The sequence below is a fragment of the Rhipicephalus sanguineus genome, chromosome 7 (assembly GCF_013339695.2).
Source record: "Rhipicephalus sanguineus isolate Rsan-2018 chromosome 7, BIME_Rsan_1.4, whole genome shotgun sequence".
Lineage (NCBI taxonomy): Eukaryota > Metazoa > Arthropoda > Arachnida > Ixodida > Ixodidae > Rhipicephalus > Rhipicephalus sanguineus.
Genome location: NC_051182.1, coordinates 122,813,755 through 122,885,843, shown reverse-complemented (window position 1 = coordinate 122,885,843; position 72,089 = coordinate 122,813,755). Strand labels below are relative to the sequence as shown.

The following is a 72,089-nucleotide window of genomic DNA, read 5'->3' as shown; positions in this document are numbered from 1 at the left end:
CTTCCAGAAATTTACGATGGCTTCCAGGTATCTGTGAGTAAATATGTACAGCAACATATGAAGGCAACCTTGTAATTTTGTGGGCATTGCTGAAATGCGTTTATGCACCTTGGTAAGTGGACGTACAGTCAACACCACAGGTCTATTTTGGGCTTTTCTGTAGGAAACTCAACTCCATAATCATGTGCGACATGTTTTGATGCCATAGGGTAAACTAATGCAATAAAAAACTGTACAACTGCCTGTCTACACGGTTTCATATTTCCCAAAAGTGATGCTAGCCTTATTGTACTAATTAGTTGCCTTCGTGTGTAGGCTGACACCAAGTTCCTTGGGTAGCTTATTTTTTTGGATTATACTTACATACTGGCACGGTGAAGTGCACACGTTAGTGCGCATCATGATGAGATTTTACACCCTACTTTCGTATTGCTTTACCGCTGTGAATTATGTATAGTGCTTAGGCTGTACTGTATATGTTGTTCCACGTGTTCAGTTTTGGGAGTAGGTTCTGTGCACGGCGATGGAAATATATACCTATATCCTTACATTGACACGAGAACTGCTGCTGTTTTGATTCCAATAAAATGTTGCAACCACTGGTTCTTGTATCAATTGAAGTATGACTACTTGTCGTGCACGCAAATTGAAGAAATGAATTTGTGCTTGCAAAACAAATTGCTGAAACACTGCCTGCTCAATGTAACTGCTTGTGTTTTATTACCAAACACATTGAACAGATGATTCACAGATTATGACACATTGTAGAAGATAGGCAACAGAAAGAAAGTCATCTCTGTGTTCTAACGTAGATTGGGTGATCTTTTATCAATAGTAGCATAATTGAAGGTTGCTGTTGTATAAATAAAGTTTAACGTAGTGTGCAGGTGGACGAGAGAGTGCACATATGATAGTTTTTCCAGTTTTCTGCATATTTGCTACAGTCCTCGTGTTTCTGTGTTACGATTGTGAAATTCTGAATTGCAAACAAGCCAACCTCTCTGCTGCTGTGGTGAAGTAATTCAACAGAACCATATTTTCTCAAGAACAGCTGTTCCATTGAGGAAGAGGGTAATGCTTTTTTTTTAATGGGTACTGCATCATCTGTCTGAGGGGAGGGCCAAGTACACATGGACGTTCACAAGAGAGAAGTGCAAGTACATTAACTTTTTTGTTTTGTGGGAGACCTGTCACTGGTAAACTGGGGAGGTTGTCCTTGACCTTGGGGCACGCGTTAGGCATTCGCTTTAACGCGGTGGCGTGATGCTTAACAATAAAAGCTAATTAGTAAGAAATGTAGGTAGTATCCGAGTATGAAAGCAAATAAATACTGAATATGCGTTATAGAGAATCACTGAATGCCGTGCTCAAGCGTGCATTGCGAATAAGCGCTAATTGCGGAAATAGATAAGCGTTCAGCTGCTCAGAAGGCGCTGCTCGCAGCTGTACGCGCGCATTCAACGCACTTTATGTAGGCGCGTTACAATGTCCTTGTAACTCTGGAATTTTCTGCGTGTGTAATTTTCATATGCGAACGCAGGCGGTCCGCGCTAAAGGGTGCATTGCGAATAAGCGCTAATTGCGGAAACAGAGTTTTGTTCAGCTGCTGAGAGCGCGCTGCTGCCCCTGCGTGCAGCTCGCGGCAGTACGCGCGCATTAAATGCACTTAATGTAGGCGCGTTACAATGTTCTTCTAAGTCGGGCCTCTGCGTGTGTAACTTTCATATGAGAACGCAGGCGGTCTTCGAACCGCTCATAACACGCTGCCGCATCTGGACGCGCGCAGTTCGCGGCTGCAGAAATAACTAAAATTGCTCCACAGCATACGCTCATGGAATGCACATACGTTCGCTCATCTGAAGATACCTTTGTCACGCTGGTATTCACGAATTTAGCGCGAGCGAAGAGGGCACACGTTTATCATTTTTCTAGCGGCACGACACGGTGAACCGGAGAATTCGGAGCCGAGGGTGTTTACGTCGATCGGCTCGGCCTGCATGACGCCCCACAAATTATGTATTGACCTTCCGCAAGAGCAAACACACGCCGATGGTACAACAACAGAAGTTCGAAGTTGTGCCGACGGGTTACCAGCCGCTTTGTACATACATTGGTACATATATAAGCCCACGAAAAAAGCAAGCTTGCAAGTGGTGGCGCTGTGGTGTAATGGTTATAGTGCTTGCTTTGAGTGCCTGTGGTCGCGAGTTCGATTCCTGTGTCATGCGTACTTGTATGCAAATGTCATGATTGTGCATAAATACTTTGATGTCCATTTTCTATTATGTCCTACTGATGAATAGTAGCGGAAATTGGCCGGTAAACGTGATATAGTGCTTAAAATATACTTTTCTTTTTTCATTTCGCGACCGCTCTAGGACCTCGTATAAAAGGAGGCTTTAACAGCTCTCAAAAGAAGCAGAAAAACTCTCAATGCGCTCTGTTCAAGCCCCCAAAATGGCTTACATAAAAACACCAACTTTACCTCCAAAAGGAGGCTTTAAAAGCTCTCAAAAGAACCAGAAAAACTTCCAATGCGCTCCGTTCAAGCCCTCAAAATGAGTTCAATAAAAACACAAATTTACCTCCTTAGTTCCGTCTAATCGCTCCCTTAAAGGATGTAAATAAAACCTCCTTTTGAACCTCCTTTCGAAGGGGGTTTTGCGTAGTACCTTTTGGATGCACGTTATGCGTCGAGCCCGAAACTCCCTAAAAGGCTCAAACCCGTTTGCAGTGTAGATTTCGCCATGGATTATGACATCTTTGCTCAGCCGAACAAAACGTTTAGAGGTAGTAAAGATGAATCTTTGATTCCTAATCGGCGTAGCATTTCCATGAGCCGTGCAAAAAGTACTACCGTTCGAGGGGAAACCAACTAGCACGAATCTTTCACAGGTGAAGAGTAGGCGCGCTGCGGTTTTGGGGGTGGTGATTACATTTTAATTGCGAATCACTTCATGGGGCCGGACGGTCGTAGGCTCTGATCGTATGCTGTCGTCGCAGCTTGACGTAACGCATGCAAATCTACATTGTTGTTGTTCCTCGGACACTTGGCGCAACCCACTTCGGGGGATAAGCCATGAATCGTACGATGCTTTGCTAAAATAATTAATTTAGGTTCTCAAGTAAATGGTTTTAAAAATGAATATTTTATGCGTTACAGATTAACGGTGTAGCGTCGTAAAGCTTAAAGAAAAAAAACGAAAAAGAAGCGCACAAAAATACATGTATATACAACTGGCCACATCGAACAGCGGAGGAAGTGGCGGTGGCGCCCGCACTCACGGATCCGACGTGCTTGGCGGTCATCTGCGACTCGAGACAAGCGGTGAGAAACTTCGCCGAAGGATGGGTCTCGCGACGAGCAGTCCCAATCCTGCGCAATAGCCAAATAAAATGGGCCGTAGAATTTCAAAACAGACTCTTGTGGTTTCCGGCTCACATGGGAGAGGTATCAAAAACCCAACGCAACCTAAACGTCACGGCGCACGCCAAGGCGCGCGAGCTCGCGAACCGCGCCGGCGACCGTCGTCTATGGGGCAACACGAAAGACCCCTTGACGAGCTATAACAAAATTACCAATGCCTTCTCCCTGGCCCGCCGAACGTTTCCTTCGCCCAGCGACAAGCTGAACAGGATGCAGGCGGCGGCCCTCGGACAACTGCAGACGCGCACGTACCCCAACCCCGCGCAGCGTAAGACTACCAGAGTACGTACCCGACAAATATATGCAAGGTCTGCCACACCGAGGTCGCCCCATTAACTCACATGCTCTGGGACTTACAAAAACCCGAAAGGTGCTAACTCCGAAACCCTTCCGCCGCGGTGGGCCGCTGCCTTGCGCAGCCCCAGCCTCGGCGACCAACTTTGGGCTGTCCAGCAGGCCCGCGAGGCGGCGGTGAGGCAAGGCCTCGACGTACCTGCGTGGGAGACTTAAGGTCCGGTCGGCGAAAGCTCTGCAGGACTATCAATAAAGTTGTTACCAACCAACAGCTGTGATTAAGAAAAGAAACGTTTGAATGAGCAACTGAATTATTACACTTAACATTCGATTCTTTTAGTCTCTGTTAGGAAATTGCATACACATATAGCATAGCCACCTGAGCACGCGATCGCACCAAAGAGATGTCTTATTCCTCTTGTTATTCGAGTGTCTTGATGATGATATTACCCAGGCGAAACCACAAGTAAGGCTCATGCGACACATGCTTTGTACGAGATGAAACGAGCTTTATATGTAAATCAAGAGAAAAAAGGAAAGAAAGAAAAACAGAAAAAAAGAAAGAAAGAACGACATGACGCCAACAGGCGTAAACTCCGCCGCTCTATCTTCTTTCCTGGACTGGCCGGGCACGGTAATGGTCGTTCGGCCACTTCCTCACGCAGGAGAAGCTGCTGTGAAATTTTCATCAAACACCAAGGTTTCGTTGTCGACTGCACCCCTGTTGTCACTGCTTATATCCCTGTGAATATGCACGACCCACTGTACGAGCGATATATTATTTATTTGCCGCTTGTACAGGGGACACCAATCATCTCGACCAGTACACGTTTATGTCTTATGTTACCGCGCCTACTCGATGTAGACAACGAAGACAATGGCGCTCTGACGGTCTCGCGGAACAAGACATTCTGTGAAGAAGTAGACGTGTTTATGCTTATGTTTTTGCCTATGCTGGTGCAGAAAACGGGCCGTTTGCTCTTGTGCTGAACATCTTGGCTGTCCGGTTACGGTTTACCACGACACTGACGGAGGTGCTGGACCGCAACCCAGCCTGATGTTCTACACTCCTTCCGGGAAACGTTCATCGAGTCCCGACACGCCATCACCAGTTAGGATTCCCGTGCGCCACTTCAAGCGGCGTTTGCTAGGCCTCGCTCAAGTGTCGATCATCTTGGAAGAAGTGTCTACCAGGCATTTCGTTTTTCTGCCAGTGGCCAACACCCGCCCACATCCGGTTCTACATAGCGGCTCTACTCACGATCCACCACATGCAACGCTTCTTCAGCCACTTGTACATGATTGCTGCAGTGGTGCCCAGCACGAAGGCGCTGACGATTAGCTTGACCACTATCAACGCGTTTCCGAAATCAATGAGTGGAATGCTCAACAGAAGCTTGCCCACGCGGATTTACCTCTCGATGCCAGTGCTGACACACGGCTGCAGGATCGAGACGGCCACATATCGATGTGGAATGGTTTTCGACAGCAGCTTATTGACATATTTGCTAGCTTCAATCTTCGAGACCACGCTCAGCAGTTAATAAAGTTAAGAAATCAGAAACCTAACGAAATTGTGGCAATGTTTGCCGAGGACATGACATGCCTGTGTCGTGGGGCTGATCCCAACATGTCCGAGGACCAGAAGTTGACGCGCTAAGTGAAAGAACAATTGTTCGCCGAGCATGCCACATGTACCGTGGCTGATATTATAAGGGACGCCGCTGCCATTGAGCGAGCTCTCCATCATGATTCAGACAGTATGATCACTTCTGCACTAGCACCCCAATCAACGCCGCCTCCATGACTCTGGACAATCAGTGCTCTCTGCGCGAGCAGATCAGGGAGATTTTTAAAGAAGGAAGTTTTGGACTCCAACAAAATAAACCTGTGGCATCAGTTGCCAAAGTCATTCGTCACGAACTTAGGCAAGCTTGCTCCGCAGCTGATCCTGGTCATGAACAGCGTCACATGACTTACGTTGATGCTCTCCGGCGTTCACCACCCATCGCGCCTATCGCATTGTACTACCAGCCGCCTACAGCCGCACCTTCATCACAACAGCAAGAGGCCTTGAGACGTCCACCTGTGACTCAAATGCAATCATACCGCCAGCCATCACTTGCCACGCCTCGGTCACCATCACAAAAGGATACTGTAGGACGCCCGCAGATTCAAAAAACGGACGCTTGGCGCACTGCCAATCGGCACCCCCTCTGCTTCTACTGCGCTGGTGTCGGCCACATCGCTCGCTATTGTTGGCATCGTGACACATCGTTTCGCCCTCTTCGTCCTTGGTATGACGTTCGTCGCGCCAACGCAGACTACATGGTTCGCCCTGACGACGCTCGTTTTCAAGTACTCCAGTGACGCGGTCTCCCAATAACGAGTCACTGCCCCATCACCAGCTGGACTTCGCCCACCGCTGACGCTCCCCCCCCCCTGCAGAATCGTCGTCACCGAATCGACGTACTTTATCTTCGTAAGAAGCGCAAAAATACACACAGGGACAGCAAGAAAGAAAGACACTACACATGCGCTTGACTGCAACTAAGCGTTTCTTCGGAAGCGCGACATATAAAAATATATGTCGCGCTTCCGAATAAACGCTTAGTTGCCAGTCAAGCGTTTGTGTAGTGTCTTTCTTTCTTGCTGTCCCTGTGTGTAGTTTTGCGCTTCTTACGAAGATGGATCTATACCAACTAGCCCGTTACACTTGTTTATTAAGTTGACGTACTTTAGCTGACCTTCGTGGGAAGAGGTCACCCAGCCCACCCCGGGGAAACTAAAGGCGGCGAACTGTGGAGGTACGGTCGCAGGCCGACCACAAGACGGCAAAAACCCCATAGTGCAACGACCTGACGCCGACCTCAATATGTTTGTTGATGGACAGCAAGTCACGGCCTTAGTCGATACAGGTGCCGACTTTTTCATAAGTGCAGGCCTCCCCACTCGTCTTAGGAAAGTGAAAACGTCGTGGACAGGACCACATATTTAAGAACTGTGGGCAGTCAATTACTGCTGCCCACTGGAAGATGTACTGCAAGAATCAGCATAGAACATTCTTCTTTCGTCCCGACTTTCATCGTTCCCCCATCGTGCTGCAAACATTTAACTATAGGAATGCACTTGCTCAGGGAGAATGGGGAAGTAATCAACATCTCAGACCACGTGGTTTCGCTTCGCAAGAGTTCTGGTTTGACCGATTGCTTATCGCCGCAACGCATCTACTTTCGTCTCAATGACGAAGACAATGTTGTCTCGCCTCGATTGTGCGCCCTTGTTTTAGTGGATTGTGACGTAACGTCTGACGGTGAAGCAGTCGCAGACCGAATAACATCGTTGATTTTGGCTCAGGCGCTTCAGTCTCAGGAAGAATTGTCAATGTCACCGACGGGCGCAGCGACTTGCTATTGACCAATTTCAGCACAGAGCGCCGGCACCTTCCAAAGGGCACAGCTGTGGCCTATTTTGATGAGGTAGCAGGTGTTCGCGGCTGCTTTTCAGTACCTGATGCAACGCCTGCACAAGATCTACCAGACCTAGCATCTGTCCTTGACATCAGTCCTATTGTACCTCAGCACGAGCGAGATTGCCTTCTAGCGCTGCTAGCCAAATTCTACGACTGTTTTGCGTCGACCTCAAAAGTCGGCCGGACACCCCTGACTAAGCACCGAATCATCACTGACGACAGAGCGAGACCAATCAATGAACAACCGTATCGTGTGGCTTCAAAAGAACGCGAAGCGGTAGCACAAAAGGCAGCCAAAATGCTTGAAGACGACGTGCTCATTATCTCGCGTGTTGTTTGTGCCTGGCTTCTTCCTCAGATAATTGAAGCGGCGAAGATTGCAAGTCTGGGAGACACGTGAATTAGTGCACCTTCAATTGACCTATCAAAAAAAGAACTACCCTTTCTAGGCAAGGCCCACAGGGTGACTCGACGGTAGTGACAGTCAGGAATAACCTCTTGATCTTGTTAAGAAGACAAAATCCGGTATCGGGTTGTTTGATTGCTTATCACGCATACCTTTTTGTGTTTTTACATGAAGCCTTCCTGTACAATGCGCCTGAGTGTGTTGCTTTCTGTTGTATATATATGTCACACTGTAGAAAAAAAAGGATATGTTGGTAGTCCGCGTCGTTTTTCGTCCCTGTCCTTTTGTGCGCTCATAAAGTGAAACATGGATTACCAACATGCCCAAGCATACGCTCTTTGAAGCAGGAGAAGTGCCACATTTGTTTTGAGTAACTGCAGTTCTTGGCCATGTCGTCAGTTACACAGGAGTTCTTCCGGATCCTGACAAAGTTGCCGACACCACACAGGTTCCTATATGATCGCATAAAAACGCTGTCAGACGCTCTCTGGGCCTCTGCGCATATCATCGGTGGTCTATACCAGATTTTGCACGCATTGCGTCGCCATTAATTCGCCTCACGAGAGATGACGTTGCCCTTGTTGGGAGGACGTACAGGAAACTGATTTCAATGATTCGCGGCAACGTCTACGCATGCCCCCAGTGCTTGCCCACTTTTACGAGACAGCCCCTACAATACTCCATATTGATGACGATGCAACACATTTGCTGTCGCTGGTCACACCGACGCCTCTAGGTTTATAAACGTCACAGTCGAATCATTATAAAAAAAGCCGGCAGATCCCACGCATTCTGGGAATCGATGTAATGCGAAGCAGCCAGCAAAGAGCTGCATACGTCGTCTTGTATGTCATTGAGGAAAATGCGTGTCATGGTTTTCATGTTAACTCCTATTATTTATGTTCGTCACACAGTGACGTCGCGCAAGACCAATTCCGGGGTAGATCAAGCTAGCGAAACGGCCACCAGCGCGCCATGAGCGTGGCACGTAAGTCATGCTGTGCATGACATGCGTGTCATGATTTTCATGATAACTCGTGTTATTTATGTTCGTCACACGGTCACGTCGTAAGAGACCAATATTGCTGTATATCAAGCTAGCGAAACGGCCGCCAGCGCCCCGTGAGCGTGGCACGTAAGTCATGCTGTACATGACATGCGTGTCATGATTTTCATGATAACGCGTGTTATTTATGTTCGTCACACGGTCACGTCGCAAGATACCAATTTTGGTGTGTATCAATCTAGCGAAACGGCCGCCAGCGCCCCATGAGCGTGGCACGTAGGTCATGCTGTGCATGACATGCGTGTCATGATTTTCATGATAACTCGTGTTATTTATGTTCGTCACACGGTCACGTCGTAAGAGACCAATATTGGTGTATATCAAGCTAGCGAAATGGCCGCCAGCGCACCATGAGCGTAGCACGTAAGTCATGCTGTACATGACATGCGTGTCATGATTTTCATGATAACTCGTGTTATTTATGTTCGTCACACGGTCACGTCGGAAGAGACCAATATTGGTGTATATCAAGCTAGCGAAACGGCCGCCAGCGCCCCATGAGCGTGGCACGTAAGTCATGCTGTACAAGACATGCGTGTCATGATTTTCATGATAACTCGTGTTATTTATGTTCTTCACACGGTCACGTCGCAAGATACCAATTTCGGTGCATATCAATCTAGCGAAACGGCCGCCGGCGCCCCATGAGCGTGGCACGTAAGTCATGCTGTACATGACATGCGTGTCAAGATTTTCATGTTAACTCGTGTTATTTACGTTTGTCACACAGTCACGTCACAAGATACCAATTTTGGTGTATATCAAGCTAGCGAAACCGCCGCCAGCGCACCATGAGCGTAGCATGTAAATCATGCTGTACATGACATTCGTGTCATGATTTTCATGTTATGACTTGTCATTTATGTTCGTCGTACAGTCATGTTACGCCATACCAATTTTGGTGCACATTCGATTAACCAAGCGACCAGGAGAGCACAAAGTCGTAGGCGGCTAGATAGATAGATAGATAGATAGATAGATAGATAGATAGATAGATAGATAGATAGATAGATAGATAGATAGATAGATACGGTCAAAGTCGCAGAAGTTCGCTAAGAAATGCCTCGCATTTAAAAACGACCGGCCTGCGCGAAAAGCGCAGCACAGTCACAGCGAAAGCTGGAAGAGCGGCATTTCTAGAGCGCGTTATAAACTCTCTTGTGGCTACTAATACAAGTACATCAGCAACGTACCCACTACGCGACAACTCATAATCTTTGGGAAGATGGAAAGCACCCACCACGACATTATTCGTTATTCTGCGGAGAAGCAAGGTTCCATCTGTACATCATTATGTGCATTTTCTTGATGCAACGGTTCATGACGATGAAGAATTATGGCTGAGCCCTTTGTAATGTGCTGGAAGCTTTAAACGACCCACTACAGGTTTTCCCGCTCAATTTAATCCAAGCGCCAGCCAAATTAATCTGTCCGCCAGTCAATTTAATCCAGCCGCCACTCAAATTAATCCAGGTGCCATTCATTTTAATCCAAGTGCCACTGAAATTAATCCAACCGCCAGCCGATTTAATCCAGACGCCAGCGAATTTAATCCTGACGACATCGTGACTTCAAAGCGACCTAGAATTTTCGGGAACGCGTGGAGTGAATAGCTTCGGAGTGAATTTAAGGGGAAATATTATCAAGATGCGTAGAATAAACAATGAATGAGTCACTAGTGACACAATATGACTCGCGCGACTTCATCACGCCTATCACCCGCGTACGCACTATTCACACCTTCAACATGCATATCAAAGGAAAGGCCGTCCACACAGTAATAACTTGATACCTATTGCCCAGGCCAATGATCTGATCACTAGTGACTCGCGTGACGTCATCACGCCTAACACCCACGCACGCGCTATCCTAACCTGTCTTCATGCATATCAAACGAAACGTCGTTGAGAGGGTAATAACTTGAACGCCGTCACTCCGCCTAGTGACCTGATCACTAGTGACTCGCGTGACGTCATCACGCCTGACACCCACGCAATCACTCTCTAACCTGCATTCATGCATATCAAACGAAACGTCTTCGAGAGGGTAATAACTTGACGCTGTCACTCGGCCTAGTGATGTGATCACTAGTGGCTCACGTGACGTCATCACGCATTTGAGCCACGCACGCGCAGTACAAACGTGTCTTCATACATATCAAACAAAACGTCTTTGAGACGTTTCCAATTGAGGAGCTTTTCTCAAAGTTCAAGGCAGGTGTGAAGGGCTTTCTAAGCGAGCGGAGGGATGATCTCCTCACGACACCGAGAGGGATCTCCAAGAAAGAACATATCCGTGCTCTGCTGGTTGAGGCCGCAGGGCGCTCTATGCAGCACATCCAGCGTGTGGACTGTGCCGCTTATGATAGGCACAATTACACTTTCGTACGAGCTGCCCTCGACTGCCTTGATATGTAAAACACTGCTCAGCAGCACAAGTACGGCTGCGTGTTTATGAAAACTGCTTTGCCTGTATAATGATAAATATCGTTTTCCACGGACTGGCCCCGGTTCTCTTTAATCACCCATTTCATAACCGATTTAACAAGCTCGACTTTATAGGAACAACGATTATTTCTTAAGGTCGGGTGGGTGTTTTAACCGGGCATCATCTTTGCTTCGGCATTGCGATAACATGCCAGGTGAGTCATAACACTGTATATACATAATCAAGCATAAGACGCACGGTCTGCCTGTTTCAAAACATGCTACAAAAGGATTTGTCAACCACTCCTTCGGCTCAAATAATATTTCATCTGGTTATCCTGTGAAACAAATCCGTTGTAATAGAGGGCAGCCCCCGTACTTGAGATACATACTATTGCTAATTGCAGGTGACCATTTGCTGATGCGCCGTTGAACGCTGTGCCTCACTAGTGCGTTTCTTTCTACCTTCTACGCCACGCCGTTTCTTATAGGTTAGTGTGCTTGGATTAAGCGTGCCTGTTTGGTGGTGAACGCCTGTTCGTTCACTGTAGTGCGGCCTGGCTGCCCGCGTTTCCAAGGCATACTTCGAAATACGAGAAGCAACAAGAAAGCCGCCCACATCTTCCCACACGATGAGCTGGAGTAAATGCGTCGCATAGTGGTGACGGTATCGGGTGAATGTTGCGTAATTGAGTATGGTTTGGAAATGCTTAATTGTTATTTCGCCTTTATTATTCTTATTTATTGAATGAAGAAGAAGCGTTGCCTTCAACGAGTGGTGGGACGCTGATGTTGGGTTGTACCCCACTACTGGTTGAAGGTACTGTTGCTTCCATCGCATCTACTCGAGTCAAGAAAAGCGTCAAGTCAAGCGAAAGCCATGTAAAGACGCCCTTGACTGAATCCGAAACGCGCGATCCGGTGCCTACATATACGGGTTGGCCGGTGAACGGCTGTGCAGCGCGAGCAGTCAGTTTTCTACTAGCAGACGCTGCCTGCGACGGCCTTCTAGTTATTACTCTCTCAACGACGTTTCGTTTGATATGCATGAAGGCAGGTTAGAGAGTGCTTGCGTGAGTGTCAGGCGTGATGACATCACGTGAGTCACTAGTGATCACGTCACTAGGCCGAGTGACAGCGTTCAAATTATTACCCTCTCAAAGTCGTTTCGTTTGATATTGCTACGTACCAGTGGCATCGTGGTCCACAAGACGAAGAAAAGGACAACAATAAGATAGACTGGAGCGAGCTGTTCCTATCAGCAGCGCTGCTAGGTGAACCACTTGCAAATACATCTGTTGCTAGTCCTCGAGTCTCTGTTTATATTCCCCGTAACATATTTGGTGGAGCGGTGCGATCCCCGTCCTCGCCACGGAACTCCGCAGCGGACGTTCGCTCTCGGCTTTCAACATGGCCTCTCAAGACTCGAATGCACCCACTCCGGTCGTCACGCCTCCTGTCCTGCCTTCCAACCAAGCGGCCGCAACAACTTTCGTGACGCTTCCCGTCTTGAAAGACCCTGGCGTGTTCTCGGGCCTCGAGGGTTCCGACGTCGACCAATGGCTGCGCCTTTACGAACGTGTCAGCGCCAGTTACAGGTGGGACCCCACACTCATGCTCGCGAATGTCATCTTTTACTTGGACGGAACCCCTCGTGTCTGGTTTGACACACACGAGCATGACATTACAAGCTGGGACAGCTTCAAGGAAAAGATCCGTGAGCTTTTTGGAAACCCTTTTGGTCGTCGACAAGCCGCAAAGAATGAATTATCTACTCGCGCGCAAACTTCCACTGAGTCCTACATCAGTTATATTCAAAGTGTCCTAGCACTCTGCCGCAGAGCCGACGAAAACATGTCCGAGCCAGAAAAAGTTGCGCACATCCTGAAGGGTATAGCCGACGACGCGTTTAACTTGCTGGTATTTAGCAACGTTACGTCTGTTGATGCGATCATTCAAGAATGTCGCCGCCTGGAACAGGCTAAAAGCAGACGCATCTCACATCAGTTCCAGCGCCTTCCGAATACCGCAGCGACGTCATCTTGCCTGGACTCATATCGTCCTCCAGACACTTGCGATAACTTGACACGACTCGTCCGACGTGAACTTGAAGCAGCCGCTCCTGCTACAGTGCCACCACCGCACCCTGACCACTCTCCTTCAATCCCCTTGCCCCTAATTCAAGCAGTCGTGCGACAGGAAATTGCCAGTATGGGTATTTGCTCCATTTCGACGCCTCCCCGTACCGACTTCCAGCAATAATTCACGACTCCACGTCCATTCCCCTCTGGCTCTCCATCAACATTCCGCAATCCGTCCGCATGGCGAACACATGATGACAAGCCCATTTGCTTCTCTTGTCACCGTATTGGGCATGTTTCTCGCCATTGCAGAAGTCGCTGGGGTCCTACTACACAAACCTTCCAGCGTTCTTCCAATGGCCGTCCCGTTTATCGTCATGCGACCAGCCCAGACCACTTTGCCCCTCAGGAACCTGTGAGTGATCCCCGCTACTCCCGCTCACCATCGCCCCAACGTCGCCAGTCTCGTTCTCCCCAGCCCCGCCGACCACTTTCGCCCGCCTTCCCACGACGCTCCTCGACGGAAAACTAAATGTTGCAGCCCCTGGAGGTGGCGCTGCATCAATGGGACTGACCGAAAATCCTCTATTGACCATACAGACGAAACAGAACCTTATCGATGTACAAGTGGACGGTGTGCATGTGACTGCTCTTGTCGACACTGGGGCTCAACTTTCCGTCATGACCACTGATTTTCGCCGAAAGCTCAAGAAAGTCCTCACACCTGCGACGACTAAGTTCATCCGTGTTGCCGACGGGGGAACAGCATCTGTCGTTGGAATGTGCTCCGCTCATGTAAGCATCGCTGATCGCCACACAGTTGTTCTCTTCGCCGTCCTTGAAAATGCCCACATGACGTAATCCTAGGCCTCGACTTCCTGTCCGCACATTCTGCCCTCATTGACTGTTCGGCCAGTACACTCCGTCTTCACTTGCCCATAACAGACCCTGCTGCACCACGGCCGAGTCGCCTCTGCACTGCCCGATATGTTCGCCTTCCAGCCCAAACACTGACCTACGTCGAGTTCGTATCAAGACCACCAGTTCCCGACGGCGACTATGTGCTGACACCTATCACCGATGTCCTCATCAGCCGCGGCATTACATTACCGCACACCGTTCTGTCTGTCGCAGGGAACTCCACGTGCCTTCCAGTTGTCAATTTTAGCTTGACACCTCAAGTGCTGCCGCAAGGCATCTCTTTGGCATTGCTGTCCACCTTAGAAGACAACGCAGTGAATGCTTTCACGGTGGCCACTCCTTCCGACACCTCTGCCCAGCACCAATCCAATACTTGCCCCGACAGCGCAATTAAGTCGATGATTGCTTCTGATTTAACACCGCAACAGACTGACGAGCTCCACCGGGTTCTACTGTCGTACATCGTCGTTTTCGATCTCGGCGGCCGTCCATTGGGGCAAGCTACTGGTGTGACGCACCGCATAAACACCGGTGATGCGCCTCCTATCCATAGGCGTCCATATCGCGTGTCGGCGACTGAGCGTCAAATTATCCAAGATGAGGTCGACAAAATGCTCGCCAAGAACATCATTGAGCCATCCTGCAGTCCTTGGGCGTCCCCTGTCGTACTCGTCCGCAAGAAAGACGGCACATGGCGTTTCTGTGTCGATTATCGACACCTAAACAGAATTACAAAAAAAGACGTGTACCCTCTGCCACGAATAGATGACGCCCTCGATTGCCTCTATGGTGCCCGCTATTTTTCCTCCATAGACCTACGTTCCGGGTACTGGCAGATTCAGGTGGATGACATGGATCGTGAGAAAACGGCATTTATCACACCTGATGGCCTATATCAATTCAAGGTCATGCCCTTCGGCCTTTGTAACGCTCCAGCCACCTTTGAACGAATGATGGACTCTCTGCTCAGAGGCTTTAAATGGTCCACCTGTTTGTGCTACTTGGACGATGTCGTTGTTTTTTCACCTACATTTGAGACTCATATAGAGCGCCCGTCTTAGATATCTTCCGTCGCGCTGGCCTGCAGCTGAACTCGTCCAAGTGTCACTTTGGCCGTCACCAAATTACAGTACTTGGCCATTTAGTAGACGCTAACGGCGTACAACCAGACCCAGCCAAAATTAGCGCAGTCAAAAACTTTCCTGTACCACGATCTGCAAAGGATGTTCGCAGCTTTCTCGGACTATGCTCTTACTTCCGACGCTTTGTGAAAAATTTTGCAGACATAGCGAGACCCCTTACGCAGCTCCTCAAACAAGACGTCCCGTTTTCATGGAGCTCAGAAGAGGCCTCTGCGTTCTCCAATCTCATCGCGCTCCTCACTACTCCTCCGATTTTGGCCCACTTTGACCCTGCTGCCCCTACTGAGATCCGTACGGATGCAAGTGGCCATGGCATCGGCGCAGTGCTAGCTCAACGCCAACGTGGCCATGACTGCGTTATTGCATACGCCAGCCTCCTGCTATCAGCCCCTGAACGCAATTATTCCATAACAGAGCGCGAGTGCTTGGCTCTCGTTTGGGCGGTCGCGAAATTCAGGCCATACCTCTATGGACGCCCATTTTCGGTAGTTACCGACCACCACGCGCTCTGCTGGCTGAACTCCCTCAAAGATCCATCAGGGCGCCTTGGTCGCTGGGCTTTGCGTCTGCAGGAATTTTCTTACTCGGTCGTCTACAAATCTGGTCGCTTGCACCAGGACGCCGATTGCCTCTCCCGGTACCCTGTCGACGATCCTGATGACAGTGACGCCAACACGGTGCCCTCCATCTTCTCCGTGTCCGCCTTCATTCACATTGGGGAAGAACAGAAACGGGACCCACTGCTGCTTGACATCATCAGCCGCGCGGAATCTTCCCCAAACGACGCCTCCGTCCGTCGCTTTGTACTTCAAGAGGGCGTCCTATACCGCCGCAATTTCCGACCTGACGGGCCTGACCTTCTTCTTGTCGTGCCTAAGCATTTACGGCGCAGTGTCCTCGCTGAACTTCACGATGCGCCCACAGCTGGACACCTTGGCGTATCTCGTACGTATGAGCGCGTACGGCGACGTTTCTTCTGGCCAAGCCTTGCTCGCTCGGTACGCCGATACGTCGCTGCGTGTGAGTTATGTCAACGTCGCAAAACACCGTCGCTGCTACCTGCTGGCCATCTTCAACCAGTAGACATACCCACGGAACCGTTTCACCGCGTTGGGTTAGACCTGCTTGGTCCTTTTCCCGCATCAACATTGGGAAACAAGTGGATAGCAGTGGCTACTGATTATGCTACGCGCTACGCTATTACGCGAGCTCTACCAACGAGTTGTGCAACCGACGTTGCTGACTTCCTGTTACGGGACGTTATACTGGTTCACGGTGCCCCAAGACAACTGCTCACCGACCGTGGCCGTTCGTTTCTCTCTCAAGTAATCGCCGACATCCTGCGTTCATGTTCCACGCAGCACAAAGTGACCACTGCTTACCACCCTCAAACCAACGGCCTCGCGGAACGGATCAATCGCACGCTTACGGACATGCTCGCTATGTATGTGTCGCCGGACCACCGAGACTGGGATATTGCCCTACCCTACGCAACTTTCGCGTATAACTCCTCGCGCCACGACACAGCAGGCTTTTCACCTTTCTACCTATTGTACGGAAGAGAGCCGACATTACCACTGGACACCATCATTTCATCCAGTACCTCGTCCACCAGCGAGTATGCTCATGACGCTATCGCGCGAGCCGATCATGCCCGTAAGCTCGCTCGCGCTCGCCTGACGGCGTCGCAGAGCAACCAACGACGTCGGTACGATGCCTCACATCGAGACGCACATTTCGTTCCCGGTACCCTAGTGCTACTCTGGTCCCCTAATCGTCGAGTGGGCCTATCTGAAAAACTTTTGTCACGTTACACGGGACCTTACCGTATAGTGCGTCAAGTAACACCTGTCACCTATGAGATTGGCCCCATCTGTCCCTCGTCATCTGTCGTTCGGTCCAGTGATGTCGTTCACGTCTCACGGCTCAAGCCCTACAACACGGCTTCTGAAAACGACCTTTAAAGCTCCGGGACGGTGCTTCCGCCGCCGGGGGTCATGCTACGTACCAGTGGCATCGTGGTCCACAAGACGAAGAAAAGGACAACAATAAGATAGACTGGCGCGAGCTGTTCCTATCAGCAGCGCTGCTAGGTGAACCACTTGCAAATACATCTGTTGCTAGTCCTCGAGTCTCTGTTTATATTCCCCGTAACAATATGCATGAAGACAGGTTAGGACAGCGCGTGCGTGGGTGTTAGGCGTGATGACGTCACGTGACTCACTAGTGATCACGTCACTAGGCCGAGTGACAGCGTTCAAGTTATTACCCTCTCAAAGACGTTTCGTTCGATATGCATGAAGGCAGGTTAGAGAGTGCCTGCGTAGGTGTTAGGCGTGATGACGTCACGCGAGTCACTAGTGATCAGGTCACTAGGCCGAGTGACGGCGTTCAAGTTATTACCTTCTCAAAGACGTTTCGTTTGATATGCATGAAGGCAGGTTAGAGAGTGCTTGCGTGGGTGTTAGGCGTGATAACGTCACGCGAGTCACTAGTGATCAGGACACTAAGCCGAGTAACAGTGTTCAAGTTATTACCTTCTCAAAGACGTTTCGTTTGATATGCATGAAGACAGGTTAGGATAGCGCGTGCGTGGGTGTTAGGCGTGATGACGTCACGCGAGTCACTAGTGATCACGTCACTAGGCCAAGTCACGGCGTTCAAGTTATTACCCTCTCAAAGACGTTTCGTTTGATATGTATGAAGACAGGTTTGTACTGCGCGTGCGTGGCTCAAATGCGTGTTGACGTCACGTTAGTCACTAGTGATCACATCACTAGGCCGAGTGACAGCGTTCAAGTTATTACCCTCTCGAAGACGTTTCGTTTGATATGCATGAATGCAGGTTAGAGAGTGCTTGCGTGGGTGTAAGGCGTGATGACGTCACGCGAGTCACTAGGGATCAGGTCACTAAGCCGTGTAACAGCGTTCAAGTTATTACCTTCTCAAAGACGTTTCGTTTGATATGCATGAATGCAGGTTAGAGAGTGCTTGCGTGGGTGTCAGGCGTGATGACGTCACGCGAGTCACTAGTGATCAGGTCACTAGGCTGAGTGACGGCGTTCAAGTTATTACCTTCTCAAAGACGTTTCGTTTGATATTCATGAAGGCAGGTTAGAGAGTGCTTGCGTGGGTGTTAGGCGTGATGACGTCACGCGAGTCACTAGTGATCAGATCATTGGCCTGGGCAATAGGTATCAAGTTATTACTGTGTGGACGGCCTTTTCTTTGATATGCATGTCGAAGGTGTGAATAGTGCGTACGCGGGTGATAGGCGTGATGAAGTCGCGCGAGTCACATTGTGTCACTAGTGACTCATTCATTGTTTATTGAGGCATCTTGATAATATTTCCTCTTAAATTCACTCAGAAGCTGTTCACTCCACGCGTTCCCGAAAATTCTGGGTCGCTTTGAAGTCACGATGTCGTCAGGATTAAATTCGCTGGCGTCTGTATTAAATCGGCTGGCGGTTGCATTAATTTCAGTGGCACTTGGATTAAAATGAATGGCACCTGGATTAATTTGAGTGGCGGCTCGATTAAATTGACTGGCGCCTCGATTAATTTGGCTGGCGCTTGGATTAAATTGAGCGGGAAAACCTGTAGTTACGTAATTCATATTGCGTGACGCCCGGTCGTTATTTGACTGTCCCACCACGCTCTATAACATATGTTAACCGGAGAAACGGAAAGCGAGAGATAGAGAGAGGGAATCAGCTTTATTGAGACCCTGAGAAAATGGACCATGGGAGCCTTATGGGCTTCCTTGGCAAACAACAGAAGTGCACTTGCAAAGAACCCACTACGCTCTAAATCATAATTTTTGTGAAGTAGGGAAGCAGCCTTTATGCAATTTTTCGTCATTCTGCGCAGAACCGTGGTACCTGCTAAACCCCTGTAAGACATTATGTGTACTTTGTTGATGCTAGCTGTGGCCAATGACGATGAAGAATTATCGCAGAGGCCTTTGTAATGGGTTGAAAGCATTCAACAACCTACTCGTTGGGCAATTCGCATTGTTTGACACCTGGTTACAGAATTCGCGTTGTGCGACGCTTGGTGCTTATTTTACTCTTCTACCACGCTATTGAAGCCTGTATAGGGCCTTTTTGCAAAGCCGTTTAAAGCACCGGCATGGCTCAGAGGTTGAATGCTGGGCTCCCACGCAGAGGGCCCAGGTTCGAACCTCGTTCCATCCTGGAACTTTTTTCCGCGAAAGCTGTTATGAGATCATTTCACCGGCCGTTTTTGGCGCCGTAGTTGTCCGCCGCCGCCGCCGGTGTCCGTAACCAGTATCGCTCGAAATAAGAAAAAGAAAACGCAATAAGAAAAAAATTCCAGGATGGAACGAGGTTCGAACCTGGGCCCTCTGCGTGGGAGCCCAGTATTCAACCTCTGAGCCATGCCGGTGCTTGAAACTGCTTTGCAAAAAGGTCCTATACAGGCTTCATGTCGGGAAGGAACCACATTAGCAAATGAAATATAGCGTGGTAGAAGAGTAAAATAAGCACCAAGCGTCGCGCAACGCGAATTCTGTAACCAGGCGTCACACAATGCGAATTGCGCAACGAGTAGGTTGTTGAATGCTTCCAACCCATTACAAAGGGCTCTGCCATAATTCGTCGTCGGCCATGCCTCACTGCAGCCCCCCCCCCCGTGTCCACTTATTCACACTACTGCCACTTATAGATGTGATTACTTGGTGATTAGCAACAATACAAACAATTGGGGAGGCCTAAAAAAGATAACAAATTCGGCACATCCCACGTCTTGTGGGAATCGGTTTCATGCCAAACATTCAGCGAGAACTTCTATGCTGCATTTTTTGGCTTTCAACCAAACGTGACGAGGTGGATCGACGTGTTTTTGTAAGTGTAGTAAGTGTGTGCACATCGTGGGCTTACAAAGCACGTTGACAACACTGGCGCCTAAAGAGTAACTCATGGTCTGACGTAACTTCAGCACTCACATTAGAGCAAATGGTCAGTATTATTGAAACAAAATGTTATTTACAAGGGGGGAGGGGGGTCAATACAATCGACTACGAAGAGAGAGAGAAGAAAAAAGATGGCTTGCAGCTTCGAGTCGCCTGAGGCGAATGCATAGGAGACAGTGTAGTTTTTTTAACTCCCAAATATCGCCGAGATCATCTCCGATGGACAACAAAGCATAGGAAAAACTTGAACATCACGTCCCCCTGCGGGCAACCATGGTGGGATGCGAAAGCATGGCGGGGGGTGCGCATCGAGTTCTCATTTTTTTTATATGACTTATGAGACGGGGGTTGTCGAGGCGTTTGAATTGCCGCTTGCCGATGCTGACGTTCACGTTCGGCTTCCCGAGCCTTCCTCTGCTCCGCGGCGGTGGCGCTGCCTCTGCAGCTAGCGCCGACGTTGACGTTGTTCATGACGTTTCGCACACCGTTGCACAGAGAAGGAATGACGGAAGCACAGCGAACGCGCGCTTGCGCAGCCTCGCAGCATCGAGATTCGCTTGCCGGTGTTGCCTTTCCTTTACGTTCAGCTTCGCGAGCGTCCATATTGCGAAGGAGTGCAGCGGGAGCGAGCGCGCGCCGCATTATATACCAGTGCACAGCTGTGGCGGAGAGAGAGAAACGGGATAGCAGAAGCGAAGCGGAGGCAAGGACACTCCAACCACACACAAGGAGATCACCAAGTATGATTACATGGCGAGGCGGGCTTTCCCGATCCCACATTCAAAACTCAATCGAGCACAGGCAGTCTCGTTGCGCTTACTTCAAACCCATTCGTACCCATCTTTAGCACACTTAAATGAAATTTATCCACACAAATTCCCCGATGCCGCCTGCACCGCTTGCTGGCAGGCCGCTACATTAGCTCACATGCTTTGGGAGTGCGGGTCGCTCGGCCCGACTTACAGCAAGGCCGAGTGGGATGCGCTTTTACGAGCCCAAACCTACAGGACCAAATCCTGGCCGTCCAGTGCGCCCGCGACAGGGCCGTTAGGCTAGACCTGCCGGTCCCAACGTGGGAGTAGCCGGGTGGCGCGGGGCAACCTCTGCGTCTGCACTGGACTCTCAATAAAGTTGTACTCTCTCTCTCTCTCACGCCACCTCTTCTCACCTCCTCGCGTTCACGCGAGGAGAGGGGGGAGAGTTGGCGCATGCGCAGTATGGGTGCGGACGCCGCACAACGGACACTGCCCCGAGCATAAGATGCTTTCGCATCTTAAATTTACGCAGACACCTAAATCTGCTTGGGTGAAAAATCTGAAATCAGTGCAGATAAAGCAGCACTGCTGGCGATCCCCCGACGTCCCCGGTCACGTCGTGCCTGGGTGTGCAGACGCACATCCACGTCCATACTACGTCGACTTCATATTACTTGACATACCTGCACGATGCCATCACTCGTTCATGGGAGGTTCGCAATTCAGAATGCTACTTTACCACTTGAGTATGTCACGTGGCGTAATCACTTCGCCATGTGCTCATACTGGGTGAAGTCAATTTTGAAGGTCGGCCGCCAGACTTTTCTGGGTGGATTAGGGACTGTACACTGCGTTGCATGCAGACAAGTTATCGCATATAGTGCGCGCTGATTGGCTGCTTGAGGGAAGGCGGGCAAGCAGTCACTTCACTCAGCTGAGGCGCGGAACTCTACGTGCTCGGTTGCGGCACTTCAGCTGAAGATGACCGTCTGAGAGTGGGGCCCAAGAAAATTTTGGGAATGGTCCATGCCTGTTTTGAAAGTGCGCCAACTCCATTTTCCTATTACACAAAGTCAATTTTGGCCGTAGGCTAACCAAATATGGATGGTGAACAATGCCAACTTGTCGAGTGAGCCATGTTGGTTTTGAACGTTGGTAAACTGCAATTTCGAATTTGGTACCGGAACCAACGCGATGTCATAACAAGGTCATGTCAATTTTCTTCGTCTGCGGTGTTAACGCCTACATTTTGCCAGACGCATGCTGGATGTTACGCTTCGATGGGCATGTAATGCTTTCCATTTAAAAAACAGGCTAGAGCGCGCTTGCTCCGTATTGGGCGCGAGGCCCACCACTGGAAAAGCTAGCGCCACCATAGGCGTGATGCGCACGGCAGGATGAGCAGTGGCGTCAACTGTTACGGGAGCAGCAACGCGCGCTGAAAACGAAATGTTAAATGTCACATGTTCTGCAATTCTGATTAAACGAGGAGGTTTGCCGCTTCGGCTGTGCGCTTGGCTACACTTCAAAGCACTGCAGTATGCAGCCGCTCTCTTTGAAGGCGTCTTATATGGTATGCCAGTGCTTGGAGCCGCAGTGCAGGACGCGCGCAACGGAGTCACTAAGCAAACCGCGCAACGCGCAGGCCACGGTCAGCCGTTTTACGCTTAATCATGGACAGACAAGAAAGGCGGAAGTGATGACGAAGAGACACTCGCGTCATGTCCCGCCTCTTGGTTGGCTGTGGGTCAACCTCACTGCTTTCACTAGCCAGGCTGTGCATTCTGGCGCTGCTGTCGTATGTGGAAAGCTCCAGCGCACGGTTACGAGCGCCTTGTCCCCGCGAGAGCAACGCAACCACCTGCTGCCGAAACGGATCACAGAGACCACGCATAAAAGATCACCTGATTCACAAACTGGATTAGCTGCAACAAAATGTCGTATGAGTAAACAGGGTACAGGTGGCCATTCATTACCGGAATTTTTAAAGGCGGTGTCAAGGACTGCCACCGAAAGATATTGTTACTCGAGCATGTGTCCTGCATCAGTATTAAAGCAAAGCTATGACTATACAGATACATGTTCTTGTCACTAGCTTTCGCTTCCAAACTTTATTGCCCCGACAAATTTTGTCAGAGATTCTGGCATCAATACTAAGCCAAATAAAATGTTTTCGTTGCAAGTGAAATTACGTTTATTCTTCGATATGCCTAGGAGTTGCATTATCAGAAAGACAGTGCGTCTGCTTGGAACAAAGTTGAGGAGTCCTTGCCTTATCGGGAAAAAGGAGGCAAGCGAAGCTTGTGGTAGGCGTGCTATTGTACCACTTTCTTTTCTATCGAATTGCACAATGCTCTCTCTTGTTGAACGTTCGTCCGCGAGCTTAGCAGCGCAACACTTCCGCTGCTGCGAAAAAAAAATGACGGTCACGCATTCACATTCACGCGACAATTAGACTTGCACAGTGAAAGAACTAGTGACCTCTATGAAAGATCCCACTGTCATATAAGAAACGGCTGATCGCCGACAAGCCAATGATCTATAGAGCATCAGTTATTGGAATACGGTGCAGACGAATACGCATGTGACCAGCGTACCTTCGACAGCCATGTTTCTGTGCACGGGCCGGGTTTTCCGAGTACTATGCCGCCGCCACAGCCACGGAAACCGAAACGTGTAACTCATAAAAACTTTGCATGGAAAAGGAACATTTTATTTGTGAAAGGAGACAGTTTAGTCGTCTATACTAGAATGGTACGTTGCTCTTTGTGCTACAAAACCTCATACTGACTAGAAAAACGAATGCATTTGGCGACCGTTTAGAAGCCTGTCTTGTCTTGTCGGAAGCCGAAAACATCTCGCCCTTTCCTGTGGTTTCAACTACACACCGTCCCAATAGCAGCCCATACCAGCGGTTCTCAATCGGATTAGATGCCAGACCACTGACTGCGAGCAAACCGTTCACCTGTCCTCGAGGCAATGCAGCTGAAGTAACTCTCGAAGCTCGAAAGTACGTTCTCGCCTTACCCGATAGAAAAAAAAAATGAGCACATCCTAAGGATATCTCGACTGGCCATAAATATTGCTGAGATAGCCATCAGCCAAAAGGCAAGCAAATTCACGGCTGCTGCTACACTGAGCTCAAGTGGGGCATCACGTGAGTAAGACGTACAGCACATCGCTCTCTTGCTGAGGGAGTAAGAGTTTAGCCACTGCTTCTGGAGCATTAACTCTTATTGATCACTTGAATCTCGTTGCGATTTTCTTTTCCTGGATATAGCCGGGCAGATGGCATAGTCTTGCTTTCTGTACGGCAGCACTAATTTAAGCCAGAGCCGGCACTGAAGCTCCCAATCGACACTAGCGCCCTTGTATAATAAGATTATGTATAAGGCTAGTAGTTCCGCTTGCGAACGCCAAGGAAAAATGGAAGTTCGTAAGTACTCCGTCCCTGGTGTTTACCGAAGCTGAGGTCAGTTTTGCCAGGGCCGACGGGTGAATGCTCGGGAGCGCTGCTGTTCTGGCACATACAGTGATAATTCAGCACTATTTGTCATACCTCGTCCCCCAACCCTCTCCCCAACCCCCGTATGCCAGGGTGCTTCTTAACAGTATCGAACAGTTAGTCTTCGCCACGTGCGACTACTTGTTCCATCTTCGTCATTTTTTCGTCTTTCAGTCAGAGTTTCCCACAATACTTACTAGAGAGAACTCTGGCGCTGCGATCGTTTAGCCACTAGGGGAAGGATGAGTAGTACGTGTATTTGCCTAGTCTTTCTGCTGTCGCCTTCGAACGTACTTGTGGCTTTTTTTATAGTGTATTGGCGCTTCTTTAGAATACCCGAATGCTTCCTTGTCGCCCTCGCGAGCTGAGTTAAATTGGGGGTTCACAGTAACAATAAATAAATATAAATAAATAAAAAAATAGATAAATAAATAAATAAATGGCAGAGCCTAAAGCGGTCAAGGTGGTGAAGTGTGTTTGCTTAACATTTGCATAGCGGCTGCAGGTTATACGGAGACACACGGAGACGAAAGAACGAAGCTCAAGCTTTGGAAAATCTGTGTACTACCTATGATTCCCATGCGTTGAGCTCCCATAGACACTCGCACCAGATTTCCCTCTGGTCAACTATTATGAAACTCTATGTTTTCAGCAATAGTTACAACACGAGCGTGCGCCGGCTAGCCCCCATCCACTGCTGTACTAGATATCATTTTACTGCTTGTCACAGCCAGCGGGAAAATCAATACGCTTCGATTCCAGCGCGTGTCAAACGTGATTGCAAAAGCATGTTGTGGTACATGCAGAAATTCTAACTTCAGGCCGATATCCCCCACTCCGTCAACCGCGCTTGGTGAAATGTTGTTTCTAATGCCTAAAAATGTGCTGCGCTCGACAGTTCCTCGATAGTTCTCGACAGCGGAACAGGCGTTACGCAGAGTATCCGCAGATTACTTTTAAACGTAAGAAAAGCTAACCTTACACAAGCTTTACATGTACGCAAAAGTTGACAATGTCTCACCAGGCGCATTATTGAGCTGTGGTGTCGGTGTTGTCCTCGGAGACGGTAAATGTAGCGGTACGTCGGCTCCAGTGAATTTCCAGGGACCTGTGCGTATTGCCGTTGGTGGGAATTCCTCCCCAGGTTCACATGAATAACGCATATAGTGTTATGTTGTCTAACATTATGTTATGTCAGGTTAGGGTTCTGTGTGTGGTTTCTGCGGCATCTTTTATCCTTTGACGGAAGGATGCAGTGAGAAAATATAAGGAATTATAGGATAGCTGAACCTTATTCACAGATATCAAAGCGCCTGTTTAAAAAGTGTTGTCCGCTGGGATTCTTCGCAAGAAATTCTGGCCGTTCTTGGTATGCTCGACATTTTATCCGGGGAGACTTCCGGTAAAGAGAATTTGTGACATCAGGCACACACGAAAGAATAGAAAGTTAAGACCATGATTGTCTTGGACACCCATGAAAGATGACATTAGAAAAAGCTGCAGCTACACCGCGTTTCTTTCTCTCAAAATTTCGGTTGTATCTGCGTTCCGAAGTCACCAAGGGGGGTACACGGAAAGAGCCGTAAATGTTTCCCAGCAATTTTTATATATGTTTGTAGCGAATTTTCATCCTTCCCTCTCTAAAGCTGGAACTTTAATGTTAGCGACCACGCGCCTCTATTTATGTCTGCCGGCCAATTCATTAGAACACATAAGCGACTACACTCAGTATTTTCATGCAATGTTATTACTCATGAAACGCTATGTGCTTTTAGAAAATTCTAGGTAGAGCAAACTGGAAGGATGCTTTCCAGGGGCGTAGCTGCGTGGCGGAACTGTCCCCATGTTAGGCAGTTCCGCCACGCAGCATACGCCCTCCTGCATAGTAACGACAAACTTTTTATATAAATAGGTTACCGCTGGTGGTACGCAGAGCATGGAGCCGCTTCAGCGTGTACTCACCCGCGAGATGGTGCGAACGGCGTGCATTAACCCTTTCAGCCCTGGATTTTTTATTTTGGCCGGAGACATTCTTTGTGCGTCTTTTCCTAAGAGTTAGGACCTCAGAAGACCAAAAACGAAAAATTGAGCCAGTGGTGCATGTATTTATGGATTAATTAGCATGTAATCAAAATAGGTCATCAGGGCTCAGTGGTTGTGAAATTAGGAAAATGACTTCTTCATTTCTGCTGCTCACTAGGGCACACAAATTGTGAACCACGTCTCATTTTTCAGTGTGATACTTCTTGAAACAGCTTCTGTACGACGTCCCGAAAACGGCGCTTAGTCGCCTCACCTGACCCGCCTAAGCGTCACCCATGACTTCGGTCAAGCTTTTTCTTCTTTGTGGCTCCCAGCTCCGCAAATATGTTGCAACTTTGATGTCAATCACAGTGGGGATCATTGAAGAAGTATTTCCCCAAGAATGAGCAGTTTTGGTATCATTTCCGAGGTGCTAGGGAAACTTTTGTGCGGCGTCGTCAATTGACGACGCCAGGGCCGAAAGGGTTAAAGGGGTCATGAACCACTTTTCCAAGTAATGATCTAATGACCTCCGTATCGGAGTTTACTGCCTCCCGAATCGATTGCCGCAAAAACTTCTCCAATCCGTCAAGAATGAGCGGAGTTCGATGGCGCCCGCTCTCAGCGATTTTTCTCGTGCCGACGAGCGCACTGGAAGCTAGACAGGGAGGGATGGCACGGGGGAAAGAAGTTACGTCAGCGCGCATCATGAAACGCGATCGCTCTCCCGCTGTAATTCGCGTGCGCGAGTGCGGCTACCGTGTACTGAGGAGTAGAGGTGTGCACGGGCTCCGGGTAGCCCGAAAGCCCGAGCCCGACCCGGCCCGCGGGCCGGGCTCGGCCGGGCCGACGTACTTTCACCTCGGGCCCGGGCCGGGCTCGGGCTACTTGGAGCTTTATCGGGCCGGGCTCGGGCCCGGCGCAAAGCCCGACTGAAGCCCGAAATATAGAGAATGAGCGGGAATTGTTTTTCAGCACACATACAGCGCCATTTCCGCGACCGCCCTTTACCGTTTTTCCTTTCCATTCGCTACTTTAAACAAAAGGGGAGCAGGTAAAGCACTGCCTCTGTTGCACTCCGACAAACAGAAAAGTAACACCACCTGAGCTAGTGACGGCGCCACGCGACTGTTCGCGTTAGATTTAAGGCAAAATCCCATATGAGGGAAAATGCACGCGACAGCGACGAGCGACCCGACGTAGATCGCCTTCGTGCAAGCGGACGCTTGCATGGACATACCCCATACAGGTGACGGCTTTGGCGAGCGAACTCCATTGTTGCTGGCATGAGGCCGTCTACTTTTATAGCAGAAGTGCCGCGAACAGTCTCTATTAGAGACTGTTCGAAACTGCGACGAACAGTCTCTATTAGAGACTGTTCGTCGTGTGTCGTTTGATCATATTCGATATGCTCAATAAAATGCCAAAGTACCGGAAAACGATGTTTTGTTTTCGTAGCGAACCTTCAAAAAGCCGGGCCGGGCCGGGCCGGGCCGGGCCGGGCCCGGGATTGTGTTTTCGTACGTCGGGCCGGGCCGGGCGGGCTCGCAGCCCTTTGCCGTCGGGCTCGGGCGGGCCTTCGACAAAGTCAGCGGGCCCGGGCCGGGCTCGGGCTCGGAAATACGGCCCGTGCACAGCTCTACTGAGGAGTGCGGCATCGGTAAGTGGCTGCACCCCGTGGCAAGAAGCGCATCTGATCCGAACGCCGCTCTGGATATATGTCGGTTATCGGCCAATAAGGATGCTATGTCTTTTGCGACCTGAACAGGCAGATCGCGACGTCAACGGGCAGACCCCCCCCCCCTCCCCACCGACGAGAGTGAGAACTGGCCTCGGTTTGAAAAGAGGGCGCCTGAGAAAACAGCAACTTCGCGTTCCGCTTGTAGCCTTTACGCGGCGCGCACGACTGCAATATTTGGCAGAGCAGTTCATAGCCGTGTCGGCTTTCCGCAAGATGTGTTTTTTCAACAAGCCCAAGGGGTGCTTCATGACGCCTTTAAACGTCGTCGCAACGCTCATCTTTCGCAGGAATTGGAATGCGTGCTGCGGGCGTCCGAGCTGTTTTAGCGGAGTAGCCAGCAACTTATCCAGCTGTCGGCATTGTTATTGTGAAGTAGAACAATAGTGAACAGCTGTAGTATCTCTCTATACCCTAGCGACGTCGCCGCATCCTAGGAATCGTCTTTATTACGATTGCACTTACGTGGACTCGATCGGCGGGTTGTCGTTGTCGCCATGAGGTTCTGCATGTGTATATATATATATATATATATATATATATATATATATATATATATATATATATATATATATATATATATATATATATATATATATATATATATATATAGTGTGAGCGCTGACTGTGTCGGTCATTATCTTCACTTGTGCATACAAATCATCGTGATCATCATCATCGTGTTGGATCGCCGGTGTTCGGTTTTTGGTTCGCGCGCCTTTGCTGTAAATACAACAATCGTTCCGTCGTACCTGACGTCTTCTCACAAGTGGTGGAGCGTGCTGTGATTCCCACGTCCTCTTGCTCTACCGGTCACCCCTGGAGCTCCGGTCTGGTCGACGACTTTGCTTGCCAACAACATCCATGGCACAAAACGACGCACCTCCTACCGTCCCTGCCGCGGTCGCTCAGCCTGCTGGGCCACGGTACACCGTGAGTACATCCCAGCGAGACCCTCCAGTATTTTCCGGCCTCCGCGGTGAGGGCGTAGAAGAATGGCTGGACAACTACGACAGAACCAGTGCTTGTAATTATTCGGACGAGGCACACAAGCTGCGCTATGTTCCCTTTTACCTCAAGGAGGTCGCGAAGACGTGGTACCATAACCACGAAAGCGACTTTCTGATTGGTCAGCATTCACGGTGCAGCTGCGTCAGATCTTCGGCACGTCTGCAAGACGCTCTGAGGTAGCGAAACAGAAGCTCGCTACTCGCATCCAGGGACCCGACGAATCGTATACGTCGTACATTGAAGACGTTCTGGCTCTCTGCCGCCGTGCCCAAAGTGACATGCCCGAGGCCGATCGCATTCGTCATGTACTGAAAGGCATCAACTCTATCGCCTTGAATGCTCTTGTCATCCAGAACCCAACTTAGGTTCAGGACATCATTACGACGTGCCAACGCCTGGACGCACTCCACTCAATGCGCCTTCCACACGCCTCCTGCGACTCTCGCCTTACTGGAGAACATGAACTGCGCGCCCTCATCCGCACCATCGTGAGAGAGGAACTTCACGGCATTGTTCCTGGCAGCCCACCTACTTCATCCGTCCGCTCTCCTCCTTCTAATCTGCGGGAAATTATCAAGGATGAACTGGCGTTAATGACAAGCGTCGCACGTGCCCCGTCTCCTGCGGCATTCCATGCGCCTTCATATGCCGAAGTTCTACCACGGCCTCCGGTACCAACTCCACCTGCGCCTGCGGACGTCGTATACGACCACTTGGCCGCGATGGCAGCTAAGGCACCAGCACAACAGTACTCCGCTCCTTGGCGCCCTGCACGCCCCATCTGTTTCTACTATGGCATACGAGGCCATATCTCCCGCTTTTGCCGCCGGCGCCAGCAAGATGAACGACGAGGATATTCTTCCTACGAAAGGGATTTTACTCCGAGGTCCAATCCCTACGTTCCGGGACCCTACGTTGCCTCGTCACAACGCTCGCCTTCTCCTCCTTTGTCCCACGGCGACCCTCGTCCTTCCCGCTCACCCCGCCGTCGTTCACCGTCGCCCTTCCGCCGTACTTCTTCGCCCTTACTTTCTGCCCCGACACCTCTTGACGGCCACTCGGAAAACTAGAAGCTGCAGTTTTTAGAGGGGAAACTGCTCGTCGTCTAAACGCAATAATTCCTCCTGCGCGCCCTGCAAATTTACTGACTGTATGTGTGGAAGGTATTTTGGTGGACGCCCTTGTAGACACTGGAGCCGCTATCTTGGTCATTCATCGCAAATTATGCCATCGTCTACGAAAAGTGCAAACTCCGTATGTTGGTCCGGTGTTATGTGGCGCCAATGACAATCCCATTTACCCTATTGGACAGTGCACTGTTCGTGTTCTGATCGACGGAATTCGCCATCATATTCATCTTGCTGTACTTTCTTCGTGTGCTCACCAGATTATATTAGGCTGGGACTTCCTGTCAGCTGCTTCCGCTGTCATTTCGTGTGGTCCGCCCGTTATTCACATTACGGACACCGAGCATTCTAGTGCTTACGATTTCTCGTCGCCTCACCTTGTCGCAGCTGCGGATTTTGTACTGCCTCCAGACCAAGAACGTATTGTCACAATCAAATCAAGAGATACTACAGACGGTGACGCAGTGGTTGTCCCAGATCAGCGGTGTATTTTTCGAGGAATCGCATTCGCCTGTTGTCTAGTGCGGTTTTCACGTGGTCATGCCAGTCTCACCGCCTACAACACGACATCAGAGACGCAACTCCTGTCTGAGGGGTCCACTGTTGCCAGCCTTATCGACACAGCACCGGTATGTGTCGTCACTGTATCGCCTTCCTCGCCAAACGCAAAGTGTACGCCCGCTGGAGGTTCATCTAATGCTCTCAAGGCCATTTTGAGTACCGACCTGACTCCAACCCAAAGTTATGACTAATTGGCCATTTTAACGAAACACGAAGCTTGTTTTGACGTTTGTTCGGATGGCTTGGGTCAAACTACGGCGGCCTCTCATCGTATCAACACAGATGGGTCTCGTATCATTCGCCGTCGCCCTTACCGTGTCTCGTCTTCAGAACGCAAGGTTATCGAGGAACAAGTCAATGACATGCTCGCACGCAACGTTATCAGGCCTTCAGCAAGCCCTTGGTCTTCTCCTGTTGTCCTAGTTAAGAAAAAGGACGGGTCCGTACGATTTTGCGTTGATTACAGGGCACTAAACAAAATTACCCGGAAGGATGTATATCCTATGCCTCGGATTGACGATGCCCTTGACACCTTACAGGGCGCTGAATACTTTTCAAGCCTCGACTTGCGATCTGGCTATTGGCAGATCCCGATGCGCGAGTCTGATAAAGAGAAGACCGCATTTGCTACACCTGATGGCCTCTTCGAATTTAATGTGATGCCTTTTGGGCTCTGCAATGCCCCAGCCACATTTGAGCGAATGATCGACACGGTACTGCGGGGCTTAAAATGGAAGACCTGTCATTGTTACCTGGACGACATCGTCATCTTTTCGTCCAGCTTCTTACAACACCTAGAACGTCTAGACGAGGTACTAACGTGTCTAGCCAAAGCCAGTCTCCAGCTAAATACCAAGAAGTGTCGGTTTGCGAGCCGCAGCATCAAAGTGTTGGGTCACGTCGTCAGCAAGCTTGGTATTGAACCTGATCCTGGCAAGGTGGCCGCTGTCTTCCACTTTCCTAAACCCACTACGCTAAAGGACCTTCGCAGCTTCCTCGGCTTAGCGTCGTACTTCCGCCGGTTTGTCCGTGATTTCGCCACTATCGCAGCACCTCTTCACAAACTTCTGACCACAAGTGCATCCTTCGTTTGGACGGATGACTGTGAAGCTGCTTTCCAGACCCTCAAGCGATGCCTCACGTCAGGGCCAGTTCTTCGCCATTTCGATCCCAGAGCACCTACTATCTTACACACTGACGCAAGTGGGCATGGAATCGGCGCTGTCCTGCTGCAGCTTGACCAGACTTCGCAAGAGCAAGTAGTGGCTTACGCGAGTCGCACTCTCTCTCCAGCTGAACGGAATTACACCATCACTGAACAAGAATGTCTGGCCATCGTGTGGTCTGTGCAAAAGTTTCGCCCTTATTTGTACGGCCGCCGTTTTACGATCGTCACAGACCATCATGCGCTCTGTTGGTTGTCCACTCTGAAGAACTTGTCAGGACGCCTCGGCCGTTGGGTGCTCCGACTCCAGGAGTATGACTACATTGTCACATACAGGTCGGGTAAGAAACACCAAGATGCCGACGCTTTGTCGCGTTGTACGCTGTCGCAAAATAACCATGACGCACCTACCTCCTGTGTGGCACCTCTCAGCGAAGCGACCACGCCGACTACCAGCCTTAGTCCGATCAAGTCCACTGCGCCGGCTGACTTGCTTCAGTCCGCAGACCTCGCCGCGCTCCAACGTGCAGACACGTACTGCCGTACAATCATCGATCGGCTCACTGGCTCGTCCCGTGCTCTTAACAGCCGCTTACGACGACAGCTCGCGCGTTTCAAACTTCACGATGGAGCGCTCCTTCGGTACATTTACCATCCTCTCGGTAACCGATGGGTCCCAGTCGTCCCTCGCTCACTTCGGCTCCAAGTTTTAGACGCTTTTCACGACGACCCGACGGCTGGCCATTTAGGTTTTCACAAAACCTACGATCGCATCAAGGCTCGCTGCTTCTGGCCTGGCTTTTCCACTAGTGTTTACAAGTACGTCGAGTCCTGTTCGTCATGCCAGCACCGAAAACGTTCGACATCTCTTCCCGCCGGCCCTTTACAACCCCTACCGTGCCCGTCCGCTCCCTTCGAGTTCGTGGGCATAGACTTATACGGACCTCTTCCGCTTACACCCGCCGGTCATCGCTGGATCGTTACTGCCGTAGATCACTTAACTCGCTACGCTGAGACGGCAGCTCTTCCTTCTGGTGCTGCCTCCGAAGTCGCCGACTTTGTCCTGCGTGCCATTATCTTACGCCACGGCGCTCCTCGAGTTCTCCTTAGTGACCGTGGCAAGAGGTTTCTTTCTCATGTCCTCGCTGAAGTCCTACAGGCCTCTGACACCATCCATACGACCACCTCGGCATATCACCCGCAGACAAATGGTCTCATCGAGCGTTTTCACCGAACTTTGTCCGACATGATCTCTATGTATGCTCAGCCGGATCACAAGAACTGGGACACAATACTGCCTTTCGTCACGTTTGCCTACAATACGGCCATACAGCGCACTACAAGCTACAGCCCGTTTTTCCTCTTGTATGGCCGTGCACCGTCTTTTGTTCTGGACACCAGCTTCTTCTCCGCGCTCTCTGTCCCATCAGCGTCCCTTCCAGAAGAGTTCGCTGCCCGCGTCGTCCACTGCCGTGAAATTGCCCGCGCCAACACCTCTACCATTCAGGCCAAGAGGAAAGTTCGTTGTGATGAGGCACGTAGAGTTGTGTCTTTCCACCCAGGCGACGAAGTGCTCCTCTGGACACCTGTCCGCACACCGGGGCTCTGTGAAAAATTCGTTCACAGATACCTGGGCCCTTATACCGTGCTTGAACGAACGTCTGCGGTGAATTATCGCGTCGCTCCTGTTAGTTCGGCTTCAGACCGCCGCCGTCGCGGTACCGAGATCGCCCATGTGTCTCGCCTGAAGCCCTATATCCGGCGTTCGTAACCTTACTAAATGGACGTCTTGCTGACCGCTTTCGTGAAGGGGGAAAATAGTGTGAGCGCTGACTGTGTCGGTCATCATCTTCACTTGTGCATACAAATCATCGTGATCATCATCATCGTGTTGGATCGCCGCTGTTCGGTTTTTGGTTCGCGCGCCTTTATACAACAATCGTTCCGTCGTACCTGACGTCGTCTCACAATATATATATATATATATATACATATATATATATATATATATATATTGTAGCAACCTCGTTTTCTACCTCGCGGGTGTGGCAAGTCTATGGTATAACAACCACGCATCCGATTTCGCTACGTGGTCCGCTTTCAAGACCGCCATCATCGACGTCTTTGGCCGCCCTGCCGTTCGCAAGCTGCAAGCCGAACAGCGGTTACGTGAACGAGCCCAGCAGTCCGGCGAGTCTTTCACGAGCTACATTGAAGACGTGCTCGACTTGTGCAAGAAAACCAACGCAACCATGTCTGAAGCCGACAAGATCCGGAACATCATGAAAGGCATCGACGACGATGCCTTCACCATGCTACTCGCCAAAAACCCTCGCACTGTGGCAGAGGTCATCACGCTGTGCCAAAGTTACGAGGAGCTACGCCGGCAGCGGCTGATGACGCGTCGACCTCCATCACGCGACGCCGATCTCGCTGGCTTGTCGGCCGTGTCGGACCACTCCGTCTTACTCGCCGAAATCAAGTCATTCGTCCGGGAGGAAATTGCCCGCCAGTTCTCCTTACTGGCCTTCTCTCACCCGCAGGATGTTGTACAGTCGTCGACCACACTGCTGCCTCCCCTACGCCGGGCTATTGAGCAGGAAATCGCGGAGGTTATGCCGGAATACCACCAGCCCCCTCCTGCGTCTGCGCCGCTCAGTTACGCCCAAGTTGCAGCCAGGCCGCCCCCAGCGCTCCCTGTGGTGCCCCCGCTAACATACGCTGGAGCCGTCACCAGGCCTCAGGCCTTCGAAGCGAGTGTGCCGGCTGCGTACGCCGACATCATCCCTACGCCCCGACTGCAGCCCACCATGCAGTCGTCATATCAGCAGCCGCCCCGTCCCTCGCGTCCTGCCACGTGGATGGGACCTAGCTCGGCAAACCGATGGCGCACTGCCGACAACCGCCCGATCTGCTTTGCGTGCGGTTGCGCCGGCCACGTAGCCCGCTATTGCAACCGCGTGCAGCCGCCTCGAGTCGGATCAGCCGTCACCAACCAGTCCAGCCGCCCGTATTATGACCCGCTGCCGCCTATGTCACCGACGTCACGCCCAGGTCCATCTACCCGTCGTTCACCGTCCCCACGACGCCGCTCACTGTCACCGATGCGGCCTCGTCCGGTCGCACGAGACCAGGAAAACTAGTCGTCGCAGTCCAAGAGGCAAGGGCTGCGACGCTATCGAACAGCCAAAGCCCTCAGCAAAGCCCATCAAACGTAGTAGACGTGTTTGTAGATGGTGTGCGCACATCGGCCCTTGTAGATACTGGAGCTGCCGTTTCCGTTATGGACGCTAAATTTAGCCGACTACTACGAAAGGTGACGACGCCACTTTCCGGGCTCTCCCTCCGTACAGCCAGCGCTCACAGTATTCACCCGACAGCGGTGTGCACAGCCCGTGTTGTGATTCAGGACGCTCTGTACGCCGTCGAATTCATCATAATTTCCTCATGCTCTCACGACGTCATCCTGGGATGGGATTTTCTCGCCCGTCACGCCGCCGTAATTCGTTGCGCACCAGCCGAAATAGAGCTCTCACCATTCGCAGATTTGGCGCCGGCGGACAGTACACCGGCTGCGACCAAGGTACTCGTCAAAGACGACACCACACTTCCTGCAAACTCGTCAACGGCTGTGTCAGTCTGCTGCACTGGACTCACCGACGCCGTTGCACTCCTCTCTCCATCTGACCGCGTCTTCACTAGAAAAGGCTTGTTGGTGCCATTTGCGACCGTGCAAGTCATTCAGGGCGACACCGACATTTTTGTTACGAACCCATCCCCGTACATTGTTAGGTTGGTGCGAGGGGAATGTCTCGGCGGAGCTGAAGCCTTCGAAGACGCACAAGTTATGGACGCACCGGGTGACACGCACTGCGCCAACTCCCATTCGCTCAGTGCTGTTTCCACATCTGATTCGTCACCCGCTGATTTATTTGGTTCCTCGATTGCTGAACACCTTACGTCGGTCGAGCGTTCCCAGCTTCTATGCCTGTTGGAAGAATTTCGTTCTTCGTTCGATGTAGCGCAAACTTCTCTCGGCCGCACGTCTGCTGTCACGCATCGCATCGACACTGGCGCCCAACCACCACTGCGGCAACGTCCATATCGCGTGTCGCCAACAGAGCGTCGTGTAATTACCGAGCAAGTCGAAGACATGCTTAGCCGCGATGTTATTCGACCCTCAAACAGCCCGTGGGCGTCTCCTGTCGTTCTCGCTGCGAAGAAGGACGGCTCTGTGCGGTTCTGTGTGGACTACCGACGACTCAATAAGATCACCCGTAAGGACGTCTATCCCCTACCTCGAATAGACGATGCCATTGACAGCCTGCAAGGAGCAGAGTTCTTTTCATCGCTCGATTTGCGCTCAGGGTACTGGCAAGTCCCCATGGCTGATGACGCTCGACCGAAGACAGCCTTTGTCACACCCGACGGCTTGTACGAATTCAACGTCATGCCGTTTGGGCTGTGCAATGCGCCTGCGACCTTTGAGCGCATGATGGATACCGTTCTGCGCAACTTGAAATGGCACACGTGCCTATGCTACCTCGACGACGTCGTCGTTTTCGCCCCGGACTTCTCAACACACCTTCAACGCCTCCGGCAGGTTTTGACGCGCTTGAGCGACGCCGGGCTACAACTGAATCTCAAGAAGTGCCGATTTGCAGCACGGCAGCTGACGATACTAGGATACGTGGTGTCCAAGGACGGCATCCTCCCAGATCCAGCCAAGCTTCGGGCCGTGACAGAGTTCCCCAAACCTACGTCCGTCAAAGAACTGCGCAGTTTCGTAGGACTATGCTCCTACTTTCGGCGCTTCATCCGAAACTTCGCGACTATCATATCACCGCTGACGAAGCTCCTTGGAAGTAACGGGCCCCTCAATTCGTGGTCGTCAGAGTGCGACGACGCTTTCGCAAAGCTCCGTCGTTTGTTGACGTCTCCTCCCATTCTACGCCACTACGACCCTACGGCCCCTACAGAGGTACACACGGACGCCAGCGGTGTTGGCCTCGGTGCTGTCCTTGCGCAGCGCAAACCTGGGTTCCCGGAATATGTTGTCGCATATGCAAGTCGTACGCTTACTAAAGCCGAGACCAACTACACCGTCACGGAGAAAGAATGCCTGGCAATCATTTGGGCCCTTACAAAGTTCCGACCTTATTTGTATGGTCGCCCGTTTGATGTCGTGACCGACCATCATGCACTGTGCTGGTTGTCGTCATTGAAGGATCCCTCAGGCCGTCTTGCCCGTTGGGCACTTCGCCTGCAAGACTACGACATCCGCGTGCTGTACCGCAACGGACGTCAGCATGCTGACGCCGACGCCCTGTCGCGCTCTCCCTTGCCTGACGACAATGCCCACAACTCAGCGTCTCACATTGTCGTTTCTTCCATCGATATTCACACCATCGCTACCGAGCAGCGCAAGGATCAATGGATTGCCTCACTGATAGACTTGCTGACTGATCCATCGGCCACACCATCCACTCGCGTTTTGCGTCGTCAAGCCCACCATTTCGCCGTTCGCGACGACCTGCTCCACCGACGCAATTACAACGGCGACGGCCGCCAGTGGCTACTAGTAATACCCCGCAGTCTGCGTTATGACATATGCGAGTCGTTCCACTCTGATCCGCAGTGTGCACACCCTGGGGTATCGAAAACCTACCACCGCATTCGCCAACGTTACTTTTGGCGAGGGATGTACCGCTACGTGGAGAAGTTCGTTCGCTCCTGCATCGATTGTCAGCGCCGCAAAACTTCAACGCACCTGTCGCCAGCAGGTCTGCAACCTCTACCTTGCCCTGACCGACCGTTTGGGCGCGTTGGCATCGATTTATATGGGCCACTTCCCCTGACGTCCGCTGGTAACCGCTGGGCCATCGTCGCTGTAGACCACCTCACGCGATACGCTGAAACTGCTGCCCTCCCTGCGGCTACAGCGAGCGATGTGGCCTCCTTCCTGCTCCACCGATTCATGCTGCGTCACGGTCCACCCCAGGAGCTGCTCAGTGATCGAGGCCGTGTCTTCTTGTCGGAAGTCGTCGAAGCCATTCTCAAAGAGTGCAACGTTGTTCACCGCAAAACTACTGCTTACCACCCGCAGACGAATGGCCTCACCGAACGCTTCAACCGCACGCTAGGCGACATGCTCTCGATGTACGTCGCCGCCGACCACACGAATTGGGATGTCATTCTGCCCTTCGTCACGTACGCCTACAATACCGCTCCTCAGAGCACTACTGGTTTCTCACCATTTTTCTTATTGTATGGCAGGCACCCGTCGCACACCATTGACACAATCCTTCCCTACAAGCCGGATCGATCTGAATGTGCGCCTATTTCTGCCACAGCCAGACTTGCTGAGGAGTGTCGCGAGCTCTCCAAGACCTTTACTACGAATAGCCAAGAGCGGCAGAAAAGTATTCGCGGTGACACCACCAGTTCTGCGTCCACGTTCCTTCCTGGAGCGCTCGTATGGCTCTCGGTCCCTACCACTGCACCTGGCCTCTCTTCCAAACTACTGCCCAAATACGAAGGCCCCTACCGTGTCGTCGAACGCACATCCCCGGTGAACTACCTCATCGAACCCACCGACCCATCTTTGGACATGCGCCGTCGAGGGCGCGACATTGTCAACGTGGCGCGCCTGAAGCCCTACCATGACCCGCTCATAGTGACAAGTTGCTAGGTCGCCAGGCGGCTCCCTTTTCGTAGCCGGGGAAATTGTAGCGAAGCATTCCTACTCAGTAATGGGTCGTCCTGTCGAGCGCCTTCCAGTGGGTCGTTCTCTTCTCTGAGAGCACGCCCCTCGTGCAGAGAGTCGGCCCCGCTTTGACTGTCGCTGCCGTGCGCCGTCGCTGAGTGCCCGTTAATAAACGTCTTGACAATATATATATCATCCCCTGATGAAAGGAGGACCCCTCTCGAAGCTGTTGGGAAACAAATATTTATATCACTTTCGCCAACGCCTCCGTTGTGTTGTACCCATATATATACCAGTTGCATAAGTCAGCCGTCGGTGTCACTATTGGAACAGATTCTTTTCATTGATCAGGCATAAATTTGAGTGTGGTTTACGTTTTCTGTATCTATATAAATTTTCTAAATAAAATATTTCAGTTCTTTGACCAGCGCTTGCTCCGTCTTCTTCCTCCGCATTTTGTTCGTTTGTGCTCCATGCACCGATGGATGAGATACATCGGCCATACGGGCCGTGGTTTGAATGAGCGGCTCAAGAAGGACGCTTACACAGTTTCTTCAATGGCGTCTCGCCACCATCGAATTCGCTGCCGAGACTGTGGCTGCGTTCCGGATTTCCAGCGTCTTGTTTTAGTCAAACTTTATTGGGACCAGCTGGTACGCGAAATCTATGAAACTTCCGAAATGGCTAGGCTGGGCAGCATGTGTGTCAGCAGGCATTCAATCGCTTCATTGGAGAGAGAAATCAAATTTCTTCAACACGTTCGTACGCGTGATCTCCATGACGCACAGTAATGGTGATGAATGGCTTTCATTTGATTGCTTTCATCATTTTCACCGTACGTTCTTTGTTTTGGTATAGGCTGCCCAGGTATATTTGGCGCGGTTGTGCCTTATAAACGTTGTTGTAAATCAGCCCTGCTGACTGGGCACTCCTTTTACTGATCCTCTGTTTTTGGCTCTTTTATTTCAAGTACATTTACATTTACGTCAAGTATAAGAGGTATTTAACATTGCAAGTTTATTCCTGATAGCTTTTATTACATCACACAATTACAGTCAGTAGTCACCAGTCGTTTCTGCGTCTCGTGGATAGCGACACACTTTTTGCTCGTACTTATCGGTTAGCATACAGATAATATGACGTCCTGTTGTCGACTGCCGTTCCGTAGGATCGCAAATCTTCCGTAGTTTCGCCATCTTTCTCTCTTTTTCTGAAGCTCTTTTGGATATAGTGAAGATAATCGTAACAGTGTAACTGCATGTCTGAAAATAAGCACGAAACAAGGGGGCATAATTTCTTCCTGCTCAGATGCATTAAACCAAAGTTTCCGAACAGTATAATCACAGGATCCCTTACGCATTTGCCCACGACGACTCAAAGGCGGAAAGCTATCCGGTGGAGATATATTTTTATCGTCAATTTTTTATCCGCTTGTAACTAAGAATGTTAAATAGGATACATGGATTTTTAGGATGCTAGCAACAAGGCACATTATGTTTTTTAAAGAGCACATCGGAAATCATCCCCAGCTTACCGGTAGTTGAGCGTTGGCTCGAACGGGACAAAATCCCAGTGGAAAAAAAGGCTCATATAAAAAACATGGCTCAAGTTAAGAGTTATATTCGATACATGTGATATCAGAGCATAAACCTATTTAAGGTGAGGGCCAATAAACTGCTAGGGTAATTGATGAAGTTTGATTGAATGAGCTAAATGAAGGAGCTCGTGGTTTCCTTGTGAACAGCTTGAATGGTTGCTGCCCCTGGCAGAGCGAATATCAACCAGGTTCTTGTTTCTACGTAGCCTGTGCGACACGCTTCGGCACCACAACGACGCGCTTTCGGATTTAATTGCAAGTGCCGCGAAGAGGTAGTGCTGCTCAATTCGTCGAGTGCGCTTGAATTATTTGCACGAGTTTATTGAAATAGAAGACTTTTTTTTGCGGGAATGTGCTAGCTTTAGGGCTGGCGTGAGCCAAATCTTAAGGCCAGCTTTAAGTCGACAGGCCCGGATCTCGATGCGCGTATAACTGCAGGTTTTGTTACCTCATAAAAGCGATAGCCACCGCTATGCGTTTGCTCAGTTCAGTTTGCGCTTTCCATCACGCCAGCGTACTAAAATCGACTATGCGTGAGATATCTTCATGTGCGCCCATGCATGAAATTATGCTCAGTACTTAAAATACTACGCCAATATTCCCTTCAATATGTTGAAAAAATGAAACCGTGATTATTACTTTGCATAGACATTTCATAATTGGATTTCTCTGTCAGTGCTTCAATTTCGGGCGAAGTTGTGAATTCGGTCGAATTGGAAAGATTCATTTGTATGTGCAATGTACGTGACCAAAAAATGTGTGATAAGGCTTGAGTCGGATAGAACTTCAGATATGAGCGGAATATCCTCCCCAAAAGTGGTTCAATATGAGCCTTCACCAATGTGCGGGCTCTCTAGACTCACGTCACGAGTAGTACGGCCTGTTTATTCGCCACCAGGCTCATGTGCGAGACCATTTTTCCAGTCACGGAAGCTGGTGGTAGCGGAAACTGGTGGTAGCGATTTGGTTATCCACGACGGACCGCTTCTGACTTCTTTTGTATTCGAATACAGTGAAAGATGCATGTAATATTGTACGATTCCGAAAGTGTGAAAAGCATAAAACGAGTAAAAGAAGCCCGTAATATATCACCAAATAAAAGAGCGTTAAAGTACGTCAGTTCCATAAATTGAAACAATAAACAAAAGTGTCGAATGTGTTCACCTGACCTTCGTAACCAGTCTCAGTTCGCCTTCGTTTAAGCTGTCGTGAGCCCATTTCACGTTTGCTTATTTCCATCCTCCTGTTGTGAAATTGACCATCACTTTCGTGGTTTTCCGCGCACGAGGCTTTCGAATCATAGGCACGGTTACGTTGTAGAGAAGCTCCACTGGACTGCACCAGCTATTGAGGACATGCCACCGGAACCGCTCTCGACACATCTCAGCGGGCACTTCCTCCTCTTTTACCTTGACGACGGAAGCACGATTACAAACTACAGACATTACAGTTCCGGTGACCTTGTTCCTGAAAAATAATAAACGCATGCATGAGTTGCAATGTTGTGTAAAATTAAAGATTATCTCATGGTGATTTGCAATGCTGCCACCACTATTAACCTTTAGAATCAGTCTGACGTGTAAATATTTATCTATTTATTTTTGTGTCTCACCCACAAAGGCTATAGGGAACCGAAGATCATGTGTGGGTGCGACGCTCGCCCGTCTGAGCTGCCTGCAAAGGCGGTTTTTCGCTGGATTAGCCAGTGGCGGCGACCAGGACACGTGCGCGCATGCGCACCTCATTCGGCCCGAGCACTGCTAGTCAGCAATAGTTACATTGTGACGCACCACAGATGCAATCCAAGAGCTCTGGTCGTTCGTGGAAGCGGGGGCAGCAGTGTTGTGGCCGTGGATGCCTCCAGTTGCGATAAAAGCAGTGGCGCCGCTCGGCGTTGCTTTGTAAGCCTATTACCAGCGCTCGGCGCCGGTCGCGCTGTCGTGCTTGCGAAACGTTTCCATAATTTTATGCTATCCAGAATAGATTGAGCGCATGGCGCGAGCAGTCGAGTTCACTCTAGAGCTAACGCGAGCACAACTGATAAAGATGGAATCTTCGATCGATTGTGTAATGACGACGACGCTTTCCGCCGACGGTCAGATAGTCGACGCCCTACATTTCTACGGGCCGCTGTTATTGTAAAGGCAGTGTAGCTTGTACTTTGAGTTTATCCTTTAGGCGACACGTTATCCCATGAAGAGTTTTCACCTGTAATAGCTTTTGTTCTGTGTAATTCACCGTGACAACCACGTGATAATAGTAGACATTACCCGCAACACTGATTGTTGGCGAGCCATTTGGTACATAGTAAGCGTGAAACAGCGCGCCGAGACGGGACAGAATACGAAAGGAAGCACACATACACAATCATCGTGTATGTGTGCTTCCTTTCGTACTGCGTCCCGTCTCGGCGCGCTGTTCCACGCTTAGTAGACCTAAGATTTTGCGCCAACATGAGCTATAGTTACAGTCGTTCAGAAGGTAGTAGTATTTTCACTTAAAAAGTGGATGCACACAGTTTTCCAACAATGAGCGTGACCTCTGAAATGACGTCCAAAGCTTATGGTCCGTAACGTGAGCGGAACTATTTCTTTAGTCGCAGTGGCAATCGACTGCCGCACATCGGTCATTTGGGTGGGGCTTCTCCTGCATTAGTAAGTTGTATCCGACTACGACACACTAGTAATGAACAAAAAAAAATCACTGTAGGGCTCACGCCTCCTTGTTACCTCTTATGCTTTGCACTGTTAACGAGGAACCTGTCGTTCGGGCGACGCACTATTCCTGAAGAATATTCTTGGCGTATCGTGTTATTTACGAGCACATGCCGGAAGAATATTCAATAAAATACCAGCTAATTGGCACCGGCTTCTTGGAGCAACTAACATTTTCATGTTTACTTCTCACGTGCGTGAGATACGGTAATGTAAATCGTGCGGTAATTCTATCATAACATACGTCGGTTACTACAGCATCGAAATATTTTTTTTTATTTCGCAAATAAAAAAGAGGACAACGTTTTATTTAAAATTAGATGCACAATACACGAGGTCGACGTAGGCTAGCTGTTATAGATACGCTTTGAAATGGGTCAACAGCACTTACCGTCATCGTTGTGCCTAGCCGTGTCGCGCGCTAAGTCCTCTTCTCAACCATCCTCCATGATATTCAGATAGTTAACAGCGCTTTATTCGCTACACCAAACACAGACAGACAAAATTTATGCCCCAGCGCAAAGCTTCATTCTCAATGACGACAGGCCTACGTCTGTGTCGGCGACAAACTTGTACCTTCTTGTCGTTGTGAGGCAGTTCTTTACACGTAAAAACTAGGAAACCCCGGTAACGTGCACAGACCCTTACGCATTCGTGTGACGTTTTTAGCCCCAATTTCTCGCTATCAACGCAGAGTAAGCAAGATGTTATAGCAGCGACAGCAATACGATTAGTGCACAAACCTCCAACATAGCGCCGAATCGGTAGCTTCGTCAAAGCTCCGACAGATGGCAGCAAATTTGCATTATGTCTGTTAAAGAATAGGAAGAAATAGCACACACGAAGCCACAAGGCACCTCGGTTCGTACTGGCTTGGGCATCGCAGCAGCTAATTTCTAAGTAGGGTGCGCGCGCCCCCTATTACGACTCTTGCTCAGCAGATAACTAAAGAGGACGGCTGAGCTTTGCCTTCAAGAGTAGAGCGCGATAGAGTATTCCAGCCCCGTTGATATCGCCATCTCAATCGATAGCCTGGCTTCGCTTCTCGGTGGGCACCTACGCCCTGCCGCAAGGAAAGGAACGCCTGTGAGCGTAAGATTGGTCGTTTTCAACTATCCTACGGTTGGAAAGTAGTAAAGCACCCATGACGCCTTAAATCTTCCTTTTGCGACGTGGCGAAGCACCCACTACGCGCCCGTAATGCAACACGCGCATACGCAGACTTTGTTGATGTTTTTGCTGACGACGAAGAATAATTATGCCTGAGCGCTTTGTAATTGCTGGGCCTCAAAATCAGCCATTCGTTGCGCAGTTCTCATGTTTTGATGCCTGGGCTTCGGCCACGCAATATTAAATGATCTAGGTAAACACTCGTCGCACTACATGACATTCCTATAGGGTTTCATTCCGAAACAGTTTCAAGCACGGGCGTGGCTCTGTAATAAAACACCTGCTTTGAAACTGTGAGTATTTATTGCAACATTCGACATGCTGAGGGCTATAGTCAAAAAAGCCTCTAATGAGCTCGACTCAGACCACGACCCCTTACAACGCCTTGCACGACACGCGACCACTTACTTGCCACGCATAAGTCGTGGGTTCGATACTCACTCGAACCAAAGTTTTTCATAATTTCTTTATTCGCATCTCTCTCGAATTTTCGATCACGGAAAACACTGATTTTCCGCTCACAACCAACGACACCGACACCGGTTTTCGTGAGAAACGAGCTCTTTAAACGTATTGCGTCAAGGTTCCTCGTAGATTCATCCGATGACGACTATACTACTCTTGCAATTTCTTACGCCAGATGACCACAGTTGTCGGTTCTGTGCCGTTCACGTCAGGCCTTTCTCTGCATTGCTGCATCCTGTGCCAGTCCATAAAACACGGATATGGCCGCTTGTTCGTTAAGCGTTTTCGTTTAAATATTCGATGTTTCATTTTTAGTCAAAACTTCCAGTTTACTTGGGCTTTATAGGCCTTTACCATAACATCCTGCCGCCTGGCTCTTGGGCCGTCACCTTTCTGGGTGTTTGCCATTAGAAAGAACATATCTTCTTCTTCTTCTTCTTCTTCTTCTTCTTCTTCTTCTTCTACATGGTTGCTTCCCATGCCGCATGGGAATGGAAGCGTGCGAAAAATAATGCACTTTGACGACTCCTCGTGCGACGATGAAGCTGTCGAATTTCACGCGGGAACATGAATGTGTGTCTTGTCATCTGAGTACCATGAAGACAATTATGTGGATGGACCGGAGGGAAGCAATAAAATGAAACATTCCTCAAAGAAATGTTTTACGCAATATGCGACAGAAAGAAACGCCACCGAATTGAAAGAACAGCGCCGATTTTCAGAAAAGGAAACCTGCGCGCTGATGTTAAGATTATTTGTTATATTTGGTGTATTTTTCTTCCCCGCGGCTAGACAATGGTGAGGACACGATGCTTAAAAGGAAATTCAAGACGTTTAACAAAGGTCGCCATGTCCCATTTGCTACCCTGCGCTGGGAAGGCCATAAGAGGCATCATAAATGATGACGGCGAAAAAACTGAAAGCGATGATGTGTAGCGCTAGTACGCGATAGGCCGATAATGGCCAAAGAACACAAAGAAAGACCCAGTACAATATTATTCAAGTATCCATCGTGTCATGCGCATACATCCAAAAAGTCACAACTTCGTTGCCCCAGAACAAAGAGGGGTAGCATCAGAAAACTGCTCGGGTGATCTAGCACACAATTCAGCGTGTCATTATTTCAGTGCGTTTAGGATTACACGATAATATCTGGTTGGCGAGTCCAATAGCGCTCACTATGGGTGCTCGAGTTATCTTTCGGTCACCTGATGTTTCGCCCTTTACACAGCGAACAATGACAAATACAAGGAGGTTAAACCTCCTTGGACAAATATTCTCCCTCCTATTGGTGTGGCTTAAGCCGGTTGTCGCCATGAATGTTTTAGCTCACGTACTATCCTGTTGTGAAACGTCGATCATATGTGAAGCACTTTTTCGGCGTTTTCTCACCCGTCTGCTGAGCAGCTAGTCGAGCTGTCGCCTTCGTTCGTTCCTGCTGAGATGAGAGTGAAGCAGGGTCCTACAAGCCAGAAAAAAAAAGAATGTTTCCGGGCAAAGAGAAACATTACCAATATCACTCACCTTAAGTGATAAACAATCACAGTTTGTGTGGCTCATTTCCTTTCTAGCAAGACAACTTTCGTAATAATCAAAATCGGAAATGTTCGATCGTTAAAACAGACGACATCGTCCAAGATGCTTTAGCAGTCTTTTTTTTTTTTCAGAATGAAGTAGTGTACATGCAGGGTGTTCCAAGACATGTCCGAAGAACCTTATACGCATATTTGATCGCTGCCTTCATAATTACGTTTTCTCTAATGCCAGACATGTAACGATGACTAGAGACATGAATTATGACAGTTATTGAAGAATTTTGACCAGTTAACGTTTTAAATAAAGGAGCGGGTGGTCGAGTTGAATGGCAGAATTGAAGCCCCTCCTTCGAGCAGCCCATTGCCGCTTTAAGATATATAAAGAGGGGCCTCTCGTAATTACTAGGGAGTAATGAAACTCCACCAAATTCAGCGGCTAAACCAAAACCTAAGCACAGATGAGCGCACCTAGCAGACGACCAGAACTGCGTAACTGTTCATGACAGCAATTGCAGGGGTGTTAGTTCTGCATTCGTTAACGTATCTGCGCCATGCGTTCTATATTCGCGAGCACAGCCGGCATGCCTGCGAAGCGAAGTCGATTAATGGTTGGTTAGAAAAGTCTTGATCATGGTGGACGTCTGGACAGAGTACGGTAGTAGAGCTCTTCCGCGTTGTGGTTTCGGTTTCGCTGGCGGAATTGGTCGGATTTCATCATACTTTTAAAATTAACCAATTCCGCTTTCTTGAAATCTCAAAGGGGCAGTAGAAAGGCACCGATTCTGCCGCTTGACGTGACCGCTACTTGAAAAGTTAACTATTTAATTTTTGTAATTACGCCTCATATGTCTACTCATGTTCGGATGTCTGTCGATAAAAAAAAGGTAAAGAAACGAGAGGGGAAGTACTGCACTTCCTTCATTTTTTTAGGATTTTCGAGCACATTTATTGAAATACCCTGTGTGTCGTAATAGGCTGGAAACAGATAGGCGGTAGCGCGATAGCCACTTCGCACCGGCGGTTGTGGAAGACAGACGATAAGTACGGGGCCAACTACAAAACAATAGGGGATAGTCATAATGTTTGGTGCTCCGGCAACACTGAGTGCGTCCGCCATTTTTTGTTTGACGCAGTCGCGGAATTGTCTGCAAGCGACTTCATAAGGAGAGGCCGCATTCGTTGGCGAAGCTTTCGGATCCAGAAAATGCGGCCGTGTCATTCGTCATCAAGCGCCGAACAGTCAGCGTACTTCACCGTGCTGCCGCTGATTGATGAGAACTCAATATCGGAGTTCTGCGCGCTAAAAAAACTCATCCGGACGGCAGCTGCAAGAAGCTCACCGCTTCGCAAAGCCGAACTGCCGTTCTCTAGGGGCGTGCGCTTCCGATCTGAGGTAGGCGTTCGAGAAAGGTATTCGTTGTAGAGGAGATGTGACTGTCAAACATCTCAGATAACCATGCATTGCAATACATCAACACCGCATTTTCCACTGCGATTTTATACACGCGTCATAAACTGTCGTAAGGTATCGGCACCACGTTATTTCTTGTCCACCGCTCTGCAGTTTTCCTTGACTTATTTGTTCAGTTACGCTATCTCTACACTCATCGCCATAGCGTGGGTCATAGTTTTTTGTTTCTTTTTTTCAAAATAAACAAGGCATGGACGTGTGCATGAGCGGAGCGCCACAAACCATACAACAATACTGATCGCGCGTTTCAATTGTATACAAAAAGAGCGACCCGAGTAATGCTCTTTTACTGCCCCCTGGTTGCTCTAACACCTTGTGGTCGTAATCTATCGCGCGAAGTTATTATTGCCGTTCTAGTGTCTCTAAACGCTATACGTGTGCGTTCACTGACATTTATTTTTAAAACATCGCGCTTTTTGCTTTCGTATCCCACGGCGGCGTTGCACTACAGTGCGCTATCGCGAACAGCATACGAGGGCCCGCGGTCAGCAGAAACATGAGTACGATGATCTACCGAGGAAGCAGCTCCATCGACTGTACGGCTCCGTATCTGTAAGCCCTGTGCCCACAGCGCACGCTGACCGAATAAAGCAAAATAAAAATAAAAGGGGAGGAATAAGGGATGTAAAGCGAAGGGCAGACGCGGCATACCGGACTATGTACTTCGGCGCACACTGTCGTGCGAAGCTCGCAAAGAGATTCATGTTGGGATCTTTGCGCGGATCGAGTCTCGTGTGACGGCACTGAATTTCCTCGGACGCGCGCAGCAGCGTCTGTGGCACTGCTTAGACCCCTTTATATAGGTTAATCATTGCTTTCATCGATCAGCAACACCGACAAGCTAATGTTGATCAATCATGCTCTCTCGCGCGTGTGCGACGTCGGCGTTATGTTTTAAAATGCATACATCATAATATTGTACTGTAAGTCTAGCTAGTGTTGAAACTTCGCGGTTTTTCTGTCCCGACACCGCAGCGATCCTAATGTTTGGGGGCTGTACTACCTACGAGCATAAATGAACGTTGTTGTTTAATTTTATATTTATTACCAGGTTACTTATTAACTCCTGAGTTTTTAATACTTAAGTGACCCTAAAGGTTGCTGTTCGAGATTGCAAAAATACGAGCGCCACCCGGAGTGGCAAACGGGAACTGCGCCATCCTATCTCTCACGGCGAAAAAAGGGCGTTTCTTGTCGCGCGCCCATGTATGCTACGGCCTACGGTGTCCCAAAGGCCGCTTTTCCCACCGTAAAGTTTGTTTCAGCGAAACTGGTGAAACCTTTAAAAGCTTCAGTTAAACAGACGCATGAATGGATTCGCGCCGTCACCACAAATCGTGCTCCGCTGAGTGGTATCGAAATTCTTCACGCCCCACCGGCATAAACTTCTTTCGTATCCCGGCGGACGAGAGGTACGATCTGCATGCTGCTCGTTTTCTTTTTGTACGCTTGCACGGCATATCAGGATGCGGTTGCAGCAGTAACATAAGATATTCAAGTTGTGTTTTAAAGACGATAGTCTTTCTTGGGGAACTTAAACGCAGAAATTTTGGTCTGTCTTTCCGTCTTTCTGTTTGTCGGCACGTCACCCGATTCAGCCAACCGGCCAAAGTTGAACCACTTGCTTACCGCCCACCCATCTTGAACTGGTACGGCTGTTCATACTTGTGAACGTTGTCGATCAAAAAGTAAATATTACGCATATCTGAGGCGTAACATCATTAGGTAAGTATTAGGTGGTGTGTTCCTTTAATAGAAAATACATAGATACGCAATTTTAAAGACCTTGATGGTATGCGTTTATTAAAAGATTGCCACAGCTGAAGCGATCAGCGGTCCAAGCCGAGCAAGCGCGAGCGTCAACAACAACCGTCTTCGTCTTCTTCTTTCGCAGGCGTTCTTGTCTGCGCCCTACCATGTTACAAATCACTCCCCCGCGGAAAAGGAGCCATCCTGGCGACCTAAGGAACGGGTACAACTGATGGGTCATAATGCGGCTTCAGTCGATCGACGTGAACAGTCCCGCGGCCGTGACGACGGCGGTCCGTAGATGATTGAACAGGCTCAATCATATAGTTAACTGGGGATGCTTGACGTAGGACGCGGTAGGGGCCTTCGTACTTAGGCAGTAGCTTTGTGGAAAGGCCACGAGCGGAGGAGGGAACGCGAAGCCACACCAACGTTCCAGGCGAACACGACTGAGGAGGCAAGTTTTCGTCGTGACGGTCCTTCTGGCCCTACTCGCCCTACAATGTTACAACCCTAGTTTCTTAAGGTGCGCTGAAAATGCGACTGCGCTGAAACTTGTCTTCCTCCGTGCCCTCTGCACAAGCTCATGTTGTGCGTCGGGTTCGGTTCAGTTTATGACGGTTTGGTTCAGTTTATGAATTATACGAATGACAGGGGGCGCCGCTCTGGCATTCCTGTTTTACCCAGGCGACGTGTAAGTAAGAGAGTTTGTGGAGAGTACTCGTTGAGTGCGGACGTTTCTTCTCCTTCGGCTCATCGCGCCAAACAGCGTGTTCGGGCTGGCTGGCGTTCCCACCGGTCGCGTTGGTCACCGCCGGTCTTCGCCTGCCGCTGCGCCGGGACTACCAGCCCGCAACACAGCACTCATGTTTCCCGACGTATTGCCAGATGGCGTCCATATCTCACGCAGCGCCTCTTTTATCGTCTTTAGATGACATTTGCAGCGAAGCACGCAGATACGCGGCCAATTTTTACTGTATGAATGGTACGTTTAGGCAATAAAACATTCGAACAAACTCTGCTCTTTTTAGGGGCGAAGCTCTTTATAGCATCACCTGGTCGGCCGTCGCTCCGTCCGGCGTTCCCCCGCCGTCGCGTCTCCCGTATCATTCAATAGATGGCGCTGTCCCATAGAGATGCATGCAAACTACAGTTGGTTGACGATATACTAGATGGTGCTGCCCCATAGAGATGTGTGCGATATGGCGGTTGGGTGAATACACGCTTTATGGCGTTATAGGTGCCGCTGCTCTAAGATTGGCTGCTGCACCTGTTATCTCTCATTCTCCTTGATCGTCGCCGTACGTGGAGGAGTGCGCTTGCCGGATCGTGCTGCTTGGCGGACCATGGACGACGAGGAGCGCCGGGTGCGGAAGGCCGCTGCTTCTCGTGCTCGTCGGCAGGATCCCGAGGTGCGAGCTCGAGAGGCTGCCGCCTGGCGCCGCGCCCGCTTGGCGGCGGCTTGGCGGGCGGGCACGGACTGCTGCGCGGACTGCTAGAGAACGGACGTGTTTTTCGTGGGCTCCGGAATGACAGCGCCAGATAAGTTTTTTTTTGCATTATTCGAGCTTGTTTTTTTAGTTATATGAGTACATAAGCCACTAGATTGAAGGTTAATAGGGCTTACAACTTTGTACTGTTTCCTGTGTGACAGTTGCCTGGGTTTTTTTTAATATTTGTTTGTTCGGACACCACGTGGCTGAAACGTACACATGTGATTTGCAGTGTAGCATACTTGCGGAGTTTAGTGATATCATTTGGCTTTAAGTGCATTTAATCCGCCGTGTGAACGATCCAGCCATGGTCAAAAAGACCGTAAAGTGTTCAGGGTGCGGAATGGGGTGGAAAATAGAGGTTGGTACGGATGAGAAGACAGAGGGAGCTGACGCCAAGTGTAAGCAATGCGAGTTAGAGGCGAAAATGGAAATAATGATGGCTGCCCAGAATGAGCTCATGGTAAGAATCGCCGAGCTGGAAAATGCGTTGGCGACAGAGCGGGAAAAAACGATGGCTATGGGGGAAAGGCTTAAGTAAGCCGAGGAGGGGTTAGCAAAGGTAGTCATGGCGAACAAGGAAGCAAGCGACAGTGGGAACAGAGGGGCATCGACCCCCACAGTGGTCGACGCGAAGGGGGAAACAGGTTTGGAAAAGACAGGTGCAAGGGTCACAGGACCTAGCTTCCGCGAAGTAGTTTTGGGAAGGGAAGGGGACAATACAGCAGCAGTGGCACGCGCTAATAACCGAGGCAGTGGCCAGGTGCGGGAGAGTCCAGCAGAAAAGTCGGAACACGTGATAATCGCAGGGGACTCAAATTTAGTTAGGTGCGCAGAAGCAGTCAAGGAAAGGGTGAGAGGCGACAAACGAGTTTTAATAGGGAAGTTCCCGGGACATGGGCTGGGATCAGTGATGAGACAAGCTAGCGCAAAACTCGCAACTAAGGCTAATGGACGTAACCTCGTGATAATCGCGGGAGGTCTAAACGACGTCTTGAATGAAGAATCAGCCGAACTAGCGACCACATTAGCGAAAGGGGTAGATGACATGCGCGCCATTTCCCCTCAGGTGCAGATAGTGGTATGCACAATACCGGAGGTACCGGTGCGTGACGTCAACCTGCAAAGAGCGGTTGTCGACGCAAACAAAGAGATATGGCATATGAGTCGAGAGAAAGGCATCGAGGTAGTGGAAATAAACAGAGAGGTGCACAGGTGGGGTGGTTTTCAAAGAGACGGAATACCCTTCGATAGGAGGCTTGGTCATGAGGTGGGTTGGCGACTTGCGGGACGCGCAGTAGCTTTTTTGGGGGGCACGCGGGCCCTTCGGTGCCCAGGGTAGCTTGTAATGAGGAAAACAACCAGGGGGACTCTCTGACAGGCAGCATAGCGAAAAACCAGAGAAAAGGTAAAAGAAGGGAGAAGGCGCGTGTTGCAATTAGTTACATTAACATGCAGGGTGGCAGAAAAAAGGAAAAATGGTTAGAGATTGAGGGACAGTTAAACAAGGAACAGATAGGTGTTTATGCGGTTACAGAAACACACCTTAGAGACTTGGAAGAGCCACCACATATTGACAATTATATTTGGGAAGGATGTAAAAGGATCACATCAGAAAGGAGAGGTGGGGGTGTTGGAATGCTAATTCATAGCAGAACAAAATGGGATAGAGTGAAGCAGACGTGTTCAGAGCACCTTTGGGTTTCGGGCACAGTAGGTGGAAAGAAAACGTGGCTAGGTGTAGCATACTTGTGGACGGGGAATAACTGCAGAGAAAAGAATCTGGAGATAGTGAAATGCATAAGCACCGATATTAAACAATTTGGTCATGATGCCGAAATAATCCTTCTAGGGGACATGAACGCTCACATTCGTGACCTTGACGGATATTCAGACACCAATGGCAAGTTATTGGTAGATCTCTGCGAGCAACATAGTCTTGAGATAGTTAACGTGGGGCCGAAGTGTGAGGGGCAGATCACGTGGGAAGTCGGAAACAGGCAATCGAGCATTGATTATTGTCTCATGACAGAAGGAATATATGACAAACTTAGAGAGATGAGAATAGACGAGGAAGGCATTAACAGCTTGGGTAGTGATCATAAACGCATAATATTACAAATGGGATATAAAACTGAAAATAAGGACATAGAATCAAAATTTGGCAGCTTGTATCTAAATGACAAACAAATACCGAATGTAGCCGCAAGAGTCGAAGAAAAAGTAGACGAACTGCCAGGCAAAGACTGGAAGTATAGTGAGCTGCTACATATAATCACAAAAGAAATGGAAAAAGAGAAGAAAACTGTTTGTTGGAAAGGAAAGAGAAAGCCAAAAAGTTGGTGGAACAAAGAAATCCGGGAGGCGATCGAGAAGCGACGTGAGGCATCACGGGAGCACAGACAGGCAAAAAAAGAGAAGCGGCCACAGGACGAAGTCAACCAAATATGGGAAATATATTTAGAGCAAAAATCCATCGTGCAGAAATTAGTCGAGGCAAAAATTAAAGGTGAAAGTGAACGCTGGATGACAGAGATTCGCGAAAAGAAGAAGGCCGCGCCTAGGATATTTTGGAGCCACCTAAAAGCGCTAGGTAGGAAGTCTGTCACAATGCAACAACGTTTGGTAGATGAAGGAGGAAATCAATTGCAAGGGCATGAAGCGCTAGGTTACATCCGAAAGATAACAGCCGATTCGTTTAAAAAGGTCACCCAGGGGATTCCCCCGGTAGGTAATAGTACGCAAAGGAGTGCAACTGACGAAGATGTAGTACTAGAGAATTTCAATTGGAAGAAGGCCGAAGGAAAAATTCCTAAGCGCACTACTCCGGGCTTAGATGGGGTTCGCGTCAGCCTCATTAACGAACTCGGACATAACACTAAAGAAGCACTGCTGAAAGCCGTAGAAAAGTGCTTACAGGAGCGGGAAATACCAGACAGTTGGCGAAAAAGTAGAATGAACTTAATCTATAAAGGCAGGGGAGAAAAGGATAACATTCGCTCGTATAGACCACTAACCATTAGATCGGTACTATACAGGTTGGCGATGCAGGCAGTAAAATTAAAAATAGAAGCGTGGGTAGAAAAAAATGATATTTTGGGAGAACTTCAGAATGGATTTCGAATAGACAGGCGGTTAGACGATAATCTGTTTGTTCTTACCCAGTGTATAGAAATATCGAAAATAGAAAACAGGCCCTTATACATAGCTTATCTAGATATCACCGGAGTGTATGACAACGTTAAGCAGGAAATTTTGTGGGATATATTGAAAGAAGTGGGCATAGGGGACGACTGTATACAGCTTTTGAGGGAAATGTACCGAGAAAATACAGTTTGTATAGAATGGGAAGGAATAAGTAGCAAGGACAGCGTTGAAATTAGCAAGGGGCTGAGACAGGGATGTCCTTTGTCCCCGCTGTTATTCATGCTGTACATGGTGAGGATGGAAAAAGCGCTAGAAGGTAGCAACATTGGATTTAATTTGTCACACAAACAGGTCGGCACGATGGTTGAGCAGAAGCTTCCAGGTCTATTTTATGCTGATGATATTGTCTTATTTGCGGACAGTCAAGATGATATACAGCGACTGGCAGATATATGCGGAAGGGAATGTGAGGCTCTAGGACTAGGATTTAGTGCAACAAAATGTGGATTGATGGTATTCACTGATCACGAAGACCATGCGGTCTTCATACAGGGCCAAAAAATACCGAGGGTAAGCGAGTAGAAGTACCTCGGAGTATGGGTAAATGAAGGGGATAGATATATGGAGGTACAAGAGAAAGCAGCGGTAGCAAAGGGAAAGAGGAATGCTGCAATTATAAAGCACAGAGCTTTATGGGGATACAATAGGTACGAGGTGCTTCGAGGGCTGTGGAAGGGTGTGATGGTCCCGGGGCTTACATTTGGGAACTCAGTGGTTTGCATGAAGTCAGAGGTACAATCAGGAATGGATGTAAATCAAAGGATGGTAGGCCGCCTCGCGTTGGGCGCTCACGGGAAGACGACAATTGAGGCTGTAAAGGGTGATATGGGATGGACAGGCTTTGAAGCGAGGGAAGCTCAGAGCAAAATGAGATTCGAAGAGAGGCTGAGGAAAATGAAGAAGAGTAGATGGGCAGAGAAGGTTTTCAGGTATTTGTATAGAAAAAGCGTTGACACGCAGTGGAGAAAGAGAACTAGGAGGCTCACCAGTAAATATACGGCTAGCAGTGCGGGCGATATGGCAACAGGGAGCATTAAGCGGAAGGTCAGGGAGGCGGAGAGGACTTATTGGATGACAGCGATGGAAAAGAAGCCCGCTCTGAGTAACTACCGAAAGGGAAAAAACGAAATAAGGAGGGAAAGGTTTTATGATAATTCAAGGGGAAGCGCTTTACTGTTTGAAGCAAGGTCGGGCTGCCTTAGAACGCGAAGTTATAAAGCGAGATTCAGTAACGAAGACGAACACTGTACATGCTGCGGGGGAACTAAGGAAACGATGGAACATGTACTGATTGAATGTGGCGATATTCACCCAGGTATACGTGTGGGCACGAGTCTACAGGAAGCCTTGGGTTTTAGGGACAACAATGGAAAGCTGAACACGTCCGCGATAGAAATAAGTAAGAGACGGTTAGAGTATTGGTGGCAGAAGAGTAGAGATAAAGTACAAAAATAAATAATGGGGGGGGGGGAATAAGGTCATTCTGCCTTAAGAGGCAGAGAGATAGACCGTACGTGAATTTATAATTTTTTTGGTATAATAAGATGATTTAATCAATGTAGACAAGGTATTAGGCCAGCATAAAACAAGAAATTTTTTTTTCTTTTTTCTTCGAGCATGGCGGCAGACATGTCACCGCCCCGTTATAAAGGGGACGCTCATAGCATCCATCCATCCATCCAACCGCCTCGAGAGCCGCCTGGCGCCGCGCTCGCTTGACGGCAGCCTCTCGATCCCGAGAGGCTCGCTTGCTTGGCGCTCCCTTGGCGGCAGCCAGGCGGATCCCGTGACGGGGCGCGCCAAGAACGCCGCTGCGAAACTGGCTCAACGAGAAGCGGATCGCGAGACCATGATTGCTACAGGAGCTTCGCCCAAGCTCTTCATCATTCACCCGTGGATATGCTGCAATTTTTTGTCGAATTTATGTGTACACGTAAACAATCACAATGTCTTACTTAGCATAAGTGGTGCAAAAATAGGTGGATGGGCAAAGCTTCATCAATCAGAACGCATAATAATATGCGACTGGTTTCATATTCGCGCCCCTCAAAACATGGCGGATCCAGCTTATGGACTTGTCGACAGATGGCGCTGTACATTTTGAATATCCCCTTGCAATCACTCCAATCAGCGCATTTCATCGTCCTAATAATAATATCTGGGGTTTAACGTCCCAAAACCACGATATGATTATGAGAGACGCCGTAGTGGAGGGCTCCGGAAATTTCGACCACCTGGGGTTTTTTAACGTGCACCTAAAGCTAAGTACACGGGCCTCAAACATTTTCGCCTCCATCGAAAATGCAGCCGCCGCGGTCGGGATTCGATCCCGCGACCTTCGGGTCAGCAGTCGAGCGCCATAACCACTAGACCACCGTGGCGGGGCTTCATCGTCCTCGATTTTGTTTAAAAATATTTCTGGTCTGCATGCTGCTGCTTGTTGCTTATGCCGGGCAAGCCACGTTCGTTTTACAACAAAGCCGAAGGAAGCATTAGAAACTCAAGCGATGCACCATGTTACAGGAATTTGTTATCCACTTCATGCCAAGTTCAACGCCTCGCCTCTCAGAAAAGTGCTCTTTCGTGCATAGTCGAATGAGCTGCAGCTAATTGTCTTAGCGCGAATGCGGGATGAGATCTGACATTCTTTTTGACGATCGTGCGAAAAAGCGTAGTGTGCGACTCCACGAAAGAGAAATGCCACAGTTCGTTCATTTCACCCAATAATCTGTATAAGTTGCCTCTCGTAAACGTAAACTTGCGATGGCTCACAACGCCCCATCGCAGTGCGCTAGCGTTTTTTTTTTTTTTTTTTGTGCTGAATATGTACCGTTAAAAAGCAACGCTTAGAAATGCGCAGTGACGAACACAGGAGAACTACAAGTAACATAATGATATTGTTCAGCGAATCAAGAGGCAGTTTTACTGGAGATTATCTACAAATTGATGCTTACCTTCGTTTAAAACAACCTGAAAAGATGAACAAAAGAAAGGAAAGACCAGCCGGTCATGGAATGACTTACAAACGTACACGAAAAAATTACCGCTATCTAAATGACAACGACTGTCCTCAGATGCTTCTTTTTTACAGTATGTGTTTCTTGTGACACAGCGATGTGCTCACATGGTGTTTTTTTAATATTTCTTATGCAATAAGGATCATGCATACGGGTCACAAATTTACCATTATGAAACAAAGCGTCAAACCAAGCTAAAAAGAAGTAAATTCATCACGAGATAAAGGAAGATTTTGTTATACGATAGTTCCGGAAGAAAATCTTGGGAATCGCGGTTCACGCCAGAGCCAGTTACTTCGCAGGGATACGGAAGCGCTGGCCTAGTTGACAGAAGCACATTGTAAATTATAAGTCGGTGTCCATCTATTGATCTAGTCTTCATTCAGGACAATACCTCAAGGGCTGCTGAGGGCACACTCAAAGATAAAATTCAGGTATTCTTATTTACTGTACTTGTAGATCGTTTACGAGGTTTCCGAACAAACTATCACGAAATATGTCCGCAACCAGTCATTAATTCCGTAATTCCATTTGCCATAGAAATGGATCATGTGCAACCTTAACCACCAAGGTTCCTAAATCAAGAATAAAATCAGTTAATTGCTATTTCTGTAAAGTATACAAGACGGCCCTTAGCTGCACTTGTTGAACTCCTGCATTGCTTCAAATTGGCATTTTCGCATCTTACGATGGCATCTTACGAGAATAAGGAATCCCAATGCTTTCCTTCGCTGTATCAGTGTATCCGGGGTCCGCTGAAAACAAAAATAAAGTGAACTTCACATGAAAGTGTACGTCTTTTTTTTTTCACGAAATAGTTTCTACTTGTAGATAGTAATTCTATGACCTGCATTTCAAAAATCACCGCCCGAGCACTTCACATAGCTGGTTAACCAGAGATGTTGATACGTGGTGTCCACGGTGTTTATCTATGGCTTAATCCCCACGGTTCATTAAAGCCTTTCTCAATTATAGGTTACTTCATTGCACACATCTTTGCGACGCGTGTATTTTCTTCTTAATTTTTAGTGGACCAGTGGTTGAGTAATGGGGCATGCCTATTTTGTGTTGCATACACGCGTGAGGAGATTTTTGCCACGGCCGGATTTTGGTTTCGCCTAGCCATATGCAGCTACGACCTGAAGGTGGTTTTCAACGGAACTGTTAAGCTTTTAGTTATGCTATGCAGAGCCGACAGAAAAGTATCATCATAATGAACCGGCACGCGCTCTCATCATCATCTTCTTTCTCTTCGTCCTCTTCTTCATCTACTGCGTCGCTCCCAGAACACATGCGTCGATTTGTCCGGCGTCGGATGCGATCTCTGATGGAAGAGAGAACGATTACAGAGAGAGAGAGAGAGAAAGAAAGAGAACGAGAGAAATAGAGAGAAAGAAATGGAAGAAAGACCGAAAGAGAAAGAAAGAAAGAAACAGATAGTAATAAATATGAAGGGAGAAATAGAAAGGAAGAAAGGGAGAAAAGAGAAAGAAAGATGAAAAGAGGGAGGAAGATAAAAAAGAGAGAGAGGGAAGGAAGAAATTAATATAAATAGACGTCGACAAAAGAGATAAAAAACAGAGAGAAAGCGAAAGAAAGAGGAAAACAGAGAGAAACAAGGCAGGCCGCCTAGCTCCACATTTCCTTCAGGCTTGGTACCACTAGTGCGAAGCTGTCTTTTTTTTTTTTACTGGGAACTCTCGTGCAACACTTCCAGCATAGCTGGTCGCATGATACTCAAGAACAAAACCTTGTGAAGTCAAACTCAAACTTACTAAACACAGATATTTGTGTTATATGAGCGTTTTTTTTTTACAAGCATCAGTTGCTCTTCAAGGAAATCTTGAAAGGGAAAGGATCTACGGAATTCCATCTGTTAGGCGTTGTGTCTTATGACACTTCCTTAAACGCGGCACATAACTCTGGATACACCGTATTTTCTATTACTGCAATAGTATCTATATGGACACGCCAGACGCCTTCTTTCCGTCACCGTCGGCATCCTCGTGACAATCCGTACGAAGTTGAAGGGCCATAACATCGCCCTGCCCGCCGCAACTCGTACGTACGAGTGAAAGCGTACGAGAGCAGCCGACGATCACGGCTTAACCGAATAAGCATTTATGGGGGTCCCGGAGGGGCATCCTGCGAGGATCCAGCAGGTATTGGGTGTTTGAGCGGCAGGGCATCCCTATCTGGACAGGGACTAGCAGACGGCTTGTACGTGGTGCGTTCTCACAATTAGGTTAAGATGAAGCGATAGACAGCACGCAGGTCACATCGCTCGCCGCGTTTCCTTGCTCAGGCATTCTGCTGAGCTACGCCAGGACGGATGCTAAGAGGGATAGCGACTATATACTACGTATACCGTTGCGTTCCCTTTTCTTGCTATTACATTCATTGATTCGCTGTTGCCGGTAAATTGGGACATTTTGTGATAAAAAAGCACGGCGGAGGCACCTATAAGCATTGAGTACTGGAGCCAGGATTCTTATGAGGGCAATTTCCATCCGTTGCTGGAAGGAAGCAGTCTTGCTTGAAGGAAGCAGGAAGCCGTTGCTGGAAGGAACCTTAAAGGAAACAGTCGCGTTGTATCCCTTTAGGTACAAACCACCATATGAAATTCCGTTCCCTCGCAGACATTATGGTACAGAGAGAGTTAAACACACAATGCCACTTACATTAAACGAATACTATGCACAATACATAGGTATGTGAACCCTAACAAAACAAGGAATACTCGATCTCTGCGTGGCCGTAAAAAAGAGCTCTGCACCTTGAATTAATTTTTCTTCATTCAATTATACTATGCCTGATTATCACCAATGGTATTATGATAAAATGATGTACTATAATTTATAGTAATTAATAAATACATGTCGCGATGTAGTTTCGTCACTGTTCGTATTTATTGTTCGTATTGTTTGTATTTATTCCTTTATTTCATATGGCGTGACACAGACGTTCTGTGAGGCCGTTGAAGTGTAGATAGAAGATAAATATTTTATTCTGTATTAATTTTTTGCTTATGTATTTTGCTGTACGTTGCCTATGTACGGGTGGCAGGAGCTCTGTCAAGCTGCGACGAAGCAGCTTTTTTTCTAGCCACCTTTTTTAGATGCGAAGTATCTTATGGCGGAGTTCAATCCGGTGGTGGTGGTGGTGGTGTGCGGCGTGACCACACTTACTGCGCATGCGCATAACCTCTCCACTCCCACTCCCCTCTGCCCTTTCCCTTCTCCACCTTCCCTCTCCCCTTCCCCTCTCAACTTCCCCTCTCCCATCCCCCTTTCCACTCTTCCTCTGAAACGCCGGCTAGACATGCCGAAATTCTCTCCTGCGCAGCGCCGCGATGAGCACCAGCGCATGCGCGTCCCCTCCCCCTCTCTCTCCTCTCCTATCTGCCCCCCTCTCGCACGCCTGCCGACCGCGTTCCCCGCTCGCCTTGTGAGAATTAACGGCCAGGCTAGAGGGAAGACAAGACGCGCGTAGAGTTCCTCTTCGCGTTCCACGACGGGAGGTAGGTAGCATGCCCAAAGAACGCCAACGGAGCGCGATCGTGCAAGTCCTCCGGCTTCGCATCGCCTCATGGTCCCCTTTTTCGTTTTATCGTGTAAACGAAGAACTAAAATAAAAAACATGATTGATTGATTGATTGATTGATTGATTGATTGATTGATTGATTGATTGATTGATTGATTGATTGATTGATTGATTGATTGATTGATTGAAGTAACACATACAATTTTTAATGGCGACCTCCCTGTGACAACGAACTCCAAGAGGAGGAGGAGGAGAGGAGAAGGAGAGAAAGGAAAGGCAGGGATGTTAACCAGTCTAGAAGGACCGGTATGCTACCCTACACTGGGGGAAGGGATGGGGGAGATATAAAGATAGAGAGAGAGAGAAGGAGAGCACGCACGCACAAAAAGTCGCACACATCTCACGGTCATCATAACGACGTTAGTCTATAACCGATGGTGCAGGTCTGATGCCTTCAAGAAGTTTAGCACTGCCTTCGTCCTCCAAGGAAGTCTTCAAAAATGAATGTACCTAATATATCACGCTATACTCTCTTCTCTCTGCCTCAGCCTTCAAAGCTTTTTATAGTAGTTGCTAAAATTGTCATCAGGCCTTTAAACGCTCAACTACATCGCACCTAAAAGAAAATTAGGCGAAGCTTCCATTAAGCCTGGCAAGGCTTGAAACAGCCAAACTTGACGATTCTTAAGACTGATCAGGTTGCTTTTAGGTTGTTTCTAGGTCTCACCTATGTGATCAGGATTGACGTTTTGACACCTTGCCCGATTCTACGCTACTGCCGCCCAATATTACATGCGTTAAGGATACTCCTCCCAATGTGTGACACTCATATAGATTTTTTTCTAAGCCCTTTCAAGCAAGGTACACTGCTTGCCACGCAGAATGCCTGTGGTTGAAGCTCACACAAACTTAATATTTTTTATTATTTATTTTATTTGCATCTTTCTCGAGTTATCGCTCACGGACAACGCTGATTTTTCGCTCACAACCAACGATGCCGACACCGACGCCGACACCGGAATTACTGCGTAACGAGCTCTTTAACGCTATCGCATTAAAATGATGGCAGTAACGCTTGTGCTCTTACCATCATGTGCTTGAAACTTGTAGTCTCTCCAGTCTGCGTGTACTTTTTGCGCTACTTGGTGTCAGCATCCCGGACAACGAAAACACCTGAACAAGCGTGTACAGACACAATAAGCAAGGTGAAATACAGTTCTGCTTTCGAACTTGGGGCCAATTGTTCAAATACTATCTTTTTTTATTTGCTGGCCTGGCAAAGAAAAAAGAACCAGCTTGCGTTAGAGAACAATGAAATACAAACAGTTATGACTATTGCACAAGAACAATACAAGAAAGGGAAGATAAAGAATAAAGAGAAAGGAACATAAAAAGGGCGAGAAAGAGAAATAAATACATAAATAGAGAGATGAAGACAGTAATAGCAATAAACAAAGACAAAAAAGAGATACAAAAAACAGAAAAACGGTGAAACAGAGGAAGAGAGAGTGGAAGAAAGTGAAAACAGGGGTGAGACATTTGTGGCGATCGTTGTTCATGTGTTCTTTCCCGGAACAATAAGATGTCACGATTACGACAGCAAAACTTGCCAGAATATACTGGCAATAAGCATTCTCAATTGTCCAACATATAATCTTTCTCCCTGATGTTTCGACGGTCAAACAGCAGCCTTGTTTCATGGACTCTCGGCTGAGTGCGTCGGCCAACTATACCTTTTGTACATGTGCTCTGCAAACAGTTTTTTACCCGCGACAATATGAGAACATGCGCATCCCCCGGCAAAGCGATCTAGCTCTTGCTATCTCTCGCACAAAACAGATGGGATTTGCTCGTTGAGTTTGCGTAAACAAGCCTTTATCAATAATGAAAGCGTTCAAGTGTGATCGCGGAACTGATGTCACTATATAAGTACCACATACTCTACAGGCTCGAGTGACACAAGCGAAAAAATATTAATATATTCATGCTAATTAAAATGTGCGAAGGTTGCCGAAGCGTTTCAGTCTCCTTATATCGAATGCAATAGCACGGCGTGTCTATGTGTGGCGACAGTGTCGAAGTCCATACTATTTTGCCATTACAGCAAGACGTCATCAATGACATAATCGCATGTCGGCGGGAGTTTTCTTACCCTCGAAAAGCAACTCCATAGCTCAACGGACGGATGTCAAGCGGAATACAATGCCATCGCATTAATATCTGTGTTCATGTGTTGCGCCATTACCACAGCTGCTATCGTCGCGCAGCGCATGTGGCCTAGCTGGAATCTCCAGTCACGCAGAGAACGTTTCGGCTCTTGGGTGGAAGGAGTGGTCGCCTCAGCCACGCACCGCTTCGGGATTTCCAACAAAAATGAGGACAGTGGCGTGCCACCTCGGCTGCGTTCAAGTGGATGTTTGCTGCGTGCTTCGATTGCAAGCAAATGAAACTGTGTCTAATTAACTGCACAAAAAAAGAAAAGAAAACAGAAGACTGCTCACTATCAGCTGTACTTCTTATTTGGTGTTTCACGCACAATTCATGCTATTTTTTTTGTTTACGCTAATGTGCTATTATAATGCGTTCTAGCACGTTCTAATTTATTTCATTCTATTAGTTAAATAAAAAATAATAAAATAAAATAAATTAGAAATACTCCGTAAATGTACTCTACAAGGAAAGAGCACAAAGAAAACACCGCAGCAAGAGGAAAAGAAAGGCACAGGACACGCGCTGAGCTAGCAACTATCGGGTTCTTATACAAAAAGGAATTAAGAGGCATAGTGTGACCGCTCACGCATCCTCATTTTGCGCGTATCTGTGAAACCTCTCAAGTATGCTGATTTCGCAATTGTGCACATAAATGAATTAGGCGGATATGAACAGATCGTGTTTTTTTTTTTTTTGTTAATGTGGAGATGCTCTACGATTTGACGTGATCTGTATTCCAAGTGCCTGAAGATGGCATGCATGCTCTGAATACAAAATTAAAAAAAATAGAACAAGATCTAAACAAGCAAACATGTCAGTCGGCCAAAGAACACATATGGTCCAAGTGCTATAGCCAACGCTTCATTCCCTGGGACTCATTTAGGTGGCTTTCTTCTTAACAGCCCGTAAAAAATACGGTAACCAATGTCTGAGATGGCGTTGCTCACCCCGATCATCGTTTGAATGTCCTCGTGGCATTGTGCTGTTCTGAGTCTGCAAGATAGCCTAACCTAACGGAAATATGTCACCCAGTCCTTGGCTGGCGCAAGTTGAACAGTCGAGCGCGATTTGAAGGTGATCGCGCGCGCATCTACCAAAAGCTACAACAGCGCCACGGCCTAGAATCCTCCTTCGAGGGGAAGGAGGTATCACGCAAACTTGACTAACTCTTTGTGCTGTTCCTTAGGCTGCGATGACTCCCTTCTGAGGAAGGCACATTTTCATTTCCTTTCTTTTTTTATTACAACGCGATATATTTTGTTCAACATTGCAAGCCGTTCAAACGAAGCAGTGCCCAAGCACCAGCTTTACCAGGTCTTTCCCAGCAACTTTTTTATCGTTCGCGACGATAAAAGCCAACGAAGAATACACTTGATCGCACCGAATAGAAAGCTTAAAAAGACAAAAAGGGTATAGAGCTCGTCGTGGGGGTGATTGTTGTAGCACAGAACAGCCAACGAGGGCGAGAAGAATGCGTAATCTTGATTTTCACTATTCCGAAACGCGCCGCTAGGCTCCTGGGAAGCTAGGCCGGTCGACGCTAGCGCGATAACTTTCATATCGCGCTCGACTGTACATGCCCCTATCAATGGTCATCCCCCTCCTAAACAGGGAATAAGCACCCATGACGCGACACATGAACACTTACACAAAATTTCGAAGGTGAGATAACCCGTGTGATGGATTTTTGTGGACACACACGCATCATCTATGAAATATCAACGCATAATATGGCCTAGAACATATTTGAAATCACGTTTAAAGTGCGCGTCGCGCCACTCTACGCGAAGCGCGCCTTTGGTGTTCTTGTAAACAACCAACCGCCACCTGCGTCACAAGTTTGTGTTGGCTGCCGCTATTGTTGCAGGCGCTCTCTCTCATTCTCTCCTAGCAGACCTTCTTAACGGAAAGAAGGGGAGACTTGCACGGGAGTACAAAGGCTGATGTCCTCGCCTGGGCAGTGCATCTTGGGGGGGGGGGGTCACACCTATTTACAACGCCTCAGAGGGCTTTGTAGCGGCAGCCAGGAAGCCTTCGTTGAAAAGAGTTGTCGACGCGGTGCTCATGCGCACGCGGTTTTGTGTGCTCACGCAGCCAGCTATGTTTACATAGCCACCACTCTGGGTCCCGCCTCCCTCGGCGCTTTCTGAAACCGAAACTGCGACTGGGCGCTATAAAACCGTCTACAAATAATTAACGGTCGCGCGCTCGAGCAAACGATTTTCCAGCCGTGATAAGTGGGTCGTTAACTACTTATCGCAACAGAAAAGACAAGATGCAAAATCTTGGTGTCAGTGCTCCTTTAAAGGCGGACTGGACGACTATTCATTTTTTACATTGCGCATATCTGGTCAGCGCACATCATTGCGCACATCCGGCTTATATGCGTTTGTTTTCAAAAAACGTGAACGACCTTGAAGTTTTACGCAACCTAAGAGAGCTGATACAACTGCCCATACACAGTCGGGGCGAGCGACGAGATCCAGTGTGTTAATAAGCAAAAGAAATGATTTAGAGTACTATATGTACATATACCTTCTATGCCATGGGAGAGCTGTGTATTTAAAGCAGGAAGCACCGAAGCACCTTACATGCGTGGGCGTTTGTTTTGAAAAGCTTGGAGACAGTTTTAGAATAATCTTATTGCAGAGTCATAAGCTGTCCCCAGAAAAGCGATCGAAAATCTAGTATATAGAGATATGTGCACGTCACGAAAAATCACAGGGACGATTTAGAATATCATTTTTTTCCCACTCGAGAGCGATAAGCCGTACCCAATCAAGTCGGCTTACTTTCGTGACGTCGGGACATGACTGTTTAGAAAAAAATTACACCGTCTCCCGCTAAAGGGACCATGAGTAGATGCGAAGCCGGAGCACTTGCACGATCGCGTTCCGTTGGCGTTCGTTGGGCATGCTACCAAGCTCGCGTCATGGAACGCGAAGAGCGACGCTACGCGCGTCGTATCTTCCATCTAGCCTGGCCGTTAATTCTCACAGGGCGAGCGGGGAACGCGGTCGACAGGCGGGCGAGAGGGGGCAGCGTAGGAGAGGAGAGAGAAGGGGAGGGGACGCGCATGCGCTCGAGCTCATCGCGGCGTTGCGCAGGAGAGAATTTCGGCATGTCTAGCCCGCGTTTCAGAGGAAGAGTGGAAAGGGGGAGGGGAGAGGGGAAGTGGAGAGGGTATGCCCATGCGCAGTAAGGGTGTTCACGCCGCACACCACCGATTCGAGCTCCGCCTTAAGATACTTCGCATCTAAAATGTAGATCAAGTAGATACTGGGCTCTCTACAATGCCAGAGCAGTAGGCTGTCCTTCCCTGAAGTGTTTTGGCATATATGTCATTGTGTTTTTTACCAAGCATATGACACGCATACCGAAAGGAATTTCAACAGGGTATAAAGCGTTGCGGAATTCTTAAATTTCGCGTGGGGTTGGCTTTCTTGTACATGCAACCTTAACAAGTTTATTGTGCAAAAGCTGAAGCCTTTAATTCGTTACCGGAAACACTGTGATAGCGTATACTCTACTTTAGCCTAGCTGCAAGACGCAGCAGAAGTCTTTTATCTTAAAAGGTTTCTCACGGAAGCCTGAAGGCAGGAAAAAACGTTTCTATTTAGGGAATTGGGGGTGAGGCCCACAACTGCAAAAGCCGGTGCCGCCGCAAGCGCGATTTGTTCGGATCGCGTGACCATATCGGCTGCGTCGTCTGCTTCCGAACGGCTGAACGATCTGATAACGAAATTTTAGAATGCCGCCTGCTTTGCCGTTGTGACCAACCGGAGAGGTTTTTCTGCTTATAATTTGCGCTCGACAACACTTGAAAGCAATACCGTATGCAGTCGGTGTCCTTGTAGGAGTCCTCTATTGGCCGCGAGATCGAGCGGAGTCGCCGCCTGGCGGCTCCTCACTGAACCGCGCTTAGTGTGGATTGCTCCATGCGTCGTCTGCTAGCCACGTTGTGTTTGCTTGTGCGCGTACGTCATGCAGGTCCTCAAAAGGCGGTTTGTTTCGTTGCGTTAGTGCAACTTTAACCGCTCGTAGGTATACCTAACACGATGTAAAAAGCATTTGACCTTGATCGGCTGTATATGTACTGTAATAAGATCGGTGATTGCACTTGTCGAGAGTGTGGTGTGTGTTCGTCGTACCGTCCGTTCACGAGAGTCATATCAGTGTAGGTGCCGCTCTGTGGTCCAAGCGCGTTGCAAAGTTCACTTGGCGTTGTCCTAAGGCTGAGAAGTATTAAATCTCATGTGAATATAGCCTTTTAGCGGCTCGGTGGCAAAAAAAAAAAGGCTCTCATGCACTTGCGCGTTGTGGTTAGGTGTAAATTTCAGGACTGTCGTTCATAGGTTACGCGACAAGTTTTAGGTGTGTACGGTCCTAGTCCCACTGCAGAGAAATATTTCTGCCAAGTCACGTCCGACATTTCGGTACTTAAGTTGTCCCCTAAACAGAACAGAAAATGGAATGACACGGAAATCGCAAAACTGAGTTGCCTTGCGCAAATATAACTTGTGGCGAAATGTATACAAAGACACCCGTTTACTTAGATTAAGGTACGCGTTAAAGAGCCCTGATGGTCAAAATTAATCCAAACGGCGTATTTTACATTTGTGTAGTAGTAATTTCACGCGAAACCAGATCTTTTTTTCTTTACATTATCTTCAACGCTTGTGTTGCGCTGTTATAGTAGATTGACGGTAGGCAGCGGACATTATTCGCATGAAAAAATGTACTTTGGTCCCGTGAAATAACCGGGCCAAAGTTCCATTACTGTCGTGCAAGTAATCGATCGGAGAAAGTTCCATGCTGTACAGTTACCTTTGTGTACTCTTACTGAAATAAAAACAAGCGTGTGCGTGTTAAACGTCTCCGTAGCGTTAAAGCGCTGTCAGGCTTTCCTCAGTAAACCTATCAACTTTCCTACATTTCATGGAGAACTGAATAAGAAATGTGGATGAATATTTGATCACACAGTGTACATAGTGCTATTTGAACTCATCGTGCGGGAATACGGGCTTTCTTTTTGTTGGGGCTATCCAGATGAACAAGAACTAAATACTTAATTCAGCCGCACTACAGCAGTGAGTAGTAGGTGGAACACAAGCTAAACATGTACAAACAAAACAACAAGAAAACGTCAACAAGAAAACACCGACTGTTGCCGAAGGCGAGCAACCCGTTCGTTGGCAGAATGCCCTTCTCTCACAAGTAGTAGTAACGTTCCGCGCGCTTCGTGCGTTAATTCGGGAATGAAGAGCGCACACATTACCAGAAAGCTGCAGTCAACGCATTTTGTTTGCCGCAAATCCGGTCAAATCGCTCACAACGAAGCGCTGTTGTGCGCGTTTGTATACGCGCCGACAACCGCCTATCCACACTAGCGCGGCGACGGTGCTGCCAGCTGTAGCTCGATCTCGCGGCGAATAGGGCTGACGCGCTGGAGTTTTGAGTACTGTGGCGGAGCCTGGTGGCGTGCGCCGAAGATGCTTGGGTAGTCAAAAATGGACGCTGACCGGCGAGTTACGCCGTTCTCAGTTGCTTTAAGCGTTTTACTTAATTTTGCGCCTAGTTTTCAGGCTCAAAAAGTGCTTAAAACGTACGCAGGAACTTGTCCGCTATGCCTGCAGAGTCTGACATGTTTGACGAGCGATCCCTGCTTCAACAAACCGTGCCGAATGCAGCTGGTCTGGGCGACGGCTCTGAGCGGCGCGCGGTCCCGAAGCGCGGTCGCCGCCGTTATTGTTGCGTGGTTAATTGCCTCGAACATGGGGGTAAGGATCCTAATGTGCGGTTTTACTGGTTCCCCTGAAAGCCGTACGAAGTGGAGCGACGGAACCGCTGGATACGTGCCGTCCGACGCGTGAAGTGAGTACGCGAGCAAAACGTGGTTTGCAACGTAACGTGCTGATTACTTTTCGTACGCGTGTGCACGCGTTTATATATGTGTATATTCCCTGTGTGCAGTCCAGACGGCAGGCCGTGGCTGCCGACGGCGATCACGAGGATATGCAGCCGGCATTTCGTGCGAAACGAGACAGCCGGCTGCTTCCAGCGGCCGGCTGTAAACATTGCGCGCCGTCGCTTCTCGACCGCCACCGCACGATGACAGAATCTGATGAATTCCTTAGAAGCAAATGTTGAAAATTACGACCGTGCATGGGGGGGGGGGGGGGGGGGGGGCGAGTGTGTTTGCGACTGAATGCGGCAGAAAACGGCACACGACGCGAATGCGCTCATTCGGGCCGCCGACGGCTAGCCTTCGTCACTGCACCTTTCTTGATTCCGTTTCGTCGTGTAATGCAAATCATGTCGGCTTTCTTTGTCGCAAAAAAATATACACGCATTGGGGTTAGTTTATACAGAAGGAGGTCCCATAGCACAAGGCTGAAAGGGGACCTCCTGTCAGAAAATTACATGTTGATAAGTACAACAAAATGGCAACTAAAAAGCGTTAAGTAATTATTGATAGTAATAAAAACAACGCAAACATGCAATAAAAAATGCCAGTAAAAATGGTAACAAAACAACGTCTAGTAATTATACAAAGCTATGAAAAGAACGAAACATACAATAAACATGGCAGTAAATCGGGAACATAATGCCGTTAATGAATGATATATAGCTGTTGAAACGACTTCAATGTGCATGAGTAATAAATGTGAAAAAATAACGAACACAGTAATGGTTCTAAATGTAAGAGAACGCCGATATAGAAATACAGATGAGTTATGATTGCGCAAAAATATGTTTAAGTTCTTTTTTAAAAGCTGGTAATGACAATTGTTTAGTGCTTAGTGGTATTGAATTCCAAAACTGAATGGCTGCAAATATGGTAGTATGTTTGCCGTAGTTAGTGCGTGCATGTGGGAGTAAAAAGTTGTTGTTTGAGGCAAACCTAGTAGGATTAGAGTTTAACAATTGAAATTTCTCCAAAACAGTGGCTGTTATGGTACCGTTGAGACATTTAAATACAAGAATCCCCAATTTATATTTGAATAAATTACACACTGTTAGTACACTATGTTGTTGGAAAAGTGGGGACGCGCAGGTGATTGGTGAACTGAATGTTAGGATGCGAATGGCCTGGTTTTGGAGACGTTGAAGTGGAAGGATATGAGATGGATAGGTATTCGCCCATGACGTGATACAGTACGTGATATGACTGTGGATGAAGGCGTAGTACAGTTTAAGCAAAGTCTGCAAGGAGAAGAATGGTCGTGCTTTAATTAGTGTTCTGATACCATGAGCAATCCTCTGCCTTATAAGTGAAATGTGATGATGGTACTTGAGATGAGCATCTAGGACTACTCCCAAGAATGTGCACTTAGTAGCGCTAAGAAGGCTGTGGCCGTTTATAGTAATAGCGGGTGTAGGTGAGAGAGCGTTATGACTGGAATGGAAGACAATGAACTGTGTTTTATTGGTATTAATTGTTAAACCATTAGCTGTGCACCAATTCTGAATGTTATAGAAGTCAGAGGACAATTTATTAGTTAGCGCATCGATGGACTTGTCTTTAGTAACTATAGTTGTATCATCTGCGTACAAGAAAGGTTGACTGTGTGTTAAAATTGAGGTTAAGTCATTAATATAGATTAAGAATAAAAGCGGACCCAGTATGGAACCTTGCGGGACACCTTTGTCAATAGATTTAAAAGTGGAGAGGATGTTAGAGACACAAACAGCTTGCTGTCTATTGGATAAGTAGCTATTAATCAGCTCCTGCGCACTACCTACAACACCTATTGAGTTAAGTTTACCTAATAGTATATTATGAACTATAGAATCAAATGCCTTAGAGAGGTCAATCAAGAGAGCTCCGGCAAAACAACCAGAGTCAAGAGTGTGTTTAATATAATCGGTAAAGGAGAGTAGTGCGAAATCTGTTGAATAGCCTGCACGAAAACCAAATTGTTGAGTGGATAAAATACGAAACTTAGGTATTTAGATAATCGTTTTTCAATACACTTCTCTATGATTTTGCTGTACGACGAAAGAATGGCAATAGGTCGGTAGTTAACAATAGACGTCCTATCGCCTTTTTTAAAGACTGGAATTATCTTGGCCTTTTTAAGCTGCGATGGGAAGATGCCAGTTTTAAACATAAGGTTAATGACATAGGCTAACGGGGTCGAGATCACGTGAGAGATGTATTTCAGGTGAATAGGCTGAACGTTATCGAGACCAGCACTTGTTATTTTCATGTGATTAATTATTTCCACCACCTCATCTGGGCCTGTTGGAAAGAGGTAAAATGACTGGAGACATTCCCTAATTGTTGGCGGGTAATCTTCAGGCAAGACAGAAGTGTTAGCACAGAAGTACTTGTTGAGGGCGTTCGCAATGTCGTCTGCATTTCTAAGAACACCCTCTGTTGACTGTAATTCAGTTATAGCTGGCTCGCTTAATGATCTGTTTAGAAATGAATTAATTGTTTTCCATTGATCTTTGCTGTTATTACCAGCATTATGTATCCTGTTCGTATAATAATTTCTTTTAGCTTCTTCAAGGACTTTGTTAAGTATGTTGCAGTACTTTTTTATATCGCAATCGCAGGGCAGTATTGAAAGGCCGTTTCTTTAACTTTTTATATAGATTGTCTTTCTTTCGCAAGCTCTTCATTAAGCCAGCTGTTAGCCATGGGTTGTGAGGGGCCGGAAAATTCTTTCGACATTTGACAAAGCGGGTAGAATCGTCTAAGCACTTTTTGATGGCAGATGAAAAAGAATTAAAAGCAGCTTCAGGGTCACTAAGTAGTTCTAAAAAAGACCATTCTATGGCTTCCACACGCTTGACGAAATTCGTTTTGTCAAATATATTTTTTTGAAAAGAGCTTAGCTGATTAGGTATGGCACATTCAAATCGGCAAAATACAGGGTAGTGGTCAGTTAAGCTGGCTTCGAGGACGCCACAGTCGTTTGATGGAATGAAATTTGATAAAATGTGATCTATTAAAGAACTGGACGCACCAAGTACACATCTAGTAGGAACCGAGATTAGAGATTCATAGCCAAATCCTAGAAAGCACGCAGTGTAATCAGAGTACGCTGAGCTGCTGACATCAAGAAGATTGATGTTTATATCACCTAGAATGACGACATTCTTATTTTCAAGTGATAACTTATTGAAGATTGAAGAAAGTGTTGAA

At 48.4% G+C, this 72,089-nt stretch overlaps 1 protein-coding gene across 2 annotated transcripts; it reads right to left on the bottom strand.

Moving 5' to 3' along the window:
• Nucleotides 1-39,764: 39,764 nt before the first annotated feature.
• LOC119399822 (uncharacterized) lies at nt 39,765-61,936 on the bottom strand. 2 transcript variants are annotated; one of them, XR_005184970.2, is made up of 6 exons: nt 61,809-61,936; nt 57,880-57,933; nt 57,116-57,131; nt 46,099-46,168; nt 41,522-41,824; nt 39,765-40,022 (listed from the first exon to the last, which is right to left on the bottom strand). XR_005184970.2 is itself a non-coding variant. In XM_037666675.2 (6 exons), exons 1-5 carry the CDS (start codon nt 61,812-61,814, stop codon nt 41,587-41,589), a joined length of 384 nt encoding a protein of 127 aa, XP_037522603.1. In that variant the 5' UTR covers nt 61,815-61,936; the 3' UTR covers nt 39,765-40,022; nt 41,527-41,586. The 2 variants fall into 2 exon arrangements, 1 of the variants encoding a protein (XP_037522603.1); XM_037666675.2 differs by having other exon boundaries at nt 41,527-41,824.
• Between the last annotated feature and the right edge of the window lie 10,153 nt (nt 61,937-72,089).

What these genes read in the sequence shown, in the direction of transcription:
- LOC119399822 (XM_037666675.2), bottom strand. An exon ending in ACTAGCTGCTCAGCAGACGG is followed by an intron (nt 41,825 to 46,098) that starts GTGAGAAAACGC and finishes ATTATTTTTCAG; the next exon opens with GAACAAGGTCACCGGAACTG.